General features: G+C 38.6%; 4 protein-coding genes across 5 annotated transcripts in view; all 4 read right to left on the bottom strand.

Moving 5' to 3' along the window:
- LOC114500557 (membrane-spanning 4-domains subfamily A member 7-like) overlaps nucleotides 1-272 on the bottom strand; it is an 18,985-nt gene extending 18,713 nt beyond the window's left edge. The window contains exon 1 of one of the 2 annotated variants that reach the window (XM_036029512.1): nucleotides 115-272. The gene's annotated coding sequence lies outside the window, so the exon portion shown is untranslated. The remainder of the gene's footprint in view (nucleotides 1-114) is intronic. The other variant, XM_036029511.1, reaches the window with a different exon arrangement.
- Nucleotides 273-12,231: 11,959 nt separating this feature from the next.
- MS4A2 (membrane spanning 4-domains A2) lies at nucleotides 12,232-23,257 on the bottom strand. The gene is made up of 9 exons (XM_028517636.2): nucleotides 23,073-23,257; nucleotides 22,485-22,591; nucleotides 21,198-21,549; nucleotides 20,000-20,120; nucleotides 19,326-19,460; nucleotides 17,693-17,749; nucleotides 17,036-17,191; nucleotides 16,555-16,653; nucleotides 12,232-15,715 (listed from the first exon to the last, which is right to left on the bottom strand). The coding sequence occupies exons 3-9, from the start codon at nucleotides 21,257-21,259 to the stop codon at nucleotides 15,620-15,622; spliced, it is 726 nt and encodes a 241-aa protein (XP_028373437.1). The 5' UTR covers nucleotides 21,260-21,549; nucleotides 22,485-22,591; nucleotides 23,073-23,257; the 3' UTR covers nucleotides 12,232-15,619.
- Nucleotides 23,258-26,369: 3,112 nt separating this feature from the next.
- Nucleotides 26,370-27,805, bottom strand: MS4A3 (membrane spanning 4-domains A3). The gene is made up of 2 exons (XM_028515067.1): nucleotides 27,650-27,805; nucleotides 26,370-26,489 (listed from the first exon to the last, which is right to left on the bottom strand). The coding sequence occupies exons 1-2, from the start codon at nucleotides 27,788-27,790 to the stop codon at nucleotides 26,370-26,372; spliced, it is 261 nt and encodes an 86-aa protein (XP_028370868.1). The 5' UTR covers nucleotides 27,791-27,805.
- An 8,491-nt stretch (nucleotides 27,806-36,296) lies between these two features.
- Nucleotides 36,297-48,056, bottom strand: LOC114499114 (oocyte-secreted protein 2-like). The gene is made up of 4 exons (XM_028515066.2): nucleotides 47,763-48,056; nucleotides 39,059-39,237; nucleotides 37,717-37,820; nucleotides 36,297-36,520 (listed from the first exon to the last, which is right to left on the bottom strand). The coding sequence occupies exons 1-4, from the start codon at nucleotides 47,836-47,838 to the stop codon at nucleotides 36,406-36,408; spliced, it is 474 nt and encodes a 157-aa protein (XP_028370867.1). The 5' UTR covers nucleotides 47,839-48,056; the 3' UTR covers nucleotides 36,297-36,405.
- Nucleotides 48,057-54,485: the final 6,429 nt, after the last annotated feature.

The following is a 54,485-nucleotide window of genomic DNA, read 5'->3' as shown; positions in this document are numbered from 1 at the left end:
CACCAGTCCATGCAGTTGATCAGCAGCACAAACGAGGTCAGAATATAATTCCTGGATGTCCGTTAAAAAACCAGCAATCACCCCCCAAATATATGATCAAACCAAGGTGCCTACCTTTCCTGCAGCCTAGTCCCGTGTGCAATGGCTGGTGAGCCAGGTCAGCTCTCAGGCGCTCTCGGCCAGAACTTCCTGCTGGCTGTTCCTGCCAGAATGATCTTGCTGCTTTGCTCTCCAGCCTCTGAGATTTCCTGCCCCTTTCTCAGAGTAATATTTATGATTACACAAGAGGCTCGCTGTACTTATACATAGTTGATATATTAAAATACCTTCGCTTCCTCTTTCTGGATTTCAAGGTCTGGAAAGTGATACAAATGAGAAGTAACATGCGAGAAAAAGAGCTTATGAGGACTAGTGAGTTGCACAGCTCCATTTGGAATTCATTTCCCACCTTCCTATTAGTGATTCAACTGGTTCCTTTTAGCCTGAATTTTCTTACCTACTAGATGGGGATGGATAATAAGAATTCCACTATATGGCTGTTCAGGGAATTAAAAAGAAAGGATGTAAAGCACTAATGAAAAGTAGGCACTCAATAACTAGTGATAATAGTGATGCTAATTTTGAATTTGGAAGAATTTATTTTCCCATTTCCCAAGCTCTTGACAAACTGAGAGCAACCTAACTGGAACTGCCTTTTGACCCAGTGATCCCATTTCTGCGTATATATCCAAAGAAACCCAAAACACGAATTTGAAAGAAAATAACGTGTGCACCCTTATGTTCATTGCAGTGTTATTTACAATAGCCAAGATCTGGAAGCAGCCCAAGTGCCCATCAGTAGATGAGTGGATGAGAATGTGCTGGCACATGTATACAATGGATTACTACTTGATCATGCTGTCCTTTATGCAAAAGTGTTTTACTGTTTGTACTCTGACAATAAGAATAAAGAAGATTCTACGGAATCTATGCACAAATTGAGTGGATGTGATTTACTTGTTAATAGGACACCTCCTTTTGAAAAATTAGCAATTAACACATTCAGACCTCATTATGCAGTTATAAAAATAAAGATTTTTTTTCTAAAAAAAAAAATAGGAGGCAAAACCTTACCAGTTCTAGCCTCTATAATCTCAATATTCTTAAAAAATATTAATTTTAACAATATGTATATTTAAATACATTAGTATTTAATATTGTTAGATGACAATATTATTTAGAACATTGCTGTTCATTTTTAAAATATAAGACACATTTTATCAAACATATCACAATGGTTTTCCTCTAGATTAATTTTCCCCTCTCCTTTCCATGCTATGAGGAACAAAACTGTTGACTATAAGCAGAAAAATTGAAGTGTGGCAATTGCTGATCATTGTATCTATGAACTTTAAATTATTTTAAAATGGTTGTGTTCAACATAATAAAGGCCATATATGAGAAACCTACAGCCAACATTATACTCAATGGGCAAAAATTAAAATCTTTTCCACTAAGAACAGGAACAAGACAAGGATGTCCACTTTCACCACTTCTATTCAATATAGTACTGGAGGTTCTAGCCACAGCAATCAGACAAGAAAAAGAAATAAAAGGAATCCAAATCGGAAAGGAGGAAACAAAACTGTCACTGTTTGCAGATGACATGATAGTGTACATAGAAAATCCTATAGACTCCACCAAAAAACTGCTTGACCTAATAAATGAATTTGGTAAAACAGCGGGATACAAAGTCAATATCCAGAAATCAAAGGCATTTCTGTACACCAACAATGAAACAGCAGAAGCAGAAATCAAGAAAAAAATCCCATTTGAAATAGCAAAAAGGAAAATAAAATACCTAGGAATAAACCTAACCAAAGAGGTAAAAGACCTGTATTCAGAAAACTACATAACACTGAGGAGAGAAATCAAGGAGGACACAAACAAATGGAAACATATACCGTGTTCATGGATTGGAAGAATTAATATCATTAAAATGTCCATACTACCAAAAGCAATCTACACATTCAATGCAATACCGATTAAAGTACCAATGGCATATTTCACAGACATAGAACAAACACTTCAACAATTTATATGGAACCATAAACGACCCCGAATAGCTGCTGCAATTTTGAGAAAGAAGAGTAAAGTAGGAGGAATCACAATACCTGACATTAAACTATACTACAAGGCCACTGTAATCAAAACAGCCTGGTACTGGCATAAAAACAGGCACATGGACCAATGGAACAGAACAGAGAGCCCAGAAATAAACCCAAGCCTCTACGGTCAATTAATATTTGACAAAGGAAGCAGCAACATAAAATGGAATAAAAATAGCCTCTTCAACAAATGGTGTTGGGAGAACTGGACAGCTACGTGCAAAAAAATGAAACTCGAGCACCAACTTACACCTTATACAAAAATAGATTCAAGGTGGATAAAAGACTTAAATATAAAGCGTGACACCATTAAAGTCCTAGAAGAGAACGTAGGTAGGAAAATCTCAGATATTTCACGCAGAAACTTTTTTACTGACTTGTCTCCTAGAGCAAGGGACATAAAGGAAAGAATAAACAAATGGGATCTCATCAAAATTAAAAGCTTTTGCACAGCTAAGGAAAACAGTATCAAAATAAAAAGAGAACCAACTGTATGGGAAAACATATTTGCTAATGATACCTCAGACAAGGGTTTAATTTCCAAAATATATAAAGAACTTACGCGACTCCACTCTAAGAAGACAAGTAACCCAATTAAAAAATGGGCAAAGGACTTGAACAGACAATTCTCCAAGGAGGACATACAGAAAATCCAAAGACACATGAAGCGATGTTCAATATCGCTAGCCATCAGAGAGATGCAAATTAAAACCACAATGAGATACCACTTCACACCAGTCAGAATGGCCATCATAAACAAAGCAACAAATAACAAGTGTTGGAGAGGATGTGGAGAAACGGGGTCCCTAGTGCACTGTTGGTGGGACTGCAGACTGGTACAACCATTATGGAAAGCAGTTTGGAACTTCCTCAGAAAACTAAAAATGGATCTGCCTTTTGACCCAGCAATTCCATTGCTGGGACTCTATCCTAAGAACACTAAAACACCAATACAAAAGAACCTTTGCACCCCGATGTTCATAGCAGCACAATTTACAATAGCTAGGTGCTGGAAGCAACCTAGATGCCCATCAGTAAATGAATGGATCAAAAAACTATGGTACATTTACACAATGGAATTCTATACAGCAGAAAGAAAGAAGGAGCTCATACCCTTTGCAACAGCATGGATGGAGCTGGAAAGCATTATGCTAAGTGAAACAAGCCAGGCAGTGAAAGACAAATACCACATGATATCACCTTTAACAGGAATCTAAACAACAAAACAAAACAAAACAAAACAAAAAACTAGCAAAATATAACCAAAGACACTGAAATAGGGGATAGTCTGACAGTGGCCAGAGGGGAGAGAAGAGGGAATTTCAGGGGGGAATGGGTAGGGATTACAGGAACAAATTTGGAGGACACATGGACAAAAACTAAGGGTGGGGGGTGGTGGGGGGAAGGGGGGAGGGTTGGGTGGAGGGGCTGAAACGGGAGTAGGGGGCAGAAAACTGTACTTGAACAATGATTGAAATTAAAAAAAAATGGTTGTGTTAATAAAGATTTTTAATTATTTTCTTCTGTTTAATGTTAGTACACTCTGATAGCAGTCCACTACTCACATAAGTTGGGATACTTGTCTGAATGCGAGCCCATTTTTATTAAGGCTTCAGTTATTACATCCCAGTTTAGTTTAACACAAAGTTTACATTCACACTAAATGGTTAGTGTGAGTGGTGATCATTTAGCTGATTTAGAAGACATGTAAGGAATTTTAGGAAGCTTCAATTAATTTGATTTCAAACCTTAGTCATATAATTATCAAAGTCCCCAAACACAAAAATACTGGCGGGTTCTTTATTCCTGATAAACCTGGGGAAAGGACAGATAACTGTCTTTAAAATTGAATTTAACTAAGTAATCTGTTCCAAGAATTTGCCATAATTAGAAGAGTTAAGTAAATTTTGCACATAAGTTTCTAAACCAAGTACTATGAACACTTGTAAACTGTGTTATCATCTGTTAAAAAGTAGCTTAATACAAAAGGATCTCTTAAAATGGGCCTGAAACCAATGTACATTTCTGTTTCTTATCTTCACCAGATCATTGTCTACTTCCCTTAGCAAAAACGACATTGTTCCTTTTTTGTGCACTTTGTTTTTTCCTTTTTCCTCTGAGAGACCCTGATACTTACTATTCTAAATTTTTACAAACTCTAAGAAGTCTCTAGAAATCAATAGGGTTTCATTAAACTTGAGAGACTTTATAATAAAGTTAATTTCCCTCTACAGGTAGGTAAAAATGTCTTTACTTTTTTTTAGCAGTGTTTATTCCACCAGGGATAATTCTTATACCACCAAGTGGAAAAACATTAATAGATAATAGGTTTTATTTCTTTAATTCTTTGCAGCTCAGCTGACTCTCCACAGCACTGGGGAGCTTCTCCCACCCACACGTCTTCACAGGAGACGACAGGTCATTCTGGTGGCACTAAGTGGATTCTCCCTTCATGTGAAAGAGGACCTGTGGTTTTGAACTGGAAGTTTTGGAAATATGCACATACGATAAAGTCACACATCTGATTATTCTCCACTTTTTACGTTGAGCGAACAAATGGGAAGCCGTCTAGTTGAGGGCTAAAGAATCTACGTGGGCTGATGTGACCACTGTAGACACGAGAAGCCACAGAGACCAGTAGAACCAAAAAGACATAAAAAATACAGACACAGATATACATGAAAATAACCCCCTCACCCACCCCCCAAATACAACACAAATAATACTGTTGCCAGGATTTGATTATTCACACAGCTGATAACTGTACAAGCTAGAAATTGAATCCTGTTCTTCATCTTCTAAGCCCATTGCATTTTCCATACATAAAAATTTCACGAAAACAAACCCAAGTGTCCCTTGTCCTGGAACAGGCAATCTGCTAGCTAAGTCTGTGGTCTCCCTCACAACTGTATTTGTAGATAAGTAATTGCCTACATCTGTGATCTACTTACACCCTGAGTCTCCTTCAGATATTTTGATGAAGCTATAGGTAAAAGCATTTATGAGACCCTGAGAATCCAAACTAGTGCAATGCTATCACTCTCACCTTCCAGAACTAGCCCATTTTGGCATTACTGATACATGTCCCCTTATTAACTAGTCTTGCTTCCTGAGAGCATTAACAATAAATGGAAGAGAAGAGGTGACATGGAGCCTTGTAGGCAATACACCAGGTAAGAAACAGCGCTGGCCATGGAGTTAGGCGCTCTGAATCTGAATCAAAACTCCAGGCAGCCCAGCTCCCCCACCTGCTTAATGCTAGGGATGAACAAAACCAGACACTCTCTAAGGCCATTCCAACTATAACATTAAATAATGGTGTGTCCCAAAGTGTTGGAAGAGGTACACGAGATAATTATTAGTGAAGATCATTTTGAAACTTGCTTTATTACAACATCGTGAGGTTTATTTTCTCATTTACACAAACTATATTTATTCTTTGTAGAGATGCCTATGTTAGCCTATCAAATAGACTGCATTTAATTCGATACCACAGATTCCTCATCACCAAGGCTTAGGAAATTAGAGTTCTCCAAGAAGTCGGGGGAGGCCGGGTGGAGTTAATAAAGAAGTTTTATGACGTCATCAGAGTTTTGTGCTCCTTTGTCTTTCTGCTCAGCTAACCATAGTGGGCTTTTGCCCTCATGGGAGCTGTACGGTAGCCAGTGGGACACTTCACCTTCATCTTTCCATTCGCCTTCCCTGTAGGAAGGAGAAGAAAGATATGGAGAGAAGGAGTGATACCGAAATAAGGAATTGACACATTCACAAGAATCTCCCAGCAAAATCCCTGTGAGGACTCACTATCCAGAGCCATGTCACACTGCCATTTCCATCCACAAGGAACACTGGAGAATATCGCCTCTCAGCTGTGCATGGTGCTATTACTGAATACAGTCACCATTGTTTCGTAAGGAAGATAGGAGGTCAGATAGTGAAGAGGCAAATTATCTGCTTACAGTTAGTGTTGAATTTGCATAATAATTTCTTGGTGAGTTGGGTTCTTTGCATACTTCAAGTAGACTGATTATTGAGTTCATTTGTAGATTTAGCTGCAAATATTTGAAAAATTATGGAATAACACATTTAAGATGATTTCTTCCTAAGCATTTTCTTGAACCAGACAATGAGTGGATATAGAACTATTTTACCATCACTTTTCAGATATTATTAAAGTACATTTGGAAGGAGTTTATATTATATCTTTAAACCCCACACATACAGTCCCTAAATTATATCAAATGTTAATGGTATTTTTTAAAAAACAAGATTTATTCACCAATTTTTCCCTATAATTTTAGCTAGCAATTAATATTGAGTGTAAAAGGTAACTATTTCTAGGAAGTAAAGCTGAGCGTTGTGTCTCATTGCAGCCAATCCAACCCACTAAATCCGATGAATGATTATAAACTTTGGACAACAGGACTTGTTTTAAACAGTTCATTTTTCCACCCAGAGTGCTAGTTGTCAGTCTTCAGTTTTCACAACTGGTAGAAAGAGTCCCGACTTTCCTCCCCAGTAAGTACTTAGGGAATTTCCTCTCTGAGATTTGCTTACTGGGCATGTATTTAAAAACATAAACTCAGCTTTATTTATTTATTCATTTTTGGAAAGCCCCATTGATGTTTATTTTACTCTGACATGTGTCAAATCATATCATGTAATGGAATTAAAATCTTCTGGACCTTCTGAATCAATACACATGTGATTTGAGATTCTTAATATCAGTTCAATTTTTTAGAAGTTATCATCAATATGAAGTGTCATCTTGATTTTAAATAAGGGGTATTCAGATAAAATTTCTTCATCATTTAATTAATTATAGTCACATTAATTCTGATCATTAAGTAGTCAACTCAATTTATTGTTATATGTATTTACCTAAAATGTAACATTTTTTCATTTAAATTACATTTGTTTGTGGTTACCATTTATTGTAACAAATAATACTGCACAAAAACATGCAGTGATGACATTTTATTTTTAAATGCATTTATTTCAGTACAAACAGTGGGTTAGTTAAAATAAGTAAGTAATTTTACAATTGGTTTACAGTTATGGTTCTTTAATTATAGAATTTGAAGATAGAATACTTTAAACATCCCGGTTCTTTTTTCTATTAGAGTTAATAGTGAATGTTATTTTATACTAGCTTCAAGTGTACAGCATAGTGGTTAGACAATTGTATAATCTACCGAGTGATTTCCCCCAATATTTCTAGTACCTGCATGGTCCCATACATAGTTACACAATATTATTGACTATATTATTCACACTGTGCCTTGCATCCCCATGACTATTCTGTAACTACCAATTTGTACTTCTTAATCCCTTCACCTTTTCCACCCAGTCCCCAAACCATCATCCAACAATTTGTTCCCTGCATCCATGAGTCTGGTTCTGTTTTGTTTGTTTGTTAATTCTGTTCTTTAGATTCCATATACAAGTGAAATCATATGGTGTCTTTCTCTGACTTATTTCACTTAGCATAATATCCTCTAGGTCCATCCATGTTGTTGCAAATGGTAAGATTTTATTCTTTTTTAGGGCCAAGTAATATTTCATTGTATATATGTACCACCGCTTTTTTATCCACTCGTCTACTGATGGGCACTTGAGTTGCTTGCTTATCTTCAGTATTGTAAATAACACTGCAGTGAACATAGGGGTGCATACATCTCTTTGAATTAGTGTTTTGTGTTTCTTGGGATATATTCCCAGAAATGGAATTGCTGGGTCATAAGGCAGTTCCATATTTTAATTTTCTGAGGAAACTCCAGACTGCCTTCCCACCAACAGTGCATAAGGATTGTGTTTTCTCCACATTCTCATCAACACTTGTTGTTGATTTATTGATGGCAGATTTCCTGACAGATGTGAGATGATATCTCATTGTGGTTTTAATGTGTATTTCTCTGATGATTAGTGACACTATTCATCCTTTCATGTCTATTGGCCATCTGTATATCCTCTTTGGAGAAGTGTCTATTCAGGTTCTCTGCCCATTTTTTAATTGGAGTTTGTTTTGTTTGTTTTGTTGAGTTGAATGAGTACTTTATAAATTTTGGACATTAACCCCTTATCAGATGTGTCGTTGGCCAATTCTTCTTTAAGGAGAATCAGATGGTGTTAAGGAATTTAATAGTTCAGTCCTTAAAGCATGAATATATGCAACATGGAGAACCCAAAAATAATATGGCACTTTTTCTCCTATTTAGATTTTCAAAATATTTGTGCCTTGTAGTTAAATAAGCAGAACTCACAGAAAAAAAAAAAACACCTTACTCTTTCCCCAACAACTGTGTGCCTAGTTCCCCTCAGCTTCTAATTCAAAATCTAAGATAAATTACTGACAGTGAGTGAAGAGTTCTCCAGTCACTTCAGTAATTAAAATATACAGTCTTATGCAAGAATCAAAACTCAGCTGTCATTTACAGTGAAAATGTCTTTTTTTCCTCAGTTTCGGTCTACTTCAGACAAGACACTTGTCTAAAATGGGAAGAATGTTCTTCTTTTTCTCTGGCTAGCTTGCTGAGAGGGATTTCTGATTCTTGCTGAGCCAAGGGTAGGAATAAGAAATGCTGAGGAGCAGAAGATTTCTTCCTTCATTGGTACTTTCCCAACTTGATGTCAGGCTAGTGAGGGCTGAGCGTGCGCCCAGTGGTTCTATCACTGGGATTCATTGGCATGGTGCCCTCAGAATTCTAATGCTCTTACTCAGCTGGTTGCTCATGGTTCCTCCTTTGTCCCATCCCTGAGGGTCCAGCAAAAATATCCAGCCTCAAGTTCTCCTTGCTTCCACCTGGTGTCCATTTGGAGCAAGCTGTGAAGACCACACAGCCAGAAGTCTCTTTGACATGGTTTGCAGTAGGAGAGGTCAACCCAATACCACCTACCCTTCCTGCATAGTTATAGCAGACAGACTCTAGGATGCCTCTAATGATTCCTGACCCCTGACACTCACTCATGTCTTGTGTGATTGCTTCCCTTGGGTATAGACAAGATCTCTGGCTTGCTGTTTTTAAATTATTTTATTTATTTATTTTTAGAGAGAGGGGAAAGGAGGGAGAAAGAGAAGTAGGAAACATCAACATGTGGTTGCCTCTCACGTGCCCCCTACTGGGGACCTGGCCCACAACCCAGGCATGTGCCCTGACTGGGAATCAAACCGGTGACCCTTTGGTTCACAGGCCACTGCTCAATCCACGAGACACACCAGCCAGGGCTGTGACTTGCTTTAATAGAATACAGCAAAGGTGGCAGGATGTATGAGATTATGTGTATGTGATTACGTGATTGCATTGCAGAAGGTTGTAGCATCTGTGCCTTTCTCTTCCTTTCTGGCTTTGAGGAAGTAGGCAGCTCTATTAAGAAGGCTATGTTTCAAGGAACTGTGAACAGCTTTTAGGAATTGAGAGTGGCCTCTAGCCAACAGCCTGCACAGACCTCCGGTAAACACCAGCAAGAAAATTGATGGAAAGGCAGTCTGGTGCAGCCACTGTGGAAAACAGTATGGAGTTTCCTCAAAAAATTAAAAATGGAACTGTCTTTTGACCTAGAAATTCCACTCCTGGGAATATATCTGAAGAATCCTGAAACATTGATATGAAAGATATGTGAAGTCTATCCAGAAAAAGTCCAACCATCATCAATGTAACAAGAATGGCTGGCGTGACCTCAATGTAGTCTGGAAGCCAAGGAGAGTGTACTGGAATGTGCATGCATGAACAATGGTGACTCCATTGTACTAGTCAGTGGGGTGGTAAGACACCATTGAGTAAGTTCGTGTACTGTGTGGCCATCGCATTCAAAATGACTGAGCAAGTAGAGCAACAAATCTGCAGTAGATTTTGCATTAAACTTGAACGTTCCTCTACAGAAACTATTCAGATGATTGAGAAGATTTTGGGGATGATGCAATGAGTGTGGCATAAATGCTTCAAAGGTGGTTGAGAATCTGTTGAAAGTGATCCACATTCTGGAAGGCCTGCAGCAAGCAGAACACCTGAGAATATAGAATGTGTACAGGCTGCAATCAACAAAGATCAGCGACTCACAGTGCGAGAACTAGAAGCTGACCTGGGGATTCCAAAAACTACTGTGTCCAAGATGCTGATGATGCAGGATCTTGGCATGAAACATGTCGTGGCAAAATTTGTTCTGCAGCTTCTGCTACCACAGCAGAAGGAACATCATGTTGCAGCTGAGGGAACTGTGTGAGGTCCCAAGGTACCTACTTTGAAGAGACTGAGACATCATTGCCTTGTGTTCAATTTTTCTTGTATCTTGTGTCTTCTTCAATAAATGTCTCTACTTTTCATATTACTTGGCTGGATACTTTCCAGGCAGACCTTGTTGTATATTAAGTTGAACCTGTGTGCAGCCTGAAAAACTATTACATTTAGTTTCTTCTAGAGTGTGCTTTTCCTCCTTCTGAGTGACAAGAATAAATTTGGCATGCCTGTAAAGGCAATTTTTAACCCTGGATGTGAAGAACTTTTGCCTTCTTAGTGGGAAAGGGGGAAATATTTATCAGATATTTGGTCTTTATGATAATATATGAAGACCAACCAAAGAATCCCAACCTAAGAAAGTTAAGTTTGAGATCCCTGAAATGTAGATTTTTATGTAATGAATATTTTTAAATGGTATTTTTCTCTTGGTATTGAATATATGTGCTCAGTGGTGGATGGGGGGTGGTCTCTTGATTGGCCAGATATTGGCTTCAGGAAAAACACAGAACTACAAATTGCCATTGACTAGACATTTCCCATAAAATTAGGCAGAATGGTGATTCTTTCAGTAGATAATGTTGAAGTAAAGGAGACAACTTTCTCTTGTACCCATTCATTGATGACAGTTATTCACTGATTTACTGTGGTGTTCAGACTCTTTCCCAGCAGGACTGCAAAAATGTACAATGTCTGATCACACGTACTTCACCCATTAGTGCATGCAGACAAGCCCCTACAATTAAGTCTTGGAAACTATGTGATTGCCTTTGAAATAAAATTTTTACTTGATTGTTATGATGTGTGCTTTTCAACAATACCAAGCAATTAATTCTGACACTATCTACCTGGAGACAGTGTCAAATATCACAGATTAAGGGTTCAATCCTGCAAGACTCCCCCTACCCCTTTCCAGCGCCCATCCCCCACACTTTGAACATCAATTGCAAGTCCAGGTGCTTCTAACCCATGGGGAGCTATAGATCACAGGTTTCCAAGACCCCTTTTTCTCCACGTTGTTCATTAAAACCCTATGCAGAGTTCCCAGATAGGAGCTGTTTAGGAGCCATAAATGAGCCCATTGACTCTCTGTGGAGTGAGCAATGTTTCTCCAGTGGAGAGAAATACTCATGGAATGCAGGTGGCAACTACCAAAGACTCTCACACCCTTGGACAGCTAAATATACTTCAACATTCTAACTCAAGATGCAATAAAATATGGATATGGTACCCTATTTTATCACTGATTTTTGTGGGTAGAGCTATATCTCATACAATAGGAATGATTCAGGAATTTTTACTTCTAAGATAATTTTCAGAAAGAATCTTTTAATTGGCTTTTGTCAAGAAAGTTCAGGACAAATGTTGTCATCCCAGATGTCTTGCTACACAGTGCAACAAAAAGCTCTGATTTCTATTGCCACCCCAACTACAAACCTGGCAATTGTGATTCTCACAAGCACAGGACATGGAAGCAAAAAGATTGGGTGGGAATCTTCTGTTCCAAATGGCTCATTTTCAGATGGAAAACCCGAGGTTCACAAAGGGAACAGACTGTCCCAAGTTCACAAATAAACTAGGGTCCAGACCAAGTTGTAAAATGGGACTAATGGTCCAGTGTCCTTTCAATTTCATCCCACCATTTGTTGACAAGAGATGGCTGACAATTGTTCTTACAACTGTTTTCTGTCTGTGGTGTTATTAATAGATTGTCCCATTTGATAAAGCATTGATTAAAAAAAAGAGGACTCTAGAAGCTGTTCTTGGTCCTTAGCATCATTGAATTGATGCTTCACTTCTAGTATTCTTCATGAGCCCCTCACCCTTATATACACACAAAGAGAGACAAGAAGCAAGGTAAATTGTCACAATTTATTGTATAAATACTAGTAGTTAATGGATCAAGGAGATCACAAGTACACTAACAATAAATGATAATACAATGCTTTGTGGGATAAGGTCATCATGAAGCAAGAAATCAAAGCTGGATGAATAGGTGTGCATTAGGCAATTTTCATGGAGAAGATGACCTTTCAGTTGAAATTTTTCAAAAGATAATTTGGAAGAATGAATGGGTAGAAAACATGGAAGTTATATGCTTAGTGTATACCTGAAGTGGGCATGTGATAAAAGACAGGCAGAGACAGGACAACTATCAGAATGGTCTTGAGACAAAAATTATGTTGTGGACATAGAAAACGTAGTCAACAGTGTAGTTAAAAAAATGAATCAAGCGGGAGAAAGAGTGGTGTAAAATATTATACAATTGTAATGATAGACTGGATCCATTTCAAGAGTTCCTGATAGACTAGGCTTTGTGTTTGAATGTGAATGCCTATACCATGGATGTGATATGATAAATACTTATAGGTCATCAAAAATGGAGATACAGCATAGCAAGTACACAGTGAAAGAGTACATTTTCATTCTGCTGTCAAATTTTGAGAAGCAAAATTTTATTTCAGATAAGCGAAAATAAAAACCTGAGGTCCTGAGGTTAGTTAGGCATACCAAGTCACTTAATTGCTTGCCGTGTGGCTCACTTTTATAGTCTAGGAAATTAACATTTAATTGTCTCTCTTTAATTTTGGCATCCTAAATACATAAAATGTAATTAATCATTTTATTAATGGATTGTGAATAATACCCCAACATGATTTTCCAGTGCCTCTGCAGGATGCTTCTCCTTAGGCTAAAGATTTAAATTCTTTTTCCTTCTCTTAATAATAAAAACATTAACAGCAACAAAATTATTTTGCATATCTTTTTTTACTACTTTGTATTCACAACCTACTCTTCTAACACCATGTATACCCCCATTCCCTCTCTCTAAATGCCTCTGTAAATGTTACTCATTTTCTCATCACCATGCTGTTTCAGATTTCTCTGTACCTTTGCATTCATTCACCACTGGTATTTTCTCTGCCCCATCTCCATGTATTACCTGGAGTTGACTTATCACTGTAGACTTGCCCAAGCCTGCAGATTCTGTCTCTGATGGTTACCTTTTCCCTTCTTTGTTTAATCACTTTCCACTTTGGGCTGCCTGCTGTCTACTGTTTCACAATGCGCTTTTCTGGATAATTCTTCTATCTTCCACCCTAGGTTATTTTCCCCACTCTGGTTATAGGCATGCAAAGGTTAACTTGGCTTCACTTTAATCTCAAAATAGTTCTCTTCCAGTGTTAATCTGCTTCACTGAATAATGAGCTCTCCTACAACAACACAAATCTCTATCACCATGTTTCATCTTCACCAGAGTGCTGGAGTAAATGCTGTCCAGTTGCACTGCTTTTGGTCTCATAAAAATGACCATCTAAAACCAAGCTTCATTTAGGTCTGTCTACAATGCTCCCCATTAATCCATATTTCTGACTCCCTATCATTTCTTTCAACATTTCCAGCTATTCTCCTTTGATCTTACGCTCAAACACTTAATGTGTTACCTAACCAATTGCTTACCTAAATTTATCTTTTTGTTCAACTTGTTAACAAGAAGACTGATTAGTGTTTCTATGTTTTAGATATGACCATTTCTTTCCATGCCCAGTGACTTCATTTTAGCTAAACTTTTCATTAATTTATTCCTCTTTCATTTCAAATTCCTCTTTAAATGATCTTTCTTCTTATGGTTTTCATCTCACCAGATACTAAGTGACTTAATTACACTCCCCACTGCTCACTCATCAATCTGCAAAGTATATTGAATATTGTATCAGTGAATGTACTGATGACTCAGGCAATATACAGATCTTTATATGACTTTGAGTCTTTAGGAAAGAATGTATTGTCATTAATGAAAAGGAAAATATTTGCATTTAAAAAGTTATATATGGTGTAAGTTATATGTGGTTGTGTATATATTTGGTTTGAAAAAGTAATCATCCTGAGAGAGGAGCAATGTTGGCTAGAATATCTTAAAGAAAGAGGTGGTATTTAAGAGAGGCATTAAAGAAAGAAAAAAATCAAGCAAGTACAGAAGAGAGGGCAGAAAATTTCAAGCCAGGGTGCTGATATGAGGTGGTCAAGCACAAAGCATATTAAAGAGAAAATTGAAATGGGACCAGAGAGTAAGGCTTCTGAAGTTAAGATAAAATGGGTTTAAGTTTTATATAATTGGTGATTACTAAGATTTGGAGATTGCTTATATGTATACATAAATTAAATAATTTATAGAATCTCTTACAGAGCACTTTAAATTTGTGGCACATATATGTATGTATGTGTGTCTCCAAAATAGACCTTTAGTGATGGCAGGTAAATTATTCCTCTTATCTTAATTTTATAGAGGAGAAGACCCATATTGAGTAACTGGCTAAATTATTTGCCACAACTCACTCAACTAATAAGCAATAGGCCTGGGATTGCAACACAAACTTCCTACATTGTATAAAATTGGTAATCCTTCTAACATACTATGTTGTTTTCTCCATAGAATAAGATCATAGAATAAGATCAAACATAAGCAGGAAGCCTTCATCGCGAATTTGATATGAATCCACCAAAATATTTAATACATGCTTGCAGAATCTCTATTCAAATCTCTGTCTGAGTACCCTCCTAACTCTGTTCTTAAAGTTGCCAATTTGATCTTATCACCTCCAAATTCACTTCAGAATCATTCCTTTCTCCTTGTCTACTCTATCTCTGGCCTGGCCTGGTAGGCTATCATTCCCGAATCTCTACCCATCCACTCCATAAATACACTGAGCACCAACTCTGAGTGAAATACTGAGATATACAATGTGAAAGAGGCAAGTGTGAAAAACTTCAAACACTTAATTAGTTCTCAAGAAATGTTTGATGAATGGTGCTTACAACCTAGTGGGAGACATGTACCATGCCCATCACTTTTGGGAATGCTAAAAAGGGTTGAGAACCAAACATCAAACTTTTAAAGTTTAACTCAATTTCAGCCAGCCTTCCTCTTATTTTTTCCTATTTGCACAGTTATGGGCACAGAGTAAATGCTTATTGCATGTTGATTTCCCAGAAGAGATGGGTGTAAAATAGCAATAGAAAACATGAAAAATGTAAGTCTATCATATACCTATGAATTGAGCAGTGGGGTACTTAGATGTGCAGAAACAACAGAAACAGAATATTATCATCTAGAGAACAAATCACAATGTAAAACTGGAGGATTATAGAGAGAAGCGAAATTTTGCCAGTAGCCTCTTAAACAAAGATCTTGGCTTTCTATACTCTTTGTTACAAATGAGAATGTTCTGAACCTGATCCTTACGAATCAATGGGAGATGTCTCCTCTTTGGCTTCCAACTCACTATAAATTGGTGAATATATATTTAATTCCTCATAAAGACGTTCTTCTTGAACCTGGTAAGGGAAAAATTATTCAATATCAATAACCAAGAATGTTCCACCACTAGAAGACTTGTTCAAGAAATGTAGATGATCTCCTTTTGTCTCTGAATCGCACATTCTTTCCCATCACACTCTTATTATTCCCTCCATCTTCAAAAAACCAAGCCAGACTGGCTGGCTGTGGGCCCAAATAAATTACGCCAGCCAATGATAAGTTGGTGAGTGTGTCTGAACTTTGGCATGTCTGCTGCCTTGTTTATCTTTGGAGGATAGTGATCAAAACAGGCACCCATACTTGAATGCTGCAGGCAGGTGGACAGATGTAAAGAGTGTGCTTCATCTGGAAGATCTAAGAAAGTGTAAGTGCCTCAAGGATTGACAATTCTTTTAATAAATTAAAGGTGCAATGGATGGGTAAGGCAAGTGGAAATGTAGGTGGTAGTTGTGAATTAAAAAGAAAAAACAAATCTGAGGCTTCAGAGCAAGTATGAAGGTAAAAGCCAAGAGGGTGAAATCTGTTCTGGGATAGAAAATAAGCCCAGGTATCTGTGTGGTTCCATCACATGCTACCTGCTCATCCATCTCATGCCCAACACTTTTCAAAACATTTGCATTTTCTAAAATGATGAAGGTTCTATTGTCCTAACCCTCAGTCACAGAGATATTCTGCTATTGTGCTACTTATGAGTGGGAAATGTGCTTTAAAACATGAGATTTGGCCACCAAAACACTGAAACTTGGAGAAATATTTTTCTGGAAGAAATGTTCCAGGATACCTAGGCCATATGTAAGCAAGTAAGCTCAAAATCTTTAGCCTGTCATTCAGGATTTAGTATCAGGTCTCTGCCTACCTTATCTTCTTTGAGTAATTCCCCAATTCTGTAGACTATGAGTAACACAGCAGCACCAAATCCCAGAATGGTGAGGAACATGATCATTGCCACAATTTCCTGTTGAACAACAACCAACAACAACCAAAAAGACAAGTAGCATCACAAGGTGGCTTTCTCAAGGTGCTCTCCCTTATATCACCCACCCCCATATGATCAGTCCCTATAAAGCAACACACACACACACACACACAGAGAGAGAGAGAGAGAGAGAGAGAGAGAGAGAGAGAGAGAGAGAACCAGGAGATGGTTACTCAAGGCAGATGATTCCAACCTTGCAGAATTGAGCTGGGGGTGGGAGGAAGAGGTCGTCTGCATCTCTGTGCATGAGCCTATAGAATACCACATTACGTGATAGAGGTTGCAAAAAAAGGGGGGGGTTGTGTTCATGGAAAAGGAAATGAGGCTTTCTTACTTAGATTAGGACTGAAGGAACACTTACAGTGGAAAAAAAAACTGTGAAGCAGAAGTCATCCTGAAAAGCTTCCCAGCAAATATTGTGATAAGCCATTGCGTTCTGTAGGTTTTTGACAAGAAGAAAGATTCCTGCTCCTGCAGCTAGGCAGCTGACCAGGTTTGCTCCCAGGCTTCCATGCACCTGATAATGAGGAATACTTAGAGCCACTCCTGCACCTGCCAGCACATTCAGTCAGCCCATCGGCATGTCAGGGCTGCGTATATCCAGTAAACTCTACATTTATACAAAATATAGATTAAGAAGGTAAATCTTGAAAATGTGTTTATTTAATAAGGATCTATAACTTTCTTGCTGGGATCACACTCAGGAAGACTCACAAGGGCACACAGAGTCTCTCCTCAAATAGTCTCCTTAATTGAAAATAAATCATTTGACCATATGCCTGTACTTATAAGGATAAGGCTGGTGTGAGGATATTTCTAAACAAGTGTAAAGGCAATTACATTTTATTGTTTCTAAATGACACAAGTGATATTTTAATGATTATATTCAACACAAAATAGACTGAAGAATAATCACATTATCTCATAACATAAGAGATGATGACATACCTCCCTCAAGACTCCTAAAATTTGCCTTTTCTTACCTTTTTCAAGTATGAATGACAGAATTGTGACTCACCAGATATGTTGCATTTTTCTTTTCAGAAATAACTGACAAAAATCCAGAAATAGCAAACTGTCCAAAAGAAGGAAGGGTAAGAACAGTGAGTCTCTGGTCTTCTCTCTGTCCCTTTCACCTCCCCTTCTCCAAATATAAGGTCAAGTTGTGAGTACTCTATAAAGTTAACCTTTCAGGTTTTCTATGAGCTCACTGTTTTCTTATTCTTATTTTCTGTAGAGTGCTTCTCAAAAGTAAATGTGCACATGAATTATGAGGGTTTTGTTAAAATGCAGATTGTTTTTAGTAGGTCCTGAATGGGACTTGAGATTATTCTGTTCTACCAGGCCTCTCAGGTGATGCTGACACTGACAGGCCACAGGTCACTTTAAGAGCAGCAAGAGCAGCAGCACCTGGGGCATGATTCTGCTGTAACACTACTCTCCTTGCCTTGCAACTGTTTGTATGAGCACCCTGTATGTTAGGCTGTCAGCTCCTTTGTGTAACAAATGTGTTTGTGACATGTATATCTCTAGAGACTAAGATATATCATGCAGACATTTAGTAATTATGAGAATGTACATGGTGAAAATATAAATCAATAGCATACATTCAAAACCATTTTAAAGATTGCATGAGGAGTTGAGAGACACAAATAAGCTAAGTGTTTAGAATTGAAAGACGGCAGAGAGAAGTTTCAAATAAAATACGACCAAGGGTCAAGAAGACTCCTTATCTAGTCCTAAGTCTTTAGCAGAGTGCCAAACCAATGTGCTTGCTTTTTTCAGACTTGAAATATATCCTGGGAATGACATGGAGATACAAAAAATAGCATGGATTAATTGAAAATAATTATTCTGAGTGAAAGAAGCCAGACAATGGAGAACATGTTGTAAAATTTTATTTATATTAAACTCTAGAAAATGCAGGCTAATCTATGGTGACAGAAAGCAGACCAGTGATTGCTTGAGGACGGGAAGACAGGGAAAATAGGGAAGGAGGGATTCCCAAGGGGCACAAGGAAACATTTGGATGTTTATTACATTAATGTGATAATGTTTTTATGTGTTTCTACATGGATCAAAATTTACCAAATCACACACTTTAAATATATGCAATGTATTGTACGTCAGTTATACCTCAGTAAAGCTATATATCTTTATAATCTCATTCAGTCATATAGTTTTCTAAACAGTATAATGATTAAAACAGATTCTATGAGAAAGCACCTGAAAAAGTTTATAGGGCATGAGAGGTCATCAAATGACTTTGACCTTGTTCTCACATCAGTAGTTTCTTCCCCCTTCCCTTCACTAAAATAACTTTATTAATGAATAGAGTTAGATACATTTTTCTAAAATTATATTCTGAAAGTTTAGGTTCTATTTTTATTGGCTAAAGATCCCTTGAGCAATTCATTTAACTTGTACTAATCTCAGGTCTTCATCTGATAAAAGTGTGCTAACATGTTTAACCTAAGGTGATTTATAAACTGCAAACATATTTTATACAAACATATGCAAATATATAATATAAATATATTACTATGTATAATATGAATGCTAGAAATAGACAGTTGGGTAGATCTGATCTGGTAAGAGAAGAGCTAATGCAGTGTTATTTCAGAGACAACTATAGATACACGTATACTCACAAGTACTGCTCCCCAGAATGGATAGCCTATTTGAAATGATGAAAAAAATTTTTTCTCGAATTCTGAAATTGTGATCCCAGGGTAGACAATTGTCCCAAAATAAAGACATGTGAAACCAATCAGAATTTGTGTTACCTGTAGAAAAAGGCAGACATTTTGTGACATAACAAGATGTTTTCCCAAGATTGCATAAATTTCATTATAATTGAGACCAAATGTGAGAAATTGCTTTGGTGTCTTAGGCTGTCCTGAGAAAGGATCCAAATTTGAGATTTCCCAGTATCTTCTGACACTAAGAACTGATACAGGCATGACCTAATGCAGGAATGACCAATATATTTCCCATGTCCCTTTACTTAGGTAGTCACGGTGAACATCAATATTTGTCCTTTCCATCTAAGTGGAGATAAAGATTATAACTCCCTCACAGCAAGATATTACATTAATCCACCAGCAGCTGGCCAGAGTTGGCAGGGCCTATTTGTCATTTTCATTCTAATCTCCATGAGGAGGAAATGCTTCTTTCTACCCAACAGGGCCCAGGTGGTATCAAGTCTTCATCTACTGAGTTCTTTACTCCTTATGAGTAGAAGTGGGCAAACTGTTGATGCAACCAAATAATCTTTCCTAGAGTCAATCTTTATTTTAATTGAGGTTGGAGAAGGCTCACTTACCCCCAGGAATTCCACCTCCCTCTTCAGAAATATCAGCCATGTCTTGCGTGAGAATGAGATATCCTTCTCCAGTAGGATGTTGCCAGAGAAAGGTGCTTCTAAAAGCTCAATTTCAGGCCCTCTGTGAAGTTTAAACAGAAATTCAGTCATGAGAAAACTTTCTAACTTCCTGTGCAAAGTTCTAGATTCACAAAAAGGGAAGCTTTGATGGTGTATTTTCCAAAACAATCTTCCAATTAAAGTCTTTATTGAAATTAATAAAAAGCTGAGGCTCAAAGTGTCCAAGTCACAGGCCAAGATCACCATCTAATCAGTGATTAAAGGAGACAAAATGGAATGAAAACTGTACCAAGTCTTCTTATTAATCCAAGAACTAATCCAAGTTCTTTTCCATTAATCTATACTGGTGAGTGAAAATAAAAATGATCACACAGGTTTACCTGTGTATTTCTCAGTCCTTTTAATATAGAAATGTGTCTGGATTTATTTTGTCACTGACATACCCAATTTCTTGTGCACAAAGAAATGACTTTGAAGGGTTAGTTGAATCTCTAATCCTCTTGTTTTCATCCTCAGAAGAGATTAACTGGAAATACTCTTCCTTCTAAAGATTTGGAATATACTTAACATTTTGCAATAATATTCAATCTGACACTGATTCACAAAGTGCTGTTTTCAGCATCTCCTAAAACTGTTCAAAGAAAGTCTTAACATGTGTTCATGTTAGGCATTCAAAGGAAAACTAAATTATCCACCTCTAGTGGCCTTCCCTCCAAGACATTTCCCCTCTAAACAGTGGGGCAGAACCCCACAGCTTGAGGCTCACAAAGACCAACAAAGAAGGAACCCAGGATCATTTTTAAAGGCATCTGTCCCTTAGTACATATCAGACACAGAGGCAAGAGATCTATATTGAGAGTACACACTCCCCTCCTCATACCTAGAATGTGACCTTCTTTTGTTGGAAAACTTAAGTTATTCCCAGTTCACAAGCTAAGCAAAAAACCTTCCTCCCCATAAACCAGACAGAACTACTGGTAAAGTATAGCAAATAGCTTCCTTACACTCAACATATTATCAACATATTAAATAAAACAAATGGGTCCATGACTGAGCCCATGAACTGACACTTCCCCAGCACTGTGACTATCTCGGGCCCCCTCACTGAGCATAGAAAAAAATAATAGCCTATGCCTACCTGGTGGGCTCTTGTGGGTTGGGGAGAGCAAGAGTTGCTCTGCTTCTATGTTCTGTGTCCATTTTTTTTTAATTAACTGAGCTATGCAGCAATGACAATTACTGTGAACGACAAGCCTGTGGGCTTCTTCTCAGGTTCCGCTACAAGTGGGCAGTTAATAGATTGGCTCTTGACATTGATAACTATCTTCATAGTTAAGACACTTGTCAGGCAGATAAGTTTACTGGACGACTGAGATCAATAGGGTTTTTCTTGTTATGTTAAAGAGAAAAACTGAATAGTCTACTGAATAGGAACTAGTGTGAGACCCCTGGAGAAGAACTCTTCCAGAGACCAGCAGGATGTACAGACCCTAAAGACGGAACAGTTTAATGGAAGTTGAGAAGGTGAAGGAAAAAAACTGCAGAACAGAAAAGGGATGCTATTCTCTTTCAGAAATCTCTCTACTTGTGTTCCAGTTCAGCTATTTCTACACCAGAAGTTGTCTAATTATACCTTTGAAAAGCCTATCTTCCCTACTTAATACATACTGAGATTCACGCATAATCTAAGGCTGAAGCACTTTTTGCAAGTGTCTTAGGAGTGTGTCTTAGTCTCTGAATCTCTGGATTCACCTCTGACTTCGGTAGTTATTGTCTTTCTCTTCCTCTCGTTTGGACACTATTTACATGGCTCTCTGAAACAGATGCTCTCAGAAACTGGATAGGAAGAATTCTAACTACTGTGAGCCATTCCTGATGCATAGAGTGCTGAGACATTTTCACACCAAAGACTCCATTGTCTGCTAAATTATTAGACTGATAGTCTGTTGCTTTGATTTTTATGATGACAAGGATGGGACAGTGAAAACACTGAGGGGCATGAACTTGAACTTGATGGCAAATCCTATGAGTAGGTCTCAGTAGCATTGGACTGAGCCATATGCCACAATTAAGGTTAGAACTTAACTGATGTGTTCATTCTGATTGTATAAGTAGCTAGACCATAGCAAAGTGAACTTACAGATGAGGTACACAGACTTAGGACACTTTAATTTGAGTTTAATTATAGACATAATCTTGAATGCCTCTTCATTAAACTGTAAGATACTACAAATTGTACCACTAATCGTCTGGATTGTTTCTCTGGGATGTGATAAAAATCCTCATTCTTTGGGAAACTAAAATAATTATATGAACAAGAGGACATAAAAATGTATTAACCCACATGCCATCTTCCCACTGTGTCTTCAGGAATTGTTGGACCTGACCAATGTGTTATTGTAATTAAGAAACAAACCTTGCTCACTTATACATTCATCCAAAAAGGACTTAATGTACCATGTCAGGTACTGCTGGTATCACTGAGCATGCACAGATGGGAACCAGGGTCCCAGGCCTTGTCTAGCTCATAATCTAGCATCATAGAACAAAGATAAATGATATAATATTACCAGTATGTCAGAGGCTGCTGGAACATAAAAATGATATATCAATTCTACCTGAAAAGGGGTATGCAGAATTCAAGGAAGAAATTCCCAGAGAAAGGAATATTTGAGTTAGGATTTAAGATCATAGCCTCAGGAGATTTCACTTTTTCTTACCTCTCCCTCAGAGAAATTATACCACCTCTGTTGGAAAAAGACCTGAAGAAATGCCTGTTTATGAAGTTTTTGGGGAGTATATAATAGTTCACTATGTGGGCACCAAATAATTAGAAATTAGACTTGAGATTTAGACAGGAAACCAATGGAGGATAGTCTTTGGTGTTTGGGTATAATGTTATTTTATGAGAATTTTCAATAGAAACTTGAAAAATGCAAACCAGAAACTGAGATGTATTTTATGATCTCCAAATTGTTTCATATCCCAGTTTTGACCAGCACCTTCTTCATACCCTTTCTGAAATGCATATAATCTTCTGCATCCACACTGTGGGTCCTTGCAGCCATGCTCCATCATCTTTCACAACAGTGAACATTGAGACATATGACAAAATGGCCTTTTCTCTTGGTGGGGGAAAAATTATCAAGATGAGTTTTAATCACACATCTGCCTGAAAGGAAGAGATAATTGAACTAACACATCTCTCCTACCACATACATTTCCTCCTTCTGACTACACATTCGCATCCGCTGTTCATCCATCTGCCCATCTGGCTTCCTCTTTGACAACCAAGGGTTTTTCCCCAAACTCAAAAGAAATTTTCTGTCATATTGCATCTGAACCATTTTTTTCTCAAACTGAATGCTCAAATTATTCAAAATAAATATGCATGAATTGCATGTTACACATTGAAAGTGCACTATTTCTTAAGAGGTATCTTCAGATACTCCCAGAGGAAAATTTCTCTCTTTCTCTCTCTCTCTCTCTCTCTCTCTCTCTCTCTCTCTCTCTCTCTCTCTCTCTCTCTCTCTCTCCACCCTCCACAGGCAATTATGGGTTCAATAAATATGGTTCAGATGCCAAGGATGAGAGAGGCTAAGATTGATACTAAACTCTGAATGCTCCACAGGAATGAAAAAAATTGTTCACAGAACAAGATAGGTAGCCCCAATAAGCTTAGCACTGAGTCCAAACTTGAAGAGAATACCTTTGTCTTTTCATTTATATGACCTCAGAAATGCAAAGAGAAAGATTTATACAGACTATCCATTTGCTCCAAATCACTCTCTAATGTATGCCAAACTGCTAATATAGTACATGGCACATAGTAGCGACTCCCTAAAAGATTGTTGAATGTACTAAAAGAATAGTGTATATACAAGATCTGTCTGGAAAAAGTCAAGGCATTGTTAACATGATGAGAACAATTTTCATGACATCAATATAACCTGACCGCCAAGAAGAATGTGCATGTGTCAACAATAATGCCTTCACTATACTATTCAGTGAGGGTGGTAGGCACCATTGAGTGAGCATGTGTACTGTGTGACTGTGGCATTCAAAATGACTGAGCAAGTAGAGCGATGAATCTGAATCAAATTTTGCATTAAGCTTAATCATTCCTCCACAGAAACTATTTGGAGGAGCCAGAAGGCCGCAGCTGTGGGCAATTGTCATGATTGGCAGCAGCATCACAACAATGCACCTGCTCATGCATCACACCTCAGAGTTTTTTGGCAAAACATAAAATTGCCCAGGTGACTCAGCCCTCTACAGCCCAGATTTGGCACCCTACAAGTTCTGGCTTTTCCCAAAACTAAAATTACCTTTGAAAGGGAAAGGATTTCAGACCATTGATGAGATTCAGGAAAATACAACTGAGCAGCTGATGGTGGGCAATTGGGAGAAATGTGTGAGGTCCCAAGGTGCCTACTTTGAAGGAGACTGAGGTGTCATTGTCCTATGAACAATGTTTCTTGTATCTTGTATCTTCTTCAATAAATGTCTCTATTTTTCATATTACATGGCTGGATACCTTCTGGACAGACTATATATATATATATATATATATACACACACACACATATATACATATACACACATGTATATACACATATATTCTGAGAAAAATTAGTAGAGATTATAGAAAGATCTTTGCACATATGGTAAACAAGGAGCTAAGAGTAACTCGTGGGTATGAACTTATGGACATTGTGGATAATGTCCATAAGTTCAGCGTCAAGAGAGAAAAATTAATTTATAGATCAGAAATATAAATAATTCAGCAGTAGATTTATAAATCAGGAACCATATATCTCAGAGGGAAGAAAGCCATCAAAGTTGCTGGAGGGTGAAGGGGGCGCCACAGTGGAAGAGTGAGGCTTTCTGCCATCTTTTCTGAACATCTGACCACAATCCCACCTCAGCCTCAACAGCAGCAAGACCAACAATAACAGCAAGATCATTGTCAAGGAGTGTGGTGCTATTTCCCATTTGTTTTACTTTTATTTCACCCTAATAAAAACTGTTGAAATACTGATACTCTTACACTTATTTTACAGATGAGGAAAAATAGGTCAGAGAGGTTAAATAACTTGCTCAAATTAACACAGGTTATGAGTGATGGTATCAGAATTTGAACCCATATCTGTGAGACTTTAAAGCCCTTATTCTTTATGTTTCTGGTTTGCAGTTCCTCACTATGCTTTGAAGAAAAAATGTTGATCTTGCTCTCAAAGCCCTCAATCCATACCATTATTTCTGTATCAGGATATGTGTGAATGCATCTCAGCTGCTAATTGAAATAAAATCTTGAGGTTTGACTGCCTTGCCTCAAATATAGATAAAATTTACCTTAATGACGATGCTAATTTTTCTCATTTGACTGTTTTTGCAATGCTGATTGCAATGCTGATTGACCTAAAGTCAAGAAGCACTTTTCTGTAGTAAAAAAAAAAAAAATCTGACTTTTCTTTTCGTTGGATAGATGGACATTGGATTTTACACAGAATACATGAGATAGAGATTATTCTCTCTGCCTTTTTTAAACCTTATAAAGCCATGCCATAGTTAGGTAAGAAGAAAGAAAACCAGTTTCTGGGAACAACTTTGGAGTGGTGATCATAGAAGTTACAAAGCCAGGAATGCCTAAAGAAGCATGGAATTTACAGTGAGAACAGAAAGGATTGAGTCAAGTGTCCAAGTTCCTCATGATTGGTGCCATGATTGTAGGAATGTGCTTCAAGGCTCATGTTCTTTTGAGTTCTTGGCAGGAACTCTAACTCATGGAGATTTGAGGTTGAATTTCCTTGTGCTCAAATTTACTTTAATGAGGATGTGATCCTGATTTCACAGAACTGAGGGTTGAGGAAGTTGCCTGAAAAACAAAACATCAATCTCCAAGAAGAGGCTCATTACCTGCCTCTCCTCCCATCCCTTTCTATTATCATCATGATCATCACCAATAATATTAATTCACTGAGTTTCATTTTACAGTTACCAAAAATCTAAAAGGAATTGGTGGTTTTTTACCTGGGTATATAGCTAGAAAGTGACAAGTTACAAGAAAATAATCATTTAATTCTTTCTGTACAAAAAATGTGTGCTCTTAGTATAAATTGCACTCTTTCCTCTTGCATGTTTTACATCAGAATTCTTTTCCAGCCTTCATTCCATCTCTAACATTCATACCATCTGTTACTCCAGGAACCCCACAAGCCGTTACTACATAGATGTTATCTTTCTAATCTCAAGAGTCAGGGATGACCTCAAAGCCCAGAGGTAGGTGGCAGACCATGGGAATTATTACTCATTTAAACAAACCCACCCCTCTTGAACTGAAGCAGCTTGCTTTGTACCATATGGCTGAGACAGAGATGGCTATGCATAATTCCAGCAAGGTAAAGATCAACATTAAAAACACAAGGCCCTAGAGGATATGCTGTCTCATATCAAACCCAGCAGAAACATTCAGAGAAAAAAATGTCAGCAGGAAATCGAACTACAATATTTCCCTCCCACAGAATAGAACAAAGTAAACCTTAAGTTAGGTTTAATACACAGCCACACACTCACACTCTGTAAGAGACACAATATCAATCTGAAAATATGGAAATCTTTTTCCTGGAAAGAGAGAGATGTTGTATTTCTGTATCATGTGAAGTAGGCAAGAAGCTACAGAGGCAAAATTCTGACCTAGTCACTAACATTTCCTAGTTGGGATAGCAGTAAATGAAGAAGGTGAGTAGAAAATTTTTTAAAAAATGGACAAATATCACACCTCCACAATTTCATTAATAGTACTTCATAAAGGTTTGGGCATTTACACTATTCCTAACAACTAAGCACAAAGATTAAACAAAAAATGTACTGAACTAGTGATCCTTCTCTTATTGTTGAGGCATCTAGAAAAAAAACAAATACAAAATTGCACTGGAAGGAAAATACCATAAAATTCACAGAAAAATCAGACGCATATAAATATTAACTGAGTCATGAAAAATAGTTAAGAAATCATCATGGGGAAAATGAACAAATTAAAGAAATACCTTAATTCTAAGTTGATCTCAGAAGAAAGAGGATGCCTAAACACAAATACAAAAAAACAGAATTTGGAAAGGTTACTAAAGACCTTTTCCTTTGAAAATTCCACAATCAAATTCAAAAGTGAAGTAATCCAAAACTTCAATGAGTCATTATTTGAAAAATCCCAGGCCACAGAGAAACATAAATCTCCCAAGTTGGTTTTAAAAAGCAAGATGTGAAACAAAACTTTTTAAATTTAAGCTCTCTGGGGATTTTAGTAGTAGTAGTAATATTAATAATAGTATAACTCACTGTGGTAAGCACTATTTTAATTGTTTGTCACATATCAATTTATTTAATCCTTATACCAACCCTGTGAGATTGATACTATTACTATCATTTCAAAGACAAGAAAATTGAAACACAAAGAGGTTATCTAATGTTCCCTTCTTTACAGAGCTAATAAATGGCAGAACAAAGATTCAAATCAAGGCAAGATGGTAACCCTACGTTTTAGATTGTTTGCAATATTTTATAATGAAATATAACTTTTTTAACACATACAATTGATGAGACACCCATGTACCTGCATAAGTCCAGTGATGGTGCAGACTGACAACTCTTGGATAACAGAATGCTAGTTACTAAGTTTGTTGAGAGAAAAACAAAGCCTACTAAAGTGATTGTAGCACTGGCAACATTCATCCCACAATTGTTTTTCATCCAGAAAGCAGTAAGAATTTTCAGTTAATATAGACAACACATACTTCCTTCCTTTGTCTACAATTCATTTAAATAAATATCAATTGAATGTTGTTTATACAACCAGCAATATCCTAGATGCTGGGCAAACATCAATGAACAAAGATTTCCTACCCTCAAAGAGTTGATACACTTAGCAGCAATAACAACAACAAAAAAAATTAAGTATACTAATAGGTAAATTATGTCATATTTTTAAAAGTAATTAAATGCTGTAGGATACTAGAGTAGAGTAAGGAGGATATGGAAACCAGAGAGAGGAGGGGAGGTTTGTGATACTCGTTAGGAATGACAGGTGGGGAGAGGCATTAAAGAGCTGAGGGAGTCAGTCTTGAGCACATCCGGAGGGACGTCCTTGTAGTCTAGGAAACACTCTGCTCAAAGCCCCGAGGCCACAGTGTCCCAGGTGTGTTCCAGGGAAGCAAGGGGCAAGGTGGGTGGAGGGAAGTGAGCGACGGAAACAACGTCAGGAAATGAAGGTGGAGAGTGAACAGACAGCCGACCATGTTGGTTTGCCATCTCCTGAGAACAAATGCAATCACCAGTGGAGCGAGGAGAGAAGGTGACAAAGCATTGCACTCTGGGGCACCCCAACATGAACAGGTCAGAGAGAAGAAAAGAAACTAGGAAAGGAGATTGAAAAGGAGAGACTGAAAAGACAGGAGGAAAACCATTCAATCAAGGTGTCCTGGAAGCCAAGTGAAGATGTTATTGGAAGGACTAAGTGACCCGCTGTGTGCTAGGTGCTGCTCAAGGGGCCATTTGCAGGAGGGTTGAGAACTGACCTCTCTGCTACCAGTAGAAATCTTCTGTAATCTTATAGGGGTGGGATAGGGGAGAACATAAAGCCTATTGGAGTGGGTTTCATTGAAACTGGGTAAATACAAATTGCAGACAAAGTAAAGATAATTCCTTTAAGGCACAGGTTGCAAACACAAGGCCCTCAGGCTGAATTCAGCCTTCCACCTGGTTTTATCCAGCCCAGTGCCTTGTTCCTACCCTGCTGCAACACCAAGCTCCTTGCCCCTAGTTAAGGGATGGTTACATTTACACAGTCCTAAAATTATATTCGGCCTCTGAAGGCGACTTTGAAGCTGATGTGGCCCCCCCGTGAAAATGAATTTGACACCCCTGCTTTAAGGGGTTTAGCTACAAAAGGAAAAGCAAACTGTAGCTAGCAGGAAAAAATAAGGTTGAGACTTTTTTTTCTTCTTTTGAGAGAAGTAACTGGATGCCTATAGGCTGATTAAGAAGGTCTAGGAGAAAGAGAATTGGAGTGATATACTTATATGGTGGGGAAGGAACAGAAGCTAGGACTCAAGGATGGGTACTGGCTTTGGAGAAAATCACAGAGAAGTCACTGATGGTGAAAGGTTAGAGTGAAAAAATATATCTGGTCCATGAAGGAGATGTTAGAGGGAGATCTGAAAATTCTTCTGATGCCTTGAGCATGCCAGCATAGGAAGCCAGGTCATCACCAGAGAGAGTAAAGATGAGAGAAAAGGGATTGGGATTTGAGGATAGAATGTAAAGGAGAAATAGCCATCCAGGAGGGAGGGAGACTGAATGGACTAGGAAAGTAGTCTAAATGGGTAGACAATTTAATAGGAACACATAATAGAAATTTAGTAATTGTTTAATGGATCACTGAAGATAGAATTTTTGGCTTTCACTTGTGGGACTAGTGGTGGGAGAATGTACACTCAAAATAATTAGAATTGTTCCAATTTAACAACACAAAAATCATGAAGTTTTTTTTCTAAGTTTCAGATTCATCCAATATTCATAGTAACCATCATATTCGCGATGTATGTGATGTTCTGATGATCTACCATATGAGTGCCTGAAGAAAATTAGTTTTATTGAGCATTAAAAAGACTCTGTCTCAGTTAGACTAATCAACTTCTTGTCTCCTATTATTTCTTAAAAACTTTTTTAAACAATTTTATTTGTTTACTTTTAGAGAGAGGGGAAGGAAGGGAGAAAAAGAGAGAAACATCAATCAGTCAGTTGCCTCTCACATGCCCCCATCTGGAGGCCTGGCTGGCAATGACAGGCATGTGCCCTAACTAGGAATCGAACCCACAACCCTTTGGTTCTCAGGCCAGCACTCAATCCACTGAGCCACACCAGCCAGGGCTACTCTCCCATTATTAATCGATAGAATTTCTACTCCCATGATCATAGAAAAAGAGAAAGAACTGCCACTTACCAATACTCTTGTGGGTTTTCTCTTGGCTACAAAGATCCTGAACTAATAAATTGTTTGAAAAGAGAAATGAAACAAGTTAAAAAATATTAGGTCGCCACCATTTTTCTTGGTCTCTCCTGGTATATCTAGCAACAGTCATATAAAACTTCTTTTTGAAATTGACATCCTAGAACACAAAATTATACTTGATCATGTTCATCATTTTATATTAATACAATTTTAAATTAGTTTAAATTTTGAGTAAATTTATATTTTCATTTAGTTTTATGTCTGACTCTCTATAGGTTTATGTGGGTGTGCCTACTTTAAAAACATAATATATGTTTGATGTAATATAATTATCTTTATGCTTATATTTCCATTAAATGCAAATAGTATCTTTTTACATACACATGTACATGTAATATCATCCTCACATTCTGTTTTTAAAATATTTTGTTTATTTATTTTTAGAGAAAGGGGAGGGGAAGGAGAAAGAGAGGAAGAGAAACATCAATGTGTGGTTGCCTCTCATGCGCCCCCTAGTGGGAACCTGACCCGCAGCCCAGGCATGTGCCCTGACTGGGAATCAAACAGGCGACCTTTTGGTTGGTAGCCTGTACTCAGTCCTCTGAGCTATACCAGCAGGGCCATCCTCACATTCTTAACCAAGCTTCAGGTAAGGATTTGATTATCAGACTAGATGATCTAAAAGATCTTTTGCAAATATTTAAGTGTCTATATCAATATATCCACTATTTTTTAAAGATTATTTTGATATGTTTTTGTACACGTGACTCTAAATTTGATACACTGAATTCTCAAAACCTCATTCTGTTTTTTACCTCATGTTTCTTCTGCTTCATTCCTCACCCCTCCTGATCTCAAAGTTCAGTCCAGCCTTGTTTATTTCTTTCAGTCCTCTCAAGTGTCAAGCTCTCAAACATCTTGAACTTTTCTCAGTACTATTTCCCTCATCCTAAAACACATTCCCCCTCAAGCTCCATCTAGGTCATTTTTGCTCTTTTTCCAGAATGAATTGCAGCCCACATGTCTTACTTTGATGAATGTTACTCTGAATTCCCCCTCCTTCCCTTCTCATTCTGCTTACTCGTCTGAGCCCTGATTCTCCTGACTTCTCATCATTGTAACTCCAGTGCCTACCTCAGTGTCTATCATATGCTGGACATTCAGCTAATATATGTTTAATAAATGAATGAACATTTGGTCCAGCCTGATGTCTCTGTGCCTCATGAGAAATACATTTGCAAGAATTAGAGTCTCATGCAGAGAAACTCCAGAGCAGTTCTGGAGAGAGGAAACCTATTCTAACCACATTATTTAACTTGACTTAAAAAAAAAAAACCCACTATAAAACTAGGGAGACTTTTAGCCTTCAGATCAAGTAAATTATGTTCTAAAATATTAATTTAGTGTTTTTCTTAATAAAGGAAATGTAGATTTTCTAAGGACCCACCAATTAAGTCCATTTATGTAGCTTTCACTGTATGTTCTAAGTGTCCTACTCATGTTACCTGACTTGGTTCTCACAACATCCACATGAAAAGGTGATACTGTTACGATCTTTTCCATTTTACAGATGAGGAAGCTGAGCATCAGAGAAGTGAAAGTAACTTGCCCAAGGCTGCACAGCCAGCAATCTGAGGAGCTAGGAATCAGAACCTGGCTTGCCACTAGAATGTCATTGCCATATTTTTAGGACTATAAGATGCACCAGACCATAAGATGCACCTAGGTTTTAGAGGAGGAAACTAGGGGGAAAATTTTGAAGCAAAAAATGTGGTAAAATATTTAATAACCTATGACCCTGCTCCACTGCTGCCCCGCAACACACACACAGTGAACCAGGTAAGCTACATTCGGACTATAAGATGCAACCCCCTTTTCCTCCCAAATTTGTGGGGGGAGTGCATCTTTTTTTTTAAAGATTTATTTATTTATTTTTAGAGAGGGAAGGGAGGGAGAGAGAGAGAGAGAGAGAGAGAGAAACATCGATGTGTGGTTGCTGGAGGCCGTGGCCTGCAACCCAGGCATGTGCCCTGGCTGGGAATCGAACGTGCAATGCTTTGATTCGCAGCCCAAGCTCAATCCACTGAGCTACACCAGCCAGGGGGAGTGCATCTTATAGTCTGAAAAAAAACGGTAACTGAAACTGTTCCCCTGAGTTTATGCAGAAACTCACTCCCCAAATTCCATACCTCAGGTGTGTCCAGACCATCCCTCACTGCCAGAGCTGGCAGCCAAATTTGGGTGCGGCCACTTGGATTTACATATCTAAGGGGTATACGTCTGTATGTATGTGTGCCCATACCCACCTTTTCCCAAATAAAGAGCTATATAATCACACCTAACATTTTTCGGCACAACACCAAAGTAACCATCAAGAGAAAGCCATCTATAGAGCTGGGTGTTCTGAATCTGTACATAGCAACCAAGCAGAAAATTTTGCAGATATCCTCAGTGGCCTACTGGGTGACACTTTGAACAGACACAAAAGAAAGGAGAGAGGGACTCTATAGGGTTTATCTTGGAGGCTCCAGGCCTTGACAGACTTCTTTCCTCTCAAGCTTATCTTGCCGTGAGTAGGAGACACTCAGTAACGATCACCACAGTGTCTTTACCAGAAAATGACAGCCCCTTCTAACTCCGGCTGAACGGATCTCTACCTTATGCAATACTTCAGAGGAGGCAATGAACATTTTTTGCTGGGGGAGCAAAGAGTGTGCTAACCACTCAGATGTCACTGTGCTATCTGCAGGCATAGTGTTGGGTAGGAAGCTGGCATCAGGAATAACTGTGTCTGACTTTGAGATGTTGTTTAACACATTGTTGGAACAAGAAATATAAGCAGACAATATGGGTAGAGGGATAGGAAGGAAGAGGCCGTGGGATGAAGGAAGAACAGTTAGCCAGAGCCATTGTAAATGGAATACTGCAGACAAAAGGGACAAGAAAGTATCTTAAAAGCAAGAGAGAAAGAAATAGGAGGAAGTATGTCACAAGCATACGTTCATGGTACAATCTTTCCTGTAAGTCAGCCAGCCAACTGCTCAGCTAGCTGCCTGCTGAGCAGCCTAGCACCAACAAATAGATAAGAGACACACACAGTAACTGTGCTATTCACTCAGCTTTTATTGAATGCAGGTTCACTCAAAGTAGAACATCGACATACATTAATATCCTCCTCACACTCTAACAACCTAAGAGAAATATAGCACACACACAGAACAATTAATGGGGGATATCGAACCCAAGTCCCAGGGTCTCAGCCTGCAGGTTCGGGAGACAGCACGGTGAGCCAGGGAGTTGTCTGTATCTTGCAAGGAAGTATCTCAGGAGCCAGGTGGGCTGCAGGGAAGGCAAAGCCTTCAGTCCAGCAGGGCAGAGCCTCCAGCAGCTGATGCCAAGGGGGATCAGCGTGGCATGGAGAAGTACTCTGGTGTGTGGAGCTCAGCTGATTCAGCAGTGGTCTGGAGCCTGCCTCAGTTCTATCTTGAAAGTGGTGCACTCCACTCTTCTGGATCTTTTGTGGAGTGTCTCGGAACCCCTGATGGCAAGTGGGGAATTTGCCCAGGAGCCTATCTATGGGTGGTCCTGCAGATGTGACTCTTCTGCCCACGTGTGCAGATATCTTGGGTGTGTCCCCTTGCCAGGTGTGTCTGCTCTGATTTAGGTAGTTTCCCTCTTGAACCAGAGCATCATGACTGACCGACAGCCTTCTTGGTTGACAGGAGTGACTCCACTTTATCCTATCTTGATCGGACCAATGCCATTTTATTGGTCCTGCTCTCCACAAAGTGAAAAAAAAAAATATTTCTTTGAACATACTTGTTTTAAATTTAGAACTGTAGAAAGAGCTGTGCAAGGAAATTACTAACACTCTAAGACTGCAATTACCTCATTTGTACCTTTAAGCTCATAGTACCCATCTTAGAAAACAGTTTTTCAGTGACAGAATGAATATAAAGGTCTTAGCAACTAAGGTCTTTTATAGTAATGGATAACTCTTCAGGTTGTTAGGATTAAATAAATTGTCACAACATGCTGGTGGTATTGTCTGACATTCCTTTTAACTCTTCCAGAGATGTCACCATTACCTGTGTCTTAACTGCCAAAGGATGTGTCCATTATGGCAATGTTTAAATTCTTTGACAAGTAAATAGCCATAAACAACATTTTATTGAACATAAGGTAGCAGCACATTAAACTATTTTTAAAGCTTAATGAGTGTTGGGAACCATCCTGCCTGGTTTCAGAAGCTGTAATACCCCATGGCTAAGGCTGAGTGAGAAACCTTGGGACCATAAGCCACTAAGGAGACAAAGCTCCCTGGTAGGGGCACCACCTCTGCCCCCTTTACTGCACCCTGCTTGGCCCCCAGCCTGACCGGTTAGACATTGATGGGTAAGATTCCTCAAGGGAGGGATGACCTAAGACAGGCATTGTCTCGAAGGGTTCCTCAGGGAAGGACTTGGGGGACTATAGCAAAAGGGGGTGATGGTCTCTCGCCCCTCGGCTTTAACATAGCTTGAGTCCTCATTCTGTCTGCAAGAAGCCTCCTAATCTCTTGGCTGCCTTATTTCCCCTGCCTGACTTAAGCCTGAAACAATGCCGTAGGTGGGTGCGGCCCTGTTCTGGAAAGGGCAGGTTCCCTGGGGCAATCAGGCTTAAGAAAGAATGCATAAAATCCTATGAAACCTACTTTGCTAATACCCTCAATTTAAATGATAAGGGTCCAAGCATGAAATGAGTTTGTTCCCCAAAGTTTTATGGCCCTCTGACCCTGACTCAAAATAAACCCTCAGAGTTCTTTGAAGGTTATTCATTGTTTGATCATTACTGCTTGACAATGATTGATCAGTTTTACCTGTACACCCTGTATTCCTATGCAAATTTAACCCTGTAAAAGCCCATTGAGGAACAGGCTCCCCGCCCTTCTCCTTTGAGAGATCGGCTACCTTTCCTCCCCAAGCAGATCACGTCTTGGTAGACCTATTCTCATTCATGGTGGCTGGGCAGGGGCAAAGGGGGACTCTGTGGGCAGATCCCCCCCAACAAATGAGCCCTTGCTGATGTAGCTCGGTAGATTGAGCATGAGCCTGTGAACCAAATCACCGGTTTGATTCCCAGTCAGGACACATGCCTGGGTTGTGGCCAGGCTCCAGGTAGTGGAGCCACACATTGAGGTATTTCTCCCTTTCTTTCTCTCTCCCTTCCTCCTTCTCTAAAAATTAATAAAATCTTTTAAAAAATTTGATGAGCCCTGGCTGATATAGCTCAGTGGATTGAGCATGGGCTTGCAAACCAAAGGGTTGCTGGTTCAATTCCCAGTCAGGGCACATGCCTGGGCTGTGGGCCAGGTCCGCAGTTGGGGGCATGCGAAAAACAACCACACACTGATGTTTCGCTCCCTCTCTTTCTCCCTCCCTTCCCCTCTCAAAATAAATAAATAAAATATTTTTTAAAAACCTTAATGAAAAATATCTTAGCAAAATTTGTTTCACAAAGGATATAGCACCCAAAATGTACATATCAGTAAGCAATTGAATATAAGAAATATCCCCAAAGTCAGAAGTGTATTTTTTTTTGGCGTATTATTGGGCAGACTTCCTCTTTAGTGAAAAGAAGATAGCACAAATAGCTGGCGATAAGTGATTGTATAATGAATTGCTCTTATGTGTCAGGACAATACAATGCTTGACTATTTCAGCCTGTCAATTATTTCAAGTACAGAAGAGTCATATCAGGAAGAAAGGACAATCTGGCATCAAATTTCAGTGAAGGGAGTAGTTCCTAAATTTGAGCACATAGATTTTATTTCTTCTGCAATAATTAAATAGGATCGACATTATTTTTAAGACTCAGCTTTACTGATTAATTAGGAAAACACACCCAAGTTAAAGCATTCTCACATAAAAAGGCTTATGTCTCCTGGGAATTAGTATATTTAATTTCAACTTCTACACAAATTTTAGTCTCTAGCACATTTACACAGGTGTCTCTACTTTTTATTCTTACTAAAAAAATACTCATAATAATTTTTAGAAGTTTATATCAAATAGATCAAACTATTGTCATTGAGGACATATGGCTGAATTAATATATAGAACAGAAAATAGAATTTAAATGGGTAATATCAAGTGCCAAATAGTTAACATAAAATTAATAAGGCATATGCCTAATAAATAATACTGTTTAAAAATACACCTTTACTGAATCAGGAAATCTTACCTAAGGAAAGATTTATAGCAATTATTTTTTGTACCAAAAAAAACCCCCAATGTTTTCCAACAGAATTCATGACGTCAATTTCAAGTTTTCGTTTTTCCTTAAGGAGGGAGTCAGTTTAATCACAACATAGTAATCCTAACTCTTCTGGTGTTGCCTTGAAGTCAGCAATAAAGGGACTGGGATCCAATTTTATTTCATCTGTCGAAACTGGTGTAAGCCACACTGATTTCCTAAAGAAAGGAAAAACAGAAAGCAGCTAGTGTTCATGTGCTTGGCACCAGGTCTTTCTGAGGCTAACCGTGGAACCAAGGTATTTTTATTTTCCCCACTTTTTAACACCAAGGTCACTGGCAGTTCGGTGTTTTGGCAGTGCAGAACAGGACCTGTACCTCCTGGAGGAAGGTGGCATGATGCCTGCATTAGCAGAACACCAAAGTGTCCAGACTTAGACAAATAGGTCCTAAGAATGGCAAGTAAAAACTGTCAAAAGCTTCATCTGACCCATTGCCATGTATGGGTAGCGCTGTTCTGCCCTCAGCCTTTGCTCTGCCCTATTAACGTGAGTTAAAGGGAAGATCAGAGGCTTTCAACAATGTGAATGTGCTTAATGCCACTAAATTATAAACTTAAGACAAAATTTACCACTTTAGCCATTTTGTGTGTATTTTACCATAATAAAAAACAATTCTCTCCTCCTCCCCTCAATAGTACTCTGATCATGCTAAAAGATTTTGCACACTGGTTCTGAGCTTCAAATTCTTGCTTTGGTATCAACTCTTTTCATATATTAAACAAGGATAGAATTCTCCTGTTTTCAGCTGGTTTCCAGATTTGTCATTCAAATTTATAACACTCAGTGCACATATTTCACTGAGATGGTCAAAGTCTACCAGGATACCATTCCACTGGTCTCAAAGTTCAATGTGGGTCCATTTAGGATTCAATGTCTCAGTTTCACAAAACTTCAAGCAAAGTACATTTAATTATTAGGCTGATCAGCTCTTCCTTTCATGTATCTCTGTGACTTAGTGTTAAAATGAAAAATTGCTTTTCTCTTAAATTTTTAGCTATTTACTCTCCTAACATGGAAATGTATCAGAAGATAGTATTATGGAGAAAGCCTTGAAAGGTAATATCATGCTTGATTCTTTTACTTACTAAAGTGACTCTACATATTTAATGACTGTGCTTTGTAGTTACTATAATAACCTAGTCCCTCTGGATTCCATGTTTTGATGCTAAAATGGTTATTATATTACAAAAAATAAGAGTATTCATTAAAATATTTTTGTGAGCACTAATTTAGTGTTTGTTTGGAGATAGGCTTATGGGTGAATCAGATAGTCTCCAAAATATATACCTCTGCAGAACTGTCTGATAAGGTGAAGTGAAGGCATTGAAAAGGGGTCTGAGCTATCGGACTCACCTAGAGATACAACACTGCAGAGGAATTATTTGGCAATAGTAATGTAGATCCCTTGGCTTATAGTACAGCTCACTTTGCAAGAGGAGACTGTCCTCTGAAAGAACCTAGGAGAGCACAAAGGTTTAAGCAGAAGGTATTTCTTGTAGGAGAGGAGGCTTATACACAAATGAACAGGAAGTAGAAATCATTCAACCTCACAGAAATGGCTGTTTCAACTTTTAGGAAACTACAAAGGTCTGACAACCCACTGGGACAGAAATGACTGTTATCTGGAAGAGTGGATTTTAAGTGTCTGGGGGGAAAATCTGAATAGTATCTCGAAGTGACTTAAACTGCCACTTAGAGCCATCTTTGTGATCTATTATTGAAAAGGTTTTTTTCAACAGTTCTTTTGAGAAAGATAATTTGGAGGTCAAATAATAGAGTGGTTCAAAGCATAAGCTTTGGAGGATAACCATCCTGGTTTGACCTCTAAACTATCACCAACCAGTCATGCATCCCCAGGCCAATTATTAAAGCACCTTCTAAAGCTCCAGTTCCCATCTTTCCAAAGCAGAGACAAAACCTTATTCACAGATGACTGTCATCATTAATAATTAGCATGAAAGATTTGTGTAGTATGATTATATGGTGTTTAAATTTGGAAATCTATTTTGAAAGATAACATGTCAAGATAACAATGCAGTTGATTTGTGCCAGCAAAATAGTTGACAGATTTTATTCCAGTCAAAATCTACTCCCCATATTGACACATGTCCTCATAGAACATAGGCAGGTTCAAATGACATAAGGTTGAATATGATAAACCGGCCCAGGACTGGGGACCTTCCACATTAGGAGCTTTCAATGAAATTTAAAATTGTCTGCAAGCTATAATGAAATACAATAGTAGCCTGAAAATAACTTAAGGTCAGTTCCCTTCCAGTCCAGTCTGTGTTATGAGGTCCTGTGAACATTGATGGCCCATATTCATTGAATGGTAAGTAGGAACTGTGCTGTTATTTATTCATACATCATTATAAGCAGGAGCAAAATTTGTTCTGAAAAAACAATTTTAGCCCTGGCTGCCGTGGCTCTGTGGATTGAGTGCCAGCCTGTGAACCAAAGGGTTGTCAGTTCAATTCTGAGTTGGGGCACATGCCTGGGTTGTAGGCCAGGCCTCAGGTAGGGGGTGCTCGAGAGGCAACCACACATTAGTGTCTCTCCCCCCCTCTTTCTCCCTCCCTTCCCCTCTCTCTAAAAATAAGTAAATAAAACCTAAAAAAAACACAATTTTTGCATCGGGCATAAAGGTCTTTTTCAGCATTTATAAATTGTTTTTACAAATAATCACTAGTCTCACCTGTGTCCTGATACCACAATCAGAAGTGAGATATGCAAAATGATATTCATATGTTTCTATCCGAGTCGGAGGACAGCCCGACCCCAGGTGTAATTCGTCAGCCAGTATGTACTCATATCCACTGTAAGTATATGGGACAACTTGGACCACCATCCAGTCCAGAGAACAAGCTATTTTCACTATAGAAAGAACCATAAGACAAAGTATCAGATGCATATTTATCTTAAAGAGCCCAAAGGTTATTCAGTTCTGACCTTTGTAATAAATAAAAGATAATCAGTTGATCATGAATCTATCAGTGAAAGGCAAACACAGCTTATAATATAGAAAGGGTTTTCATATTACCCTTATTTTCTAAAATACATACACAATTATACCCCCCAAATAATTACATTTCAGTAATTTCACAGGGAAGAAAATCCACATACCAGAAGAAGAAGCACCATAATCATAGAGCTCCCTCCTCTGGAATCTAAAGAAATTAGATTCCAAAGAGGGTAATATTTTCTGGACTGCACAAGAGGGAGAGAAATGAGTTTCAGTGCACTGGAAAAGGAGTGGTGTATTCCCGGAAATATTTTAAGGGGGAAGACGTACAAAGGGTGTGGTATTAGTAGAAGCCACATCTAGGGTAGCCAGAACCAGAAACAATTGGAAATAGTTTAATGAGAGATGAAAGTTGGCTATGAAAATTTCAGAAAATTTTTCATGTAAAACCCATTACTCTCTACACTGAAATCTTCAGTAAGTTCATAATAATCACTATTTTTAATAGTGATTCTAATGGATTTGTTTCTCCTCTGGAAGAAGTAAAAGTGTGCTAGAGTCTGACTTCATATTCCAGACAGGCATCAACCAGAGTTAAATTTCATAGGTCTTTCTATCATTGAGAGAAGAAAACAAAGATTCGTTAGCTTTAGAGTTATTTTTAAATGCATAATAAGTAACAGAGGGGGAAAAAAAAAAGCAATCTTAAATTAGATAGCAATATTTCCAAATTAGAGGACAAAACATAATGAAGGAAAAAAAATTTAAATTTTGAAACAATATAGAAGGCAAGAAAAAGAAAAAAGAAAAAGCCAAAACAAACAAAAGAACAAAAAAGTAAACAATAAGATATGCAGAAGAATATATCAAAGAATTATTCAAAAGAGGAAAATCTAGAACAACCAAAATGTTTGCCAAGAGAAAGGTGATGAATAGATGTAGAATAAGCAGACTAGAAAATATCATATAGCTGCTGAAATAAATAAACCAAAGCAAAAATTCCACAATGGAATAAAAGAAAAGCTGACTTTGGCTGTAAAAATTTATAATAATTCATTCTATTTACTTTTAAAAAGTAGAAAAAACAAAAAGGGAAAAAAGAGGCACTTGTCTATCCTCTATAGGAACTAAGTTGACAAGTACTTTGGACATAATTTGTCTTGCCACACTAACACCTGAAGGAGACAAATTATGATATTGTAAATATTTTTTCTATTAAAAGCAGATGGACAGATGGCCAATAGACATGAAAAATTGTTCACCATCGCTGATCATCAGGGATGTGCAAATCAAAACTACAGTGATATGCCACCTCACATCTGTCAGAATGGCCATCATCCACAAATCAACTAACAAACCGTGTTGGCGAGGACGTGGAGCAAAAGGAACTCTGGTGGGAATGCAGGTTGGTGCAGCCATTGTGGAAAACAGTTCGGAGTTTTCCCAAAAAATTAAAAATGGAACTGCCTTATGATCCCATGATTCCACTTCTGAGAATATATCTGAAGAAGTCTGAAACACTAATTCAGAAAAATATATACACCCTTATGTCCATCAAAGCATTATTTACAATAGCCAAAATTGGAAGCAGCCCAAGTGCCCATCAATAAATTAGTGAATAAAAAAGTTGTAGTACATTGACACAATGGAATACTACTTGGCCGTATAAAAGGGTGAAATCATACCTTTTGTGACAGCACGGATGAACGCCAAGCATATTATGCTAAGTGAAATAAGTCAGAAAAACAAATACAAATACCACATGATTTCACTTATATGTGGAATCTAGTGAACAAAATAGACAGACAAAATAGAAACAGACTCATATGTACAGAGAGCACACTAACAGTTGTCAGTGGGGAGGGGTATTCAGAGGCTGAGTGAACAAGGTGAAGGGATTAAGTAACACAAATTGGCAGTTACAATATAGTTGCAAAGACGTAGTGTGCAGCGTGGGGAGTGTGGTCAACAATGTCATGATAACTATGGATGAGGCCAGGTGCGTGCTCGGGGAAGCAGGGGCACCACTCTGTGGAGCGCATGGTGTTCTGGCTGCTTTGCTGTGCATGTGAGACTTGTACAGAATGGTATTGAATGTGGACTGTGATTGAAAACAAGTAGAAAAGTGTTGAAGTAAAAGCCAATGAAAAGGGAAGATAAAAAACAATTTCAATAAATGAATTGCAAATATATCAACAATGATAGCCAATGTAAGTGAACATAATGCTCCAGGCCAAATGACCAACAGCAGAATGAAGGCACAAATTGTGATACGTTCATATAATCAAATTCCATGTGGCATGGAAAATAAATTATAGTCATACATATAAACAGACACATCTGAAAACAATTGTGAGATAGAAGTCACAATACAAAACTTGCATATCTATTGAGACAAAGTTCAAATGACAAACTTTTTTTTAAAATTTCCAAGCAACCAGACTGTTCTTACATAGCTAGTACCCATCTCATACTTCTTTTTGCATTAATTAATTTTTTATTGTTGCTCAAGTAAAATTATCTCAATTTTCCGCCCACCACTCCCCCTTCCCCACCCATTCCCACCTCTCACCCTCGATCCTACCCCTCTTTGGCTTTGTCCATGCATCCTTTATACAAGTTCCTTGATGATCCTTTCCCTTTTTCCCCCATTATCCCCCTTCTCCCCTCCCCCCTGGTTACTGTCACTTTGTTCTTTATTTCAATCTCTGTGGTTATATTTTGCTTGCTTGTTTGTGTTATTCCATTTACAGGTGAGATCATAGACATTTGTCTTTTACCACCTTGATTACTTCATTTAGCATAATGTTCTCCAGTTCCATCCATGCTGTCATGAAGAGGAAGAGCTCCTTCTTTCATTCTGCTGAAGAATCCTGAAACACCAATCCAAAAGAACCTATGCACCCTAATGTTCATAGCAGCTCAATTTACAATAGCCAAGTGTTGGAAGCAACGTTACTGCCTATCAGTAAATGAGTGGATAAAAAACTATGGTACATTTACATAATGGAATACTACCTGTTCTGTACTTGTTAAGGCATTAGACTCATAACCTGAAACATGACTCTCTATCTCATCTGATACAGCCTCCTCATGTTTTACAAAAGCAAAAGCAATGAGGTTTGAACCTTACCTTATTATTTTGACATTGATATAAGTAACTGTAACACAACCTGTCATCTAAACTATAATATTTGAACACAGATTTAATTTCTTAATCATCTTTATATTCACAGCCACACAAAGACAATAAATGTTGAATGTGTATATTTGTTGTAGCACTTGCTGATAATATACCTGCACACAAAGCTCCTAAATGAACAGAAATATTGAAATTTCACTTTACCATTTAAGGAAGGGGAGGGGCAAAGCCTGACTAGCAATCCAACCTTTCGGGAGGCAGCCTTTTGCCAGCAGGCTGGACAGACACTTCTCCAAGGAGGACATACAGAAAATCCAAAGACACATGAAACGATGCTCAATATCGCTAGCCATCAGAGAGATGCAGATTACAACCACAATGAGATACCACTTCACACCAGTCAGAATGGCCATCATAAATAAAGCAACAAACAACAAGTGTTGGAGAGGTTGTGGAGAAAGGGGGTCCCTAGTGCACTGTTGGTGGGACTGCAGACTGGTACAACCACTATGGAAAGCAGTTTGGAACTTCCTCAGAAAACTAAAAATGGATCTGCCTTTTGACCCGGCAATTCCACTGCTGGGACTATATCCTAAGAACCCTAAAACACCAATACAAAAGAACCTTTGCACCCCAATGTTCATAGCAGCACAATTAACAATAGCTAGGTGCCGGAAGCAACCTAGATGCCCATCAGTAAATGAATGGATCAAAAAACTATGGTACATTTACACAATGGAATTCTATGCAGCAGAAAGAAAGAAGGAGCTCCTACCCTTTGCAACAGCTTGGATGGAACTGGAAAACATTATGCTGAGTGAAACAAGCCAGGCAGTGAAAGACAGATACCATATGATCTCACCTTTAACAGGAACCTAAACAACAAAAGAAAGAAACAAGCAAAATATAACCAAAGTCACTGAAATAAGGGACAGACTGACAGTGAGCAGAGGGGAGAGAAGAGGGAATTTCAGGGAAGAATGGGAAGGGTTTACAGGAACAAATTTAAAGGACACATGGACAAAAGCTAGGGGGAGGGTGGGTGGGCTGGAATGGGAGCAAAAGGGAGAAAACTGTACTTGAATGATGATTAAAATAAAATTTAAAAAATCATGGGAATGTAAAGTACAGCATGGGGAATATAGTCAATAACACTGAAATAACTGTGTGGCATCAGATGGGTACTAAACTTATCAGGTCATCACTTCATAATTTATATAAATGTATAATCACTATGTTATACACCTAAAACTAATATAATATTATATGTCAAATGAAATTTAAAAATAATTTTTTTGAAAAATAAATTTTAGAAAATCATTGGTCTTATTCACAAGACCTCATGGAGAGGTAGCTTGTCGTAAGAACATCCAGAGGACCTGTTCTGTGTCTCCCATGCACTGGGCAGTTGGAAAATATGATGTAGCCTTTACAAAAAAAAAATTCACAAGTCAGTTCCACACAAAAATGACCCACTGCAAACAGAAGGAAACATACACATACAATGGATCTTCTAAAAACATAAAGAACACAAAAAATAATATTGAAATACTGCCTTAAAATGGTTTATGTTTAGTCAGGCCTTGAAGCTGGAAAGCATATGCAACACACACACACACAAGAAAATATTCCAGATAAAACAGAAAAGTATTGGAATCAGCTTATGGACAGACCAGATATTTAGTTTTATCTTCCTGGCTTTGCAGAGCCATTCATAAATCTGACACAGTGAAGTTCAGACAGTATCTTAAAAGAACAATAGGACTTCTGCAGAAGATGGAGGCGTAGGTAGATACACTTTGCCTCCTCACACAACCAAAAGAAGGACAACAACAAATTTAAAACAAAAAAACAACCAGAACTAACAGAAAATCAAACTGTATGAAACTCTGACAACCAAGGAGTTAAAGAAGAAACATTCATCCAGACTGGTAGGAGGGCTGGAGACTGGCAGCTGGGGCAGAGACGACCCATGGCAAGGCAGCCACTGGAGGCCTGGGCAGCCCCACATTTGTGTGTGGATAAACCAGAAGGAACAACAGGGGACCAAGACAGACCACACAACCCAGACTTCCAGTGAGGGAAAATAAAGCCTCAAAACCTCTGGCTGTAAAAGTCTGTGGGGTTGCGGCAGTGGGCAGAACTCCTAGCCTCACAGGAGAGTTCACTGGAGAGACCCACAGGGTCCTAGAACATACACAAACCCACCCACCCAGGAATCAGCACCAGAGGGGCCCAATTTGCTTATGGGTAGTGGGGGAAGTGACTGAAAGTCAGAGAGCCAAGCAAGCAGCATTGTTCCCTCTCCTCATTCCCTCATGAAGAGAATCTTAAAATTAGCCAGAGAAAAGAAGTTATGTACAAAGGAGTTCCCATAAGACTATCAGGTGATTTCTCAAAAAACCTTGCAGGCAAAAAGGAGCTGATAAGAAGTATTCCAAGGCATGAAAGGCAAGGACCTACATCCAAGATTATTCTATCCAGCAAAGCTATAATTTAGAATGAAAGGGCAGATAAGCTGCTTCCCAGAGAAGGTCAAGTTAAAGGAGTTCATCATTACCAGACAGACCCTTATCATATGAAATGTTAAAGAGACTTATCTAAGAAAAAGAAGATGATAAAAAATATGAACAGTACCAGAGAGAGAGAGACAGAGAGAGTGAGCAAGAGAGAGCAAGAGGAGGAGGAGGGAGAAGGGAACAACCTACCATCTTAACACACTAATATCTAAAAAATGCGAGAGGCCCAGAGCAGCAGCAGCAGCTCCAGCTTCTTCCCTCCCTCCCCATGAAGAAGAGTTCCCTCCTCCTCCTCCTGCTGCTTCTCCTGCTCAGAGTTCCTGCCTCCAGCTGCCAGGGGGGACTGCCAGCCAGCAGGAGGGGAACAAGAGTGCTGAAGGAGGGCCCGTTTCCCCAAAATCGCTGCAGTGAGAAGAGGAGTTTGTTATTTTAAACGGAGGCTGAAGAAACTGTAGAATTAGACAGAAGAGAAAGTGGAGAAGGTAGAGGATGGAGTTGCAGACTCTACAGGAAGCTCTTAAAGTGGAAATTCAGGTTCACCAGAAACTGGTTGCTCAAATGAAGCAGGATCCACAGACATTTTTTCTTTCCAATCAGAATGCTGATTTAAAGAAACAGCTTCATGAGCACCAAGCCAAAATCACAGCTTTGAGTGAGAAACAGATGTGAGGCCATCAAATGAAATAGTGTTTGCAAGTTATCAGAATACTGCCCCTGAGCCCCATCTGCTGCTAGTAGTTGATAAGACTTCTTAAATTTCCAGTATTCCTTTTTATGACTTCTCTCCCCCTTTTTACTTAATTATCTTCCTTACTTATATGCATTTTATAGCCATCACTTCTGAAGAGAGATTGATGAGTTCTCTGAAGATGGAAAGACTAATACGATTTTTCTAGAGCAGGGATCAGCAAACTGTAGCCTGCACCTGGACCAGATCTAGCTTGCCAACCAGTTTTGTAAAATAAAGTTATTGAAACACAACCATATTTTTCATTTAAATATTGTCCATGGCTCTTTTTGTGCTATCAACAGCAGAACTGTGTAGTTGTGACAAAGTCCTGCCTGCATACAGGTATTTTCCAACCCTTATTCTAAAGAAATTTAATCAGAGAGGCACTTGACTCAAAGATATGAGGCACAGTATAATAGCCTGGAAAGAAGTGAGTGCCACACTGAAAACAGGGTATATACAGTTAACCCTTGAGCAGTATGAGGGTTAGGGGCGCCGGCCCTCTATGCAGTAAAAAAACCCATGTATAACTTTTGACTCCTCAAAAACTTAACTGCTAATAGCCTACTATTGCTATATCGATAATATAAACAGTCGATGGGCACATTTGTATGTTATATGTATTATATACTGTATCCTTACAATAAAGTAAGCTAGAGAAAAAAGTGTTATTAAAATCATTAGGAAGAGAAAATACATTTATAGTATTGTACACCCATACTGAAGAAAATCTACACATAAGTGAATTTTCACCTACGCAGTTCAAACCATGTGACCCAAGGTCTACTGTGTACTGAGGAAGGAGAAGGCCCTCTTATGTACACGCCAGCCCCACAGGTTTCTGTTCGCCTTTAGCACCTCATTTTTTTAAAGCCTCTTTTACTTTGGATTCTTTTTCTATTTTCCTCTTGCTCTCTTTCTCTCTTATAATTTCATTGAAGCATAATCAATGTAAAATAAACCTACAGTTTTGAAAGAGTGTAGTTTTGATTGGGTGAAGTCATCACGGCCATCAAGATGATGAACATACCCATCACCTCTAAAAGTGTTCTTGTGCCCCTCGGTGATCTCTCTTCCTCCTCCTCGCCCAGTCCTGTCCCAGGCAAACATTGGTCTGCTTTTTGTCGTTATAGATTAAGTTTACATATTTTAGAATTTTAATAAATGGACCTACGCTGCATGTACTCTTTGGATTGGTTTTAGTTTTTAACTGTTAGAAATAAAGCTACTGTGAATGTTCATATATAAAAAAAATATGAACAGTAAAATGACAACAAACTCACAACTATCAACAACTGAACCAAAAAAAAAAAAAACCACCTAAGCAAATAACTAGAACAGGAACAGAATCACAGAAATGAAGATCACATGGAGGGTTAGCAGCAGGGAGGGGAGAGAATGGGGGAAAGGGTAGAGGGAATAAGAAGCATAAATGGTAGGTACAAAATAAACAGGGGAAGGTTAAGAATAGTATAGGAAATGGAGAGGCCAAAGAACTTATATGTATGATTCATGGACATGAACTAAGGGGGGTAAGGAATGCGGGTAGGAGGGGGAATGCCAGGTGGAGGGGAATAAAGAGGAGGAAAAAATGGGACAACTGCAATAGCATAATCAATAAAATATACTTCTAAAAAAAGAACAATACAGCAGTATCATCACCAAGGGAAATATTAAGAGTCTGGAAGTAGGAAGTTCAGTTAACATACAACCAAGTACCTTACAATACAATACAATCAATTGTATTGTAACTGGCTGTGGGTTTGAAAACACAGACCAACGTGTAGAGCCAAGGACTATTTCTGAGGCACCTGCAAATGAAGATCAAGACAGAAGACCACAACAAAAGAAAAAGAAAGACCTTAGGCATTTAGGCAAAAAGAGAAACTGTGTCCTCAACACATTGATGCAAGTCTAGTTGGTCCAAGATATTTCTCTTCTAGCAAATTGTAAGATCAGATTTCGCAGAGAGGCGAGTGCCTAAGTGGAAAGCCATTGTTACGAGTAACCCCTCCAAGGATGCATTCTCTAAAACTGGGCATTTACCAAACATGTTGTTAGCACAAGGCCACATCGAAGCAGCAAGGAGAAACAAGACCTCTAAAGCCACAGAGACCTCCATCTTGGCAGACCCTCTGCACAGGGCTTCTCAGGAAATAGGAAGGGATAACTGGCTTAAGTGATTTTATATGGCCTCCGATGCTCAGCTGCCTTTATTTTCCTACTTATTTGGATAATCCATGGGGTTTGCTTATAGTATCAACCTCCTAGAAGCTGAGACTCTCCTGACTTCCCAAACACTGAAGTTCAGAGAGGCATGTCAGGCAAAAAAGTGCTTTTTGACCTTTGTGTCTGCATGTGCTTTGTGACCTTGAGTCACCTGGGAGGTTGGCACGACACACTACACTTCCAACAGATGCTCAGTTGTCGGAAACTGTTTTCTTATACTACTCCTTATACTATTCCAGGTAATTTTCAGGTGTTGCCTAGTAGGCTGAACAGCCTAAATCATGCATATTTGAAATCAGGAGATGATCACTTTTTCATGTCTGTGGGTTTGGCTGAAAGAATCAGCAGCAGAGACAACCAAGTGACTTGACTGGAACTATAACCCCCAAAAGGAAAAGCTCTTGGTTTACTTTCTTCTGCCAATTAGGAGTATTTAGGTAGAAAATAAATAGTAGTACAAAATTCATGGATCATGGGTGTAATTATTGAAGATACTGTTTGTACTGCAGAAAGAGAAGCAGGTGCAGGCCAAAATGAGTCTCCTGTGGCTAATGTGCCAGCAGAGCTGCATTCCTTTGAATGACATTAGGGGAGAACCTGTTTTATTCTTGCCTTCTAAAGGCCCTCCACATTCCTTGGCTGTGGCCCCCTCTCTTGTGGTCCCACCACTCCAATCTTTACTTCAATCATCACACCTGATCATTCTCCCTTCCTCTTATGACCCTCTATTCCACCTTCCTTTTATTACATTAGACCCACCAAGGTAATCTTCCCATCTCAAGATCTTTAATTTAATCACACCTGCAGAAGTCCCTTTTGTCATACAAGGTAACATAGTCAGTCACAGGGATTATGATGTAGACATTTTTTTTTCTATACCACAATTGCGCATCCAAGCCCAGTCACCTAGGACCTGACATAGGTCTCACAGAATGATAATGAAGTTAATTATACTGGGGGACAGAGGGAAGAAGGTGACATAACAGCAGTTAAAACCTTAATATACAAAAAAACATCAAACAAACTCAAAGGTAACAGTAGGGTTGGAGGCATAGTCTACTGGAAAATAAGCACACATGATATAAGATTTGTTAGAGGTTTCCACAGTTACGCAGCTGTGAGGATTATCAGAAGGAGAAATCCCTTAGCTTTCAGTTGTAATGGGTCAAGATGATGTGCAAGCCTGGAGAATGAAGCCATAGCACTGGTTTAGCAAAGTCAAGGGCGCAGCCTCCATAGGTTTGTAGGGGGAGAAAAAAAGCATCTTGAATACACTTACTGATGTTCTTCTTTGCAGAATTAAAACGCTTTAAAGGTGAATGAAATGCACCAATATTGATATTACTCAACATTAACTCCAATATTAGTAAGTTGGCATACTGGAGCAAACTAAAGATTCCTTCTCAAATAGATGAAGGAAATTATGAAAACAACTTACTTCTGAAGGTATACTATGTGACTGGCACTGCTGAAAATGCTTCAAATGTATTATCTTATTGCAGCCTCACCATGTGCCCATCAGAGAAGGATGTGAGCAAATGGTTTAACTTAAGCACAGAAAACTCAAGGACCTCACTCAAGGTAATTCAGAGAATATTGAATAGATGGCAGAGAAATTTCAACCTTCAGAAAGCCTGGGTGTGGAGGCAAAGCCCTGAGAATACTATCATTCTCTTTACTGTCCATTACAACCTTCAGTCACCTAGTCAGAATTAAGAAAGCCCATGCTTTCTCCATCCTAAAGCCCAGAAACCTCCCCCTCAACCTAAGCAATTGGTGATAGGTTGCTACGTTTGACTGAATTTATGTCCTGTGTCCTATAACAAGCATGGGTCTGAGTATTAGAAGGACAAAGATGAAGGAGACTCTAATAAAACTTAAGACCCTTCTGACTTGTTCATAAAATATGAAAATAATACGTTGGGATCACTGTATTAGATGATCATAAAGGAAGATCAAGTTGGCAGCCACACGGGGATGAAACCATGAACCTGACTGGAAATACAGAACTGGTCCATCCAACTAGCTACCAGTTTACAACCAAGGTAAAGCCTGTTTCAGAAAGCCATAAAGGAACTATTTATACAGCAGTTTTTCAGAGGCCATCACACCTTATAAACCACAACCACTCTTCTATATTCTCTCATTCATATCAGCTAACAGACCCAAAGCAGACCAAATCATAGAAATAAGGTGGAGGAACATTTGTAGCACAGAAGCTTTCATCTCCTCTGATGCAGAGTCAAAATCCCATTAAGGAAATGAAAATACAATCGTTGACTTTGCCGCATTCAGCTGTCTGCAATGACTTAGTCTGCCCAAGGGCAAGACCAAGACTCCGCACACCTCACTAGGTAGGGCTCAGGTGTTGAGAAGTCGGCTGTTGTAGCCTATATCTGTTAACTATTTCTTGTGACCACCGTTTTGCCTTACAGGTAAAGAAAGCTGCTTTGCCTTGACTTTCTCTGACCCACTACTCCAATTGCCTCTCTTGGGCTGTGCATGTACAGGAATGGAGAGCACAGGGTCGGGCTCAGGTGCTTTCCTGGGCTCTGCAACATTAGCAACCAATTTAAAGGTACACCCCTGCATAGTCCTCCTCTATGTTCTCCATGCCAGAATCCCTGATACTAGACCAGCTGTGAAACTCTCCTTGCCAATATTATGATTTTACCACTGCTAGCATCATCTACCTACCATCTGCTCACACTTACCACCTTTACTTATACTGATCTTTTATTTTGTTTTTACAGGTCTTAACAATGTTTTAGTAAACAAGAGCCATTCAAGTAATCCAGACCCCCAATACCAGGAGCTACAAAAATAATTCACACAAACCAAGATTGTAAAATCAACCTCCTCCCACAGACACAAAAAAATGTGTGTGGATGAATGTAGACAGATAGATACAAAAATACTTATTTTCTAGAACCTGTACATTTCAAGAGGCCCAGGACAGGTGCACTGCAAGACTATCCCATTCCATCAACTGACTTCAGTCAGGAAAGGGAGTATTTTTCTATACAAAATTATATTTGAATTAGGAACATCTGTGATTTGGCATTTCAGTTCTACCATTCATTCAGTTAACAAGTATGAGAGATTACTATTAGCAAAATATTGGTTTATACCTAAGGAATATATTAATTTTTCTTTAAAAAAAGACAAAAATCTCTTCCTTTCTTCACCTTACATCCTAATCGATAAGAAAAGTAAAATATATAGTATGTGTTCAGTGATAAGAAGGAAAAACAAGGAAGAAAGGGAGTATATAAAATGTTGATGCATGTGAATTTTTAGATAGGGTAGGAAGGACTCAAAGAGAAGATGGTTTTGAAGAAAGTAAGTAGCCATATGGATATTTAGACAGAGGGAACAGCAAGGGAAAAGTCTGTGAGAAAGAATGAGGTATCTCAAATAATGCCATTTAAAGTAATTAAAGATTCAGTCCCACAAAATGAGAGCATATATTGGACTCAAAAAATAGTCACTGCTCGTGTACATGGACAACAATGTGGTGATTGTGGTGTGGGGTGAAGGTGGAAGAGAGTATGGTGGGGGGTGTCAATGGTGATGGAAAAAATTAATTAGTTAATCAATTTTTTGTAAATGATAGTCATCAAATACATTAGATAATTGCCTATGGTGGAGGAAGAATTGATCAGTTAAATCAAGAGAGGGGTCTTGCACTGGCTTAATATGGGATTAACCTGACCCTTCAAATCTCTTTAAAAAGCATGTCTGCCTAGTTTGACTCTTGTCTAAAATTGGAAGTAGATGAAGCTAGTTCTTCTAGGTTTTCCCAGATAGATGAGAGACTTCAAATCTGAAAAATTAACTCTAGCAGTGAATAATTAGTACCTCAGCATCCCTAGAACTACCTCATATGGGTAGCCCCTAAAAGTGAAGTGGCCCTTGACATTCACCATGCAGCAGATTCACCTGGGGAGCCTGTTAAACCATGGACTATTGGGTTCCCCCTCCCAGGGGCAAGGCACAAGAATTTACATTTCTAACAAGTTCCCAGGTGATGCTGATGCTGCTACCCTGGGGAGCTCACTTTGGGAAGCACACTTCAAAAGTCCTAGAGATGTTCCAAAGATGATGACTCACAAAATGCTTCTGTTGGTTCACACAATAACATCTTGCACTTCAGACCTCAGGAGGGTGTTGAGGACTTTCTCTGGGTTCTCCAAGGTCACAAGTAATCATATACTAAATGGGGTGTTAGGTATAATAAGCCCACTTCAAACTTCTCAGATCCTCTCAACTTCCAGCTGCTTGAGGTGTTCTTAACTGCGATCTAGCATAAAGGAAGCCTTTGTGAAGTTACCTCCTATGCACCTTTGATTTGGACATGTGCTGGGCAAAACCCAGGTATGAATGAACTTCAGCTGATAGTACTTTGAAAGACTAGTTTCTTGATGACCATGAGATAGGGGCTTCCTGGCAAGTTGCTTAGGTTTGATTGTTCTTTCCTAAAAATTGAGAATGGATGGTGCCAATTAGCCTCCTTGGGTCTGGTTAATATCGCTGAGTAACTGATGTGCTCAGGTCATTTTCTCTCTCGAACACATAACCTGAGGGTTCTCAGATCTAATGGGTCTCCTCTTATCTCCCATTTCCTCCCTTTAAGTCATCCTTGTCCTCCCGGCTTCTCCTTCCTGACAGTGAGAGATTGCAGCAGTGAACAAATCTCTACCTTTGCAGATGCTGCCATCTAGTGGCAGCGTCAGAATTAGAAAATACCCAACCCCAGGTTATGTTATCTATTTGGCTTAAGAGATTCAGCAAAGACAATAACAATGACATGGGAAAGGTGGTTAGTTTGGATAAGGAGCTGAAAGCAAGTCCTCCTGGGGAGGTGACATAAAGCAAGATATGACTTATCAGTGTAAATGTCCATTTGAAGAGCATTCCTGACAGAAGGAAAAATTTGGCCTGTTCAAGGAACAGAAAGATGGTCAGTGTCCTTACATCAATGGTCATCAGTAAGGAAGTAGCAACTCACCCAGGGTCATATATGATACATCCCAAAATGGAGAGAATGAAAGTCGCAGTCCTGACTTCCAGATTTGGCTGCTTATCCACTGACAGGGCTCGGAGAAAATTATCACATGAATTACAATAGTCCAGCCAGAAATAATGAGGATCTGCCTGAATTATGATGGAAATCAAGAAAAGGAGGTAAGTTCAAATATTTTTTAGAATAGAATAAAATATTATGTAATTAAAATTGACAGAATTTATAGATGTGAGTCTATAAATCACTCACACTCACACCTCCATCTTTAACACAAAAAGACTACCCTTCCAAGAGAGTTGACCAGGTAGATGTAAGATATAAACTACCAATCATTTTCATAAGTTAATTTATTTGTAAGTATCAGATTTTCAGATTGGCAAGGAAATGGGCATATGTGTAATTATAAATGGTTAAATGTGGTACATGCATGTCTGAGAGAAGGACCTGTATTCATGAGGTCTGATATCACACTGCACTTCCTTTTTTAGCAACATTATCTCCACGTCAATTGTGACATTAGTGTTTCCCATACATATTAAAATGAAATTAGTAGAAGTTTGTATTTTTATATGGGTACAATCTATAATCATTTCACAGACCACAAAATATACCTGCAAAGGGTAGAAAAGTCTAAAAGAGAAATAACTGTCAATTGGTGGGGGGGTTTTAATTCCTGTTTCTTTAACTTGCTTCTTTTTGCACACAAGTGTGAAGGTAAATAGACCAGGCTCCAAGCCTTGAGGATGTAATTAGTTAAGGCAATGAGTTGGACCATGTAAAAAAGAGAAAAGTCCTGAAGGTACTCACAGGACTTATATGTCCCTTCATTTTCACTACAGGCTGAAAAATTAATAATTATGCCCTTCTTACAAAATAATGATAAAATTGATTATTCATTTACATAAAAAGACATCTCTACTTTTTAATTTTAGACAAACAATCATGGTCCTCAAAGTATGGATCAAGGGCCAACAGTTCCACCTTTACCTGGGAAATCATTAGTATTAGACATTCTTGGGTCCCACTTCAGACCCTGAATCAGAAACTCTGGTAATAGTAAGTCCTTAAGTGATTCTGATGCATGCAGAAGTTTGAAAATCACTGTAGACTTCCAGTCAAGATGGCAGCACAGGTAAACATGGCTCACCTCCTTGCACAACCACATCAAAATTACAACTAAATTATAGAACAACCATCACTCAGAACCATGAGAAATTGAGTTTAATGGAAGTATGACAACCGTGGAATTAAAGAAACCACATCCATCCAGACTGATAGGAAGGGCAGAGATGCAGAGTGGGCTGGTCCCACAACCATGTGTGGTGGATAAAAATTCAGGAGGGATATCTTGGGAGCAAGGAGTCACAGCACCACACCAGGACCCCCAACCCAGGGTTCCAGTGCCAGAAAGATGTTACCATAGCTTCTGGCTGCAAAAACCAGCGGGGATTGAGTTGGTGGGAGAAACTCCTGGAGTCCTCAGCAGTTCCTCTTATAGAACCTACACATGGACT

This window comes from Phyllostomus discolor, chromosome 6 (genome assembly GCF_004126475.2).
Source record: "Phyllostomus discolor isolate MPI-MPIP mPhyDis1 chromosome 6, mPhyDis1.pri.v3, whole genome shotgun sequence".
Classification (NCBI taxonomy): Eukaryota; Metazoa; Chordata; class Mammalia; order Chiroptera; family Phyllostomidae; genus Phyllostomus; species Phyllostomus discolor.
The sequence above is the reverse complement of the archived record's forward strand: the minus strand, read 5'-3'. Positions and strand labels throughout refer to the sequence as shown.

What these genes read in the sequence shown, in the direction of transcription:
- LOC114499114 (XM_028515066.2), bottom strand. Translation starts at nt 47,838, where the DNA reads ATGGAGGTCTCTGTGGCTTTAGAGGTCTTGTTTCTCCTTGCTGCTTCG. An exon ending in TTGTGCTAACAACATGTTTG is followed by an intron (nt 39,238 to 47,762) that starts GTAAATGCCCAG and finishes TTCTTTCTATAG; the next exon opens with TGAAAATAGCTTGTTCTCTG. An exon ending in ATTGTGGTATCAGGACACAG is followed by an intron (nt 37,821 to 39,058) that starts GTGAGACTAGTG and finishes GTGCTCTCCTAG; the next exon opens with GTTCTTTCAGAGGACAGTCT.
- MS4A2 (XM_028517636.2), bottom strand. Translation starts at nt 21,259, where the DNA reads ATGGACACAGAACATAGAAGCAGAGCAACTCTTGCTCTCCCCAACCCA. An exon ending in AGAAAAATGCAACATATCTG is followed by an intron (nt 17,192 to 17,692) that starts GTGAGTCACAAT and finishes CCTCATTATCAG; the next exon opens with GTGCATGGAAGCCTGGGAGC. An exon ending in AATTACTCAAAGAAGATAAG is followed by an intron (nt 15,716 to 16,554) that starts GTAGGCAGAGAC and finishes TTCCCTTACCAG; the next exon opens with GTTCAAGAAGAACGTCTTTA.
- MS4A3 (XM_028515067.1), bottom strand. Translation starts at nt 27,790, where the DNA reads ATGAATGTTGCCAGTGCTACAATCACTTTAGTAGGCTTTGTTTTTCTC. An exon ending in ACATGGGTGTCTCATCAATT is followed by an intron (nt 26,490 to 27,649) that starts GTATGTGTTAAA and finishes CATATCCTCTAG; the next exon opens with GGCCTTGTGTTTTTAATGTT.